The sequence below is a fragment of the Triturus cristatus genome, chromosome 9, assembly GCF_964204655.1.
Source record: "Triturus cristatus chromosome 9, aTriCri1.1, whole genome shotgun sequence".
Lineage (NCBI taxonomy): Eukaryota > Metazoa > Chordata > Amphibia > Caudata > Salamandridae > Triturus > Triturus cristatus.
Window position 1 is genome coordinate 858,025,530 of NC_140592.1, and position 72,089 is coordinate 858,097,618.

Sequence of the window (72,089 nt, forward strand, 5' to 3'; positions counted from 1 at the left end):
GGCTGATCCTTCAGAGGTTGTCATTTAATAGGCGGGCGGGCTTGGGGGTTGTGTGCTTTCACGATGTAACTAATAGTGTAGTCGGTGAATAATGCTCCCCATTTCTCTTAGATATGGCCGAACTTTTGCTGTTTACTGTTTGCGTTGGGGAGGAAGATATTGTGCGTGAGGGAGAAGCCGGGGGCATGGTTGAAGGCCCTCCTCCAGTTTATTATTACTCTCTCCCCTTTTCTGTTAGGGGGGGTTTCCTCTCTTTCCCCTTTTTCTCTTTCTTCTATATTTCGGGTCTGGTTCTGGGGCGACAGGCACGCTGCGGGGGGGGGGGCCGTAGTCATCTGCAGAGGTGCAGGGTGGGGGGTTGGGGGAGGGGCTTCTATAGTCCTTTACTTTGTTTCTATGGCCTTCTTTTTCTTCTCTTATTCTTCTTTGTCTTTCTTTTCTGGGGTCAGTGCGGTAGGTTTCCTTCGTGGCCAATCATTGTTTTTCATTTGTGCCCCATTTCCGTGGGGTTTTATGGGTCCTAGGGCAGGAGACTGCAGGCGCAAACGGCTCGTAATATCCCTCCACATCCTGAACCTCCTGTTTCAGCGCCATTGACTTGATAGATTGCTATTTATTGTTGACATTCACTATTCTGCCTGCCATTTTTCGCTGCTGAGAACTTGATTGGCACCTGATCCTTCTATCCTTTATTGTAAAATGAAAACCTTTTATATCCTGGTTTCCCTCTTGGGCTGTTCAGTGGATAAGAGAATACTAGCATGGAGAATCTGCTTCCCGAGGTGCTGCATGTGATTAGAATCTGCTTGCTGTTACTTTCACTGCTTAGCGGCCGGCCCCGAGGGTTGTAGGCCCATACTTGTCTTTATTTGCAATGTCAATAAAGGTTTTTCAAAAAAAAAAAAAAGAAAATCCTACCCCTTATTTCACTGTTCGCAAAAAAGGGCCTGGTTCAAGCGCTGATAATATCGAGAATGGATTACTGTAATTCCATACTAGTAGGAGACCCTAAGCATCTCATCCACCACCTGTAGCTGTTGCAATATGCAGCCACCAGGCTTATCTTGGGCCTCAGGAGAGATTCTTCAGTCTACCAACATCTACAGAATTTACACTGACTTCCAATGCATAAAAAGGTGCTTGTTTAAAGCGCTGTGAATGTGTCACAAAGCAGTCAATAGCACCAGTCTGAGCACTTACATGGCATTACTCTTTTCGTAAAGCCTGAATAGCCCTAAATAGGAGAAAATACCACCTGCCTCTGATAAGATACAGCAGAAATATCTCGCAATAGATGAAAGTTTTAAATCACAAAAATGGATCAAGATTCCAAATTAACACAAAACTTGTAACATGTCTTTATCTAGTTTATTTGATATTTAGTTAAATATGGTCGCAAAAATCTAGTATAAATAAATTGTGACCACTACTAACATAATACAAAAATATATAATAATAAATACAATTCTCTCTTCTCTCACTCCTCATCCATTCACTCAAGTTCAATCTCACCTAGACAACTCTCTGTCATACCACAGCCATACTTATTCCACTTATTTACTCAAGGTACAAACAAACTAACATTTGTATGCATAAACAGGAATCAGGGCAAGATACTAGAGCTTAGAATCCTAATTATGTCTGTTCATAGGAAGGTTCTCTTGCATGCTTAAGAGAACACTTCAATACATCATAAGATTCATATCATCACTCATGTATAACATAGTTCCAGTTCTTTTGCATAATTTTTTTACGTAGATGCAATAATGTCAATGTATTTCAGAAAAAATAACACTGAAGTGTTCCTGTTACGTCATGTGACTCTTTTCGTAGTAAGTCCTCTCCCAAGAGCTTGGATACAAACACAGATCTTTAATTGTGACTCCAAGATCCAGAAAAGTCAAGATAAGGGGGCCGCATGTAGGCTGGTACCACCACAAAGATGTTTAAATGTTTTGCCATTAGCAAAACGTGCACAACTCAACCTTTTCATGTTTAGGAAACACATTAAAACCTTTTCGTTCTCACATACAAGCTAAAACTGTAGTGTCTTAGAAATAATACCTCGATCTTGTGTCTTTTCTCGCCTTACTCTCCATAAATGTTTTCTAGGTTCAGTGTATTAGATATGGGGTCATAACCCATACTTCCCCTGATAGCACCGGGTCATTTTACTCGAAGTAGCTTTTCGTGCTTTTATAAGTGCCCAGATCAAATCAACATCCCACAGAGTAGAGAGCTACCCATGAGTAAATATGCTTTAGTGTCCTGCCAGGGATAAAATGCCCTTCATAAATGTGATTACAAAACATCACTGTGTATTGAATGAGAAAGACTTTTCTTTGAAGTGACTGTACCAGTGCTTAATTTGAGCCTGTGGTTTCCGGTGTTTGGCATCAGCACTTAGGGACCGATTCTGATCTCGCTCGGAAGGGCTCCGAGCGCGATCCGGACAGAAAAAGTACGAGCCGTACGCATGTTTACCAACCGACTCGTACAGCTGTGCGAGCAAGTACGATGCGAGAAACGCGAAATTGCCGACCGACTTGTTTCCAAGTCCGAACCGCTCCGTACGTCTCGTCCGTGAGCAAACCGTGTCGTGCAATGGAGGCGATTTACAACCAAGCCAGTTTGATGCACAATTCGGACAGCCGGATCGAGTCGGAGCCTCCGACACGTAAACGCACTGAGAAGCGGACTTTGGGGGTCCGTGCCGGACCCCCCTTCACCCATAGCCTTACGAATCGGTCACAGGGACAGACCCAAGGGTCCCCCCTACACATGATTTTACAGTGCGGATGGCACAAACGCGTACACACTACAGGGGGTGCCCTTGTTCGCAACGTACCCATTCAGTCAATGGCAGCCCGTGTACGCGTTGTACGATCGGCTCCCATTAACTTCAATGGGAGTCCGAGCGACGCGAGTCCGTCAGCATACGGCTGCATCGTACTCGCTCGGTCGGACTCCAGGGGCACGGCTCGGTTGAAAAACCCTCCGGATCCCACTCGGACGGAGGGCTTTCCCAGCGAGATCGGAATCGGGCCCTTAATTGTCAGCACCGGCACTTATGACAGGCTGCCACATCGTGGCACTGATTGTCAAATTTCGAGATGAGCACTACATTAGTTCATTAATTCAGTATATATAAAAAATGACTAGTGCCTACCGCTCAAGCCATTCTTATAGCTTTGGGGGCCTAGAATATTCTGGATTGTCACATTTGTAGGAATATGAGGGTTAGTAGTTGTGTTTGTACTGTCATTGCCTGTGCTGGCAGGGGCAATGGGTGATGCAAGCTCCAGCGGCCTCCTGCTGAGGGCACTGGCACTTATTTTTTTCAACAAATTAAGCACTGGACTGCACCAAATACTACCTCCACATTTAGTCCCTGAAATCAACTCCACTCTTCTCCTTCAGTTAACAAGAAACAACAATACAAAACGTGCCCTTATGTTAGCCACTGAGATTGCACTCACTCTGCCCAAAAAGATCACCATGAGGCACGATCATCAGTCAGTGCCTTGCGAATTCAAATCTGCTGATCCAAAGTTACTTTGTTGAGTCCAATGTCTTAAAAATCTAGACTGCTGGTAGCACAGACTGGGCTAAAAAGTTTGTCATCAGTCACGGTTTAGCCATGTTGTTAGACTTGGCATCTTTTGGCGTGTTTCCCCTGAGTTTTTGCTTTCTGACCTCCTGGTTTTACCCTGTTTGTGCTGGCTTAGTGTTTCTGCACACTTTTCTTACTGCTGATCAGTGGTAAAGTGCAAGTGCTCCTGTGGTGCAATGTGTTATGGATTGGTGTTTCCATGATTGGCCTATTTGATTTATGTGTCAGTCCCTAGTAAAGTGCACTGCGTGTGCCAAGGCCTGTACATCAACTGCTGTTGGTGGGCTGCAGCACTGGATTGTGCCACCCACCCAAACAGCCCGTAAATGTGACTCTGGCCTGACATTGCAGAGCCTGTGCGCAGTCTGGTACTACCATGTCGACTTGGCAAGTGCACCCACTTGCCAGGCCCTAACCTTCCCTTTTCTTACATGGCAGCCACCCCTAAGCTAGGCCCAAGGTACCCCTGTGGGCAGGATGCAGTGTATGTGAAAGGTAGGACATGCCCTAGTGTGTGTGGCATGTCCTGATAGTGAATTACTGCCAATTTCGTTTTTCACTATTGCAAGGCTATCTGTTCCCCATAGGACAGAATGGAAAGTTTGTTTATAACATCTTATAAACATAACTGACCCAGCGAACTAGGTAGGAAAATAAAGTTTAGTATGCCTGAACTCAGAATCTAAAGATGCATCTTTTAGTGAAGGTGTTTTTTACATTCTGTGTTTGAAAATACCACTTTTAGAAAGTAGGTATTTTCTTGCTCAGTCATCGCGTGTGCCTCTGCTGGAATGTGGATTGCCTGTCTGGGTTTTGAATGACAGAAGGCTGGGAGCAGGAGTGGCTCCAGATAGTCTAGGTGGGTCAGAAAAGGTCTAAATAGACCTGGGCTGCAATTAGGGAAGGGGGAGGATATTTCCTCGCACCTCAAAGGGCCTGATCTGCCTCTGACAAAGCCGTCTCCACCTCCTGCCAGGAAGTCATACTAGAGAAGGCAGAACTTGTTCTGGCTGGGCACAGACACGTTATGCCTAAGAGATCAAAGGATTTTGGGAAATAAATATTGGGGCCCAGACCCCTGAACTTTAGAACTCTTTTGGACCAAGAAGACTGCCAAGAAGTGCCAGAGAAGCTGTGAGGAGGAACTACCACTTTGCTGTGTGCTTTGCTGTGTTGGCCTACATTGGCTGCTTCTGTCTTGGGCAGTGAAAGGACTGGACTGAACTTTCTGCAATCTACTTTGTGAGTTTCTCCAAGGGCTTGAAGTAGAGCTTGCCCCCTGTTCAAGAGGTCTCAGGAATACAAGAAATTAATGACTATCTGGAGGACATAGCGCTAGTTTTGCTCACCGATGGGCAGCGTGAAATACTGGCTCAACCCTTCGCGCTAGAGGAGGTGCAGGCTGCCATCAAGTTCCCCCCTATGGCAAAACCCCAGGGCCGGACGGCTATACCAGGGAGTTTTATAAAACATATGCGGAATTGGTCATCCCCATATTGTGGAAATGTACGATGAAGCCTATAACAATCCGACTCTTCTCCGACACTGCGAGAGGCGCTGATAGTGGCTTTATTAAAACCGGACAAACAGCCGGATCGGGCAAAATGCTACATACCACTATCCCTAATAAACACCGATACTAAGATAGTAGCCAGGATTATTGTCACAAGATTACAGCCCCTATTGCAGGTCATGGTCCTACCGGACCAGTCTGGTTTTATACCCAATCGCTCGACCTCTCATAATTTACGCACCATATTCGCGCTATGACACCAACTGAACCCAGGGATGGAAGCGACAGCGGTCCTACTGGATGCAGCCAAAGCTTTTGACTCAATTGAGTGGATGTATCTATTTACAATTTTACAAAGGATGGGGTTACCACCTATGCTAGTGAACTGGACCAAATTATTATATACCAAGCCGACTGCACGTATAAAGGTGAATGGTCACGTCTCGGAAGTACTTAATATCCAGAGAGGCACGAGACTGGGATGCTCATTATCACCTTTACTGTTCTCCATTGCGAAAGAGCCCTTAGCCTGTAAGATACGACAACGTTACACACACACTGCGTTGAGATTCCGTCTTCGCCCTATTAGCATCTCAATGTACGCGGACGATATGGTGCTTTATGTCCGTGACCCGAACACAAATCTGGCCCTATTCTAAGAGAATACATCAAATTTGGTAGACATTCTGGCCTGCACATAAATTGGGATAAATCTGCCTTACTGCCACTAACAGAAGCCAACCGTCCTCATCAACTGGAATTTCCATTAGTGTGGCAGACGGACCCCATTAAATATCTGGGCATCTGGATTCACCGCGACCCGGAAATTGTACTAATAAATTATGGCACTGCTATTGATAGAATTGAAACACAAATAAGCAGATGGCTCACACTCCCTCTCTCACTGGCGGACCGAATATCCTTGATAAAAATGGTAATCCTCCCTAAATTACTATATCTGTTTACAAATATTCCAATAACTCCCCCTACCCCAATATTCAACAGGCTAAGGACACTTCTGACAAACTTAATATGGGCAGGCAAACAAGCGCGGATAAGCTTACACACACTAACTTTACCATATGCATCGTGTGGATTTACGGTCCCTAACTTATTTTTATATTATTTATGTGTGCAAGCCCAATACGCCCACTATTGGTATCATCCAATTAAGTATATGCCTCACATAGTGGTGGAGGATGGCGACGCCAACCCTATTAACTTCACTGCTGTCCTGACGCATATTAGACCACACTTAGCCACGCAGGAGATTAACACAATTCGCACTACATCTCACGTGTGGCTAAAACTTGGCCAAATGGCTAAAAAACTTTCACTCCATGCCCCAAATATGCGTTTAGCACAACACCCCTCTCTGTCAGCCACTCAAGACAGAGGAAGCATGGAGCTACTGGAACAAGTGGGTATTACCCTGATAGGTGACCTTTATGTTAATGGATCATTCATAACCCCTGCAGATCTGGCATATGTCAATAACCAATCCATGTTATTTAAATTTACCTACCATAGATTACGGGAAGCAATGAAGAAATTGTACCCCTCGCACCCCGCAGAGCCCCCTGCACTTGACTCGCTACAATTACTCATAACCAGTTCAACTATACACCATATGGTGACTAAACTCTACAGGGCTATGCAATCAGAGCTTGGGGATAGTACGGTAAAAGCTTGGGAAAAATGGAACACACTGCTAGATACACCACTTACCGAAGATGACTGGCAAGCATGTTGTGCACTAACAGATTTACTCACCCACAACGGGAATTTACGTCTTATCCATTACAAGTACCTACATCAAGCCTATCACATCCCGATATAAGCTTGGACTGGGGGAAATTATCGGGATGTAGTTCTCCTACCATGACGGTGCAGCGCATAACTTCCCTGAGAACTCGAACACCATACTCTGTTGACAATTCCCCATGGCCCACGCATGGTGAACTCTGCAGCGGGAACTATGCGCCTAACAGTTCTATTTATCGGCACCTGATCACACGCTGTAATCCTTAATCCCATTGTCTTATTTGTCTACCTGAAAATTGCTGAATAAAATCTGTTTAAAAAAAAAAAAATCAAGCCTATCAAACGCCGATAAAATTGTACAAATATGGTTTACGAGACAACTCAAATTATAAACGATGCAAACAGGACCAGGCTGACTTTGCTCACCTGGCCTGGGGATGTGCACAGGTACAAACATATTGGGCACAGGTGGTGGATCTGCTGGGTAAGATTTTGAACTGTAAACTACTGTGTACACCGCAGTTGTGCCTCTTGAGACATGTATTACCATTGAAATCTGTAAAGAAAAAATTTGCGGCCATAGCACTGCTCCTTGCGAAACGCAGAGTGGCAATGCATTGGGACAGTAAAAAATCGCCTGCTCTGAAACAATGGATAATGGACTTTGTATACTCTAGAGACAATTGGTTACTATACGCAGAGGAACTACCCACCTCTTCAAAATCGTCCAACTTCTGGGAACCTCTCACGATCTATCTCAACAGTCACCCTGATTTGTTAACAACTGTTATAATAAGCTGCACCCGTGGTTTACCTTCACAACATGGTTATATGATTTTGGAGGTTAAGATGTCAAATGTAATGTGCTGCACACTGTAACACTTAATGTGCAATGATTTACATGCTGGTAATGTGTTTATTACTGTATTGTAAGACTTAATGAAAAGTTAATTTAAAAAAAAAATTTACAAAAAACAAGAGGTCTCAGGAATAGCAAAGACTTCAAGCTCTTATGCCCTCAGCACTGAGCACTGTGTGTTTTGTGCTGCAATAGAAGAAAAGCAACCCGATGACGTCTACAACGCCGCTGCCGACTCCGTATCCTGAAGGTACCACAGAGGGCACCGCCGCAACGCGACCCTGGTCTCACCAACGATGCCTGCTGATGCCACCACCGAGCCGATGCTCGCACCGCGACCTGTGGGCACTGTACTCCGCACCGCCTCGCTTCACGACGACGCCTTGGTATCCCCGACGACGACGCTCCACATCCGAAATCTACACCGCTGCTTGCACCATGGTTCGAAGGCACCGCTCGTAAAGTTACACGACCAACTGCCCTCATCTGGCACCGCAGCCTTGGCCTACCGACGCCGGCACCATCGATTCCAGTTCGTCAGCCGACGACAGCGCTTCAGCCACGACGACGATGCTGCTTGCACCGTGACCTGCCAGCACAGCGACGAGCACCGCATTAACTGCGCACCGCGACCCTGGTCTCACCGACACCATCTGACGCCACCACCGAGCCACTGCTCGCACCGCGACCTGAGGGCACTGCACGCCGCACCGCTGCACTTCACACCACTGTATCCGACGCCTGCCGACGCCAGTGCTCCTAACTCCAACAGAGAGGAGATCGATCTGCAACGCGTATGACTTTGAGGGCCCCAGCGATTCCTGCACCGACCTCCAGAACCGACGCCTGCAGACACCGGCTTTTCGGAAGCTCAACGAGAGGTCGCCGATGCCCTGCATTTCTAAAAGTTGCGGGTCCTCCCGATACCGTAGCTGGCCCGCAACACCGCAGTCAGCCAGAACTGTTTGTATTTGTTTATTCACGACGACGCAATAGCCCCGGACGGAGCTATCGACATCAAGGAACTTTTTTTCATGCATATTTTGATAACTGAAGATTTTTAAGTACTGTATTGTGGATTTTTTTTATCGTTTTTGGTCTTGTCTTAAGCCTATAAAAATATTGGATATTTTTCTAAACTGGTGTGGTGTCCTTTTGTAGTGCTTACACTGTATTACTGTTGGTTGTGTGCACATGCTTTACACACTGCCTCTAAGATAAGCCTGACTGCTCGTGCCAAACTACCAAGGGAGTGAGCAGGGGTTATTTTAGGAGTGTAACTCCCTTATCCTGACTAGAGTGGTGGTTTCTGCCCCCCTTTGGCACATGCCCTAGCCGACCATAAATCCCATTTCTAACACTTGTTTTCCGCACTAAATTCTTCTTCCCAGTGATGGACCTTCGAATGTTGAATTAGAAGTCAAGGAGAAAGTTAGACATCTCAGACTTCATTTCATTAACAGTTTAAGTTCAGTCAAGGATGAGAGTTGTAGTTTTGTTTCAAAGCTTTATTTCTCAGCAAGAGATTAGTAAAGGTATTTTCTTTATTTAGTTAGTCCATCAATCAAATAAGTTTACAGAAATCTCATCAAAAAGAATGGTTAGAACAGCATCCTTATTATAAAATTGCATTAAGCATGTTCCTTAAAGGAATACATTTCCTGTTCTATAAATCAAGATCAGAGGTTTCGATTTTAAGAACCCATGAAGAGTTCAAATCCAATGGAAAAGAGTGAAATCAAAGGAGCATGAAGCTTCAGAGCCAAATTAGAGTAACAGAACTTCCCATAAAGAGTAGGTCATAAGATTCAGCAGAGTCTCAATAAATCCAAGTAGGTCAGCATACAATTGCAGCAGCAAAGTGTAAATTCAATATAAGCAAAGTAAGGCAGAGAATAAAGCAGTAGTAGCAGTTGCCCCAACTGTCAAAGGTCTGCCACAATCTACGAAAGAGAAGCGTGAAAATTACCTAGAAACACGCACTAATAGAACAATCAAGAAAACATATCGAAATCATAGTAGCAGGCTGCTTTCTCCATGAACCTATCAGTAGACAGAGTTCTTTAATAAGCAGATTTAGCTCTTCCATTCCCACGGATTACATGCAAATTAAACTTTTTATTGTATGGTTAGCTACAGTCTTGCGCTATGAGATTCTGGAAACATCAAGCATAGTTCCCACAGACCTTAAACACAGATCGACCATCCACAAAAAAATTTGTTTCACTGTGAGAACAATGAACTACTAATTAAAAGGCATGCTCACCATTAGGTAATGCATTCTTCAGGGCCGGCTTTAGTGCTGGTGGCGCCCTGTGCGACAATGTTTGTTGGCGCCCCCCCCCCCAATGACCACCTTCACCACAGATTCTCTCACTAGCACCCTTTAACAGTGACCAATTCACCATAACCACACTCTCTCAGATGCATTGAATTAGTTATATAGCGCCACTCATACCAGTGTAGGGTGTCCGAGCACTTTGCATCACACACATATTACACAGAGACAATCAATCATATGTGTGTAAATCAGAGTATAGGAAATGTTACATAAGCCAAAGTATAGTTTAAGAGTGCTTGGTGTGAAGAAGCACAAACGCAGAGTCGAAAAAGAAACAGCAAGGTTGGGAGTTTTCTTTAATAAGAATCGATTTCTAGCCAAATTAACCCTTTATGCAACATTAATCAATATTCTAATGTATGTTTTGCAGTGTGTATGCAGTTCTGGGATAAAAGTTAATAGCTCACTGTTCTATATTAGGACTTTAAGTTATAAATTGGAAGTAACAAAAGGATGTCTCTTTTGAAACCAGTAACCTGCTGATCTGTTTACATCATATACACTCTGTAATCTACTTGATACAAGTTCTTTGCAGCAGGCATATTAACCCTCTGCACTCACTTCACCTAAGTCAAGTCATTAATCTTTATTCGGATATTAAAACATCCAAGCAAGAACATAACAATTACAAATTCCAGCAATACATTAATATAACAAAATATCCCTAAAATATTTAAAATATGACAGTTCATCAGGGTTTATCCGAGACCTTAATAGCTAAATACCTCTGACAAAGCAGCAAAAACGAAGTATTTATAAAGTGCAGAGTTTTAACAGATTCAATGCAGGGGACACCAACAACATGAGATTTTAAAAATGCATAATCATAACCAAATTAAGACAATAAGTTATAGTGTAAACTATATCATTTTAAAACATCATAACGCTTCCCGAGTTCAATAAACCGTTCATTTCATAATTAGGTTGGGACCTTAGCTAAGCCTGCAATAGGGACCAAAATATACATGAAAGCTTTAGGAAAACAACTTTAATCATAATACCCGACCCTCTCTACCCTAGAACAAAGTTGTTTACACCTCGCATCTAGTCTTCCTTAATTTTGCAGCTAGTCTTAGAAAATTCACTGTGCAGAACAACGTAAGGGGATCCGAAGAAAGTTTCAGATATAAGAGTGCCACCCTTACCTGGGTAAATTTATTCTTCCTTAGAATAGTTTTTAAAAAAACTGCCCTTGGGTACTCATATAACGGACAAAAAAATACTAAATGAAGGGTATCCTGCGGAGATCCCAGATCGCAGCCACACGGACCCTTTGACCCAACATCTTTTGTGTACCGTGCGGGGACGGCTAAAATATGGTGTAAAAGATCTAATCTAAATCTGATCATTAAAAATCTGTCATTTTTGTTATATATTATACGCCAGGTAAGGTTCTAAGCCTACTACAGATTTTGTTAAAATGTGGGCTCTCACTGAACCTTTCAGTATTTCACTTTCTTCTCGTGCGCAAACTAGGCGCCTAAGGTGTTCAGCTTTTATGACAGCTTTTACCTGGGGCATCAAGGTCGTGGGCTCATCAAAGTAGTTTACAAATCCCAGCCACTTCAGAGTGTCCTTCACATATTTAAGCCAGGGTATCCGGAGTCCTTTGTCCCTGTTAATGCAGTCCTTTATTATTTGTCTACTTAGACTAGCCTCAGGGTTGGTCCAGATTTTGATCCAACACATTATTGGTTTGGTGCTTATCCTGTCGCTAATGTAAGGAATCCCTAGCTCCTCATGGACAATGTAGGCAGGTGTACTTTGAGGAACTTGCAAAATCCTTCTAAGGAACTTATTTTCCTCCAGTTGTATCAGGGAAGTATTTCGGAATCGCCATACCTCGCTCCCATACATAGTTTTAGAGCAACAAGTTGAATTATATAAATGCAATATTTCATTTGGTGACCAACGGCCTAATCTTGTGGCTCGATTCATAATTGAGCCCATTGTGCTCGTTTGTTGCTTACATTTCTCTGAGATTAGTGAATTAAAATTGAGGTGTTTGTCGAATAATATCCCTAAATAATTAAAGACCTCGACCTTCTCTAATTTGTGTCCCCCAATTTTAAAGATAAAATTCTTCGTTGGTCTTTTTCCTGCTTCCATTATGTATGATTTTGTGAGATTAGGAGATAAATCTAGATTTGCCATAAACCCACTAAAGCCGTCGATGAGAGACTGAAGTCCCCTCCCTGTGCGGGATAAGAGGACTGCGTCGTCCGCATATAAAAGGACGGGTATACTTCTTTTGCCTACTCTTGGACAGTCTACCCCCAACTCGACAAGTGCTTTATCCAGACCGTTTATGTATAACGTAAATAAAAAGGGCGCCAAAATGCAACCTTGTCTCACACCTCTAGTACATGAGACATGTTCGGTAAGGTTCCCCTCATTGCTGTATCTGACCTGAGCTGTTGTATTTAGGTGTAATGTTTTAAGGATGTATATCAGTCCTGAATCGACCCCAAGCAGCTCAAGAATCTCCCACAACTTCTCGCGATTCACCCGGTCAAAAGCTTCTGTCAGGTCCATAAAGGCCAGAAAGACCGTCCCCTCGCCTGCCACGGTGTACTTTGCCACCAGGTTATACAGGTTAAGGCACTGGTCCGTGGTAGAACGGCCAGTTCTAAAACCATACTGAACGTCAGTAATGATCTCATTTTCCTCTGCCCAGTCCGTCAGACGGTTCAGGATAACCTTCCCTAGTACCTTTACGGCCACATCTATTAATGAGATCGGACGATAACATTTGGGGTCACACTTATTGCCCTTTTTAAATAGGGGTACAATGCTAGCCGTTGACCATGACCTGGGCATTCCCATTTCCACTGCCGTATTAAAAACTCGCGTGAGTATAGGTGCCCAAAGATCAACCTGTGACAAAAACAAGTCGGGGGGAATCCCATCCGGGCCTGGAGCCTTGTTGCGTGTCAGGGCATATATTCCTTCTTTAATCTCGCCCACCGCAAACTGCGACCATGAACTCGGTGGAGAGCCAACAACTGCGATTTGTCGAGCAGTAGGGCTATCATGATTATACAGATTCTTAAAGTGGGATACCCATGCTTCAGGCAAGACATGACAAGCCATCTTCTCATTATTCGGTGCCTGAAAACTGGGGTCATTGATCACCTTCCAAAATCTCATCATGTCTCTCTTATCGGCTGCCTCCCTCAAGTTCTCCCAGGCCTCACAATGGATGGTATGTTTTCTCTTTTTTATGGCCGATTTGTATTGAGCCCTACATTCCATTATCCTACTCCTGTCCTTGGGAACCATTTTGAGTGCCAACTTCAGATCTTTTTGAGCTCTAGAACAGGCTTTGTCGAACCATTTTGGTGCGAGATTAGACGTGGGCACTGATTTTGCCCTCAGTAACCTATCAATGTCCCTTGCCGTACTTTCAAAAGCACTTATCAATTCTCTACCCTCGACTTCCTGGTCTAAGCACTTCCATGTCCCACTTTCCGGGGGGGTATTAAGCTTTTTGTAGAATGCTTCCCCATCTATGTTAGTCCATCTTATACGCCTACCCTGGTCAACTGCTTCCAGTGTTCCCCTCATCATCAAATTCCTTGGCTGGGTAAATAAATCTGTATCCCTCAGGGACAATACGTAAGGGTTATGATCGCTAAAAATGCTGATTTCTATGCTAAAATCTATGATCCTGCATTCAAAAACATGTGAGACAAAAATAAAATCAATAATTGTATCCCTGCCCCTGCCTTTAAAGGAGGGGTTAATAATGTTAGAGTTCCTAGTCCTGATTACGTCCATCGTGGGGGCTAGATCGTACATACCCAGGATCTTACTTAACTCGCCACCTTCCCTTGTATGCTCTAAGTGCCAGTCCGTTGTGACAGGACAGGAATCCCATTTTCCCCCTCCCCATTTCAAATATGGGCATTGGTGACAGTTAAAGTCGCCCAGTAAAATCAAATTGGGATGACTGTCTTCCCTATCATGTAGGCCTGCCAGTCTTTCATTGAGCTCGTTCAACCTCTGCATTGATTGGCCCGCATTGTAAAAATTTATCAAAACAAATTTTAGGCCCTTCTTGCAATAACTAATACCTTGGATGTTATCCGAGCTCCAGCCCAGGACCTCCCAAGACCCTTGTAGGGACAGAGACACATACGTTATTAAACCCCCCCTTGCTCGTCCCATTACAGAATTTTGGGCAGGGACAAAAAACATTTTATATCCCTCCAGGTGTGGGGCACTCCCTCCAGGTGTGGGGCACTACTCTCAGTTTCCCACGTTTCCTGCAGGCAGATAATGTGGAACTGTCGACTAAAGTCTAGCCATTCCTTATTTTTTATTTTGGATGAAATCCCTGCAATATTCCACGAAACCACCCTGAGTTCTTCGGCCACTTGTTTTATCACTCTCCTGGCTGGGTTAGCCTGCCCTTGCGGAGAAAATCTGGCTAAACTACTCGATGTTAATACAATACACTTTCCTAGAGGGTTGTGTAAAACCTCATTAGGGGGGATAACAGGTAAAAGTGAATTTCCCACAGGACCAGCAATGTCCCTTGACACTGAGCTAACAGGAACAGAGACAATCTTCGTGTTTACACCTTGGGCCAGTCAATCCAGTTCATCCATTACTGCCGCCTCAGACAACAGGGTGAACCTATTTGATGTTAAACCCAGTCTATTAGCCCCTTCGTGGGTAATTTCCCCTGTCCTGTGTGCCACTTGGCCTGACTCTTTTGAGTTATACCTATAAAAAAAGTTCAGGGGGAGCATTTTTATGTTCGTTCCCCTATCAAAAACCCCATAACAGGAAATAAGCAACTCTTTCACCAACTCAGGGTACCTAAAATTAACAATAACGCAGTCTCCTGCGAACTTTTTCTCAGAGGCTCCAACGCAGGCTACCCTCCTTGCATGAGAATGTGGCTACTCTGCGAGTTAGGCACCTTCACGTTATTAAGCATCCAATATTTAACCTTGTTTATCAGGGAGCTTGTTGTCTCTTCTCTAACTTGGTTGAGTGCTGGAACCCCCACTAAAACTATCGTGTAGGGACAAGAAGCAGGGGGTAAGTCCAACGTCTGCAGCCCCGGTGTGCAGTGCACCTGCTCATTTGTAATACTGTTAGGGACTGCAGCCGTTTTTATGCAACCTTCCTGTTGTGGCATGTGGGAGACAGGAGCAGTAAAAGTACCTTTGTCCTTGCCAGTAATGGGATCAACTCCCCTTGTGTTTCCTTCCATCCTACTGTTATTTACACAAGCACTGCCAGAGCAAGGTACAGTCCCTGTCCCTTCCTCTCGCGAGCTAGGTAGAGGCACAGGAGGTCCTCCATTATTCGGTTCTAGAAGCCTGCTAACTTTCTCGTCCACTATCTTAATATATTCCACTAAGGGGCCCAGATGTTTAGAAATGAGTGCTACCAGGTTGGCCTCTAATGTTTTCGTTATCTCCCGGGACCATTCCACCCCATTTCTGGAAGAGCTATTTTTGCAATGTTGACACGCTGAACTATTGACCCCATCCTCTACGACTAAGGGTGCTTTTCTCGCCCCTCCTCTTTTGGGTTTGGTATCTGTTCTTTTTTTACACACCCCGTTGTTATGTGGGTTACCCATAATCCTTGTAGCCTCTAAAGCGCCTACCTCTGTGGGAGAAACTGAAACAAGTAATGATTTTTTGGAACGGGTGACCACCTCCCTGTCCCTTCTCATTAGTGCATTAGGCTCGTTCTCCACTCCCAACACGACACTCCCCCGCTCTCGGTCTCCCTTCGCCCCATTCCCAGACACGTCTGCCAACAATTCTACCTCTAATCTCAAAGGGGAATGTTCGGGCTGGTGCATGGTCTTTTCAGGCCCCACAGAATTCATTAGCTCCAATTCCCCAGAAGGAGGCGTGTTAGCATGAACTTGTGCTATAGTGACTCGCTGGGTTGCGGTATGAGCAGGGGGATCCTGGTCTACTGGGATAGTTGTACCTGGCGTTACACACTTTGATATTTTCCCCAGTAATGAGCGTTTATGTGCCAGAAGGGAATCGAGAGACAGCCTTCGTTCTGTTAACTGTATTTCATGCGACCGCAAAGACTCGGCTCTCGTAATAAAAGCATCCAAAGTTCCCTTAATTCCGCCTCCTGTCTTAGTAGGGATTTTTTTTGTTTTACCCATATTAGGGCTTAAGGAACGAAGTAATGTAATTTAATAATGTGTTACGTCTTCCTTAACCCTCTTTAACAAAAATGACAATTAGGGGAGGCGCGCAGAATTTTAACACAAATCACTAACCAATCCTACAAACCCACCCTAACCAACGTAATAAGAATAACAATGCACCTGAACAAGGCCCGTGGTTAGTCCTTGAGTACCTTTCGAGGGGGCTCTACGTGCTGAGCAATCAGTAAACTGGGAGCACCATCCCTCGCATTGTCTCTGTAGTCCCACAGTCAATACGATACACTGCTGCGAAAGGAACAGTATTGAAGACCAAGAGATACGGCCCAGCCCGGCCTCCCTCGGCCCCTGACGGCCACAGACGGCCCGCCCTTTGCCCGGGCTTAGCCCGGCGTCCCGCGAGGCGGTAGGTACGGCGCGTTTTTCTTGCGCCTCCGGCCGCGTTTGGGGGCGTGGCAGTCCAAGGGATCCTGGGTATTGTAGTTCAGGCCAGTTCCCCCCGCTCTGCGGCAGCGCCTATTCTCCTGCGGCGGGGGGGGGAACTGCAGCAAATACAGGACCACAGCAAGGCTCCCGGCTCCCGCCACGAAAGAAGAGCAGGTCTGGAGATTTTCAGCAGCGACAGGCGAGGGAGTGAGATACGAGCAAGAAGTGACCTAAGTCAAAACCTCAACTATACAAAATGCTGATCTCTCTCCAGGAAGATAATTAATCACACGAGTTTTCTTGACATTTATGTGAGGCCTGGTAATTGCCAGCGGAAAGAAACGCTGCAGCAGGTGCTCCAAAAGCTTAATAAACTTTCAAACAGAGCGCCCCCAGGAAGCCAGCACCCAGTGCGGTGGCACCAGTCACACCGCCCTAAAGCCGGCCCTGCATTCTTTCACACTATAAATCAATCATTATTGTTTAAATGCAGGTTATTCTGTTTAAACATAAGAAAATAGGAAGTTCATGACATTCAAGAATAAAAAATGTTGCTTAATAAAGTAATACATTTTGTTAAACGGAAAGATTCTGCAGTTATGACAACATCACTAAGCAGGTCATTCCAGGGTCAAGCTTCTAACTCAAACTGTGCACATTTCAGCAATATCGAATTCCCTTCTGGCAAAAGAAAAAAGCTTGCTTCATGGACTTTCTATGGCCTACATGGATAACAATGATTGCCTACTGAGAGTGAACATATTTCAAATGCATGTCAGCTTCACTTTAAGTTTTACACTTTAGGGCACAATTTAGCTTACCATGTTAATTAATTTTTTGTTCAAATTAATTGACTCTATTACTGCCTGAACATGTTCATGCTTGCAGAGAGGAAAAATCCACTTTTCTGCATATTGTAAAATGTTTGCATTATTTATATTATAGGCCCTACCCACAACCTTCGTTGGTGACACATAACTGGTTAGTTTCGCGAGAATTGTTTCCAGCTCTTATTGTGAAGCCAGTGTCTTATTTAGAGCATCAAGATGCCTCCTCAGTTCTGCATTATGCTGCACTGCTTTCGATCAGTACAGGGGCTGCTGTTTTCCATGTTTACAACGTCCCTGTGCAGGCCTCCCTCCTGTCGGTCGTCACCCTGCAGGCCCCTGCCTCTCCCTCCTGTCACTACCGGAATGCCAAACACAGCACAACTTTCTTGGAACTTTGCCCTTGTGTGACGCACTGTAATAGAGGAAGCCGGCCTCCCTCTTCGGCCAATCACAGGCGCGGGCGCAGCCGCCAGCCAATTGAAACTATTCAGGCGCCTGACGACCTTCAGGGTTCAGGGAATGAATAAAAGCGATCCGGGCGAGCAGCAAGTGTTTGCCGGCGGGAGAAAGGAGGTATCTCCGGGAAACCCCAGACGAAGGAGAGGAAAGCAGACACCACCTCTGGGCACCCGCGACGGAGGAAAAGAAGCATAACGAGGAACAAGGTCAGTCTACAGCAGCATGCGTTTAACTGAAGCTGCCTGTTTGTACACGAGGTATTTCATTATGTGTGACTGGTGCGCCTCTGCGTACGCGGGGAAATTCCATGGTGTTGACTGGTGCCGCCCTTCTTTTCTTAGTGAGGGTTTCTTAGGTACGTACGTATGTGTGGCTGGCTGGGCCGGTCGAAGCTGACGAGGTCCATTTCAGATTCATATATAGAAGCCCTCACCTGCTATTCCCTTTCCCTCTCCAGTGCATTATACAAATAATTACACCGCCCCATTCCTTTCATCCACTCTCTTTCACTGTCACCCTTCATTCGTGCCGTTCTCTGCCTCCATGTTTTTTTCCACTCTCCCCTTCTCTTTTTTCTGTCTCTATTTCTCTCTCACTTTCTGTGTCTCACTCTCTCTTCGGGTCAATCTTTACACATCTGGCAATTTTCTCCCAGCACTCTCCTTTTCCACCACCCTCTTTTATCTCTCTTTAACTATCTCCCCTTTACTCTATCTTTTGTGTATTGTACACATTAATGACGCTTTCCAGAGGGACCTATTAATAAACAAACAACCCTTGGTAAAATCATTCAGGAAGTGCGTTACTGTAATTCATACAGTCTTCAAAAGATCTAAGATTAAAAAAGTGATGCGCCAATACATGTTGTCTGTCAGCCACACACTCATAAATCTCTACACTACTCCTTCGTCTTTCACTTTTTCTCCCAATTTTCCTCTTTCTCCCACACTGTCCTTCCCTGATTCCCACTGTCCCCTCTTTGATGTTCTTCATCATATGTACCTGGCCCCATGGAATAACGTTGATTAAATGTCAGTGGTAAATGTTTTCTTTCAAACAGTACAACTTTGCGTTCGGAATACCTAGCGGAAAGAGAATTTTTAGCCTCACGGATAAGTCTGTGACACAGTATTTTTCTCTCTCTTGTGGGACTTGCAGTTGTGTTCTTCCCTTATAAATACCGAATTGCTGGTAGTAAAAGTGAAGACAAAACTCACACAGACTCATGGGCCAACTGGAGATCTCCGTTGTATTAAAGGAGCCCTGTTAAAGTGATAGCATGGCAGGCTTGTCGTGTATTATGACCCCTTGGTAGTGTTTAATAAACGCACTGCATAATAGTCTCTAGCACTTAGTCATTGTTTAATAGAGGCGTAAAGGTTGTCAAGCATGACACAAATAAAAGGGAGCACCCAGATACAAGTGACAAATCCACGCACGGGTTTTTAATGGACTAAACAACTTTGTTAAATGTGAAAAGCAAAAAAAGTTATGATTTCTTATTATGTTGTTTCCTTGAAGGCAGTCAAAGGAGTCGAGATTGTCAAATGCAGATGCTCACATCTTTATTCTATGGGTCATGCGTTAACACTTTAGGTTTCATTCGTAATCTTATTTTGCACAGTGTGGTTGAATTTTGGTTTGAAATAGAAGTAAATTAGGAGACTGAATTCCCGGATTATTATTTACTGAGTCAGGATCTGTAGATATTTCCACCTGCTGCAAAATACAAGTAGTACTGTGGATAATCGATCAGTAGGCTGGATTGTAGTTCTAAATTTACTCGTGGGGCGGGAAAGAAACAAACATTAGACTACTCATGTAAAAGGCGTGAATGTAGGAAATGAAAGGGAACACTCCTATCTTCCATGGGGTTTTAAAAGAAGAGGTTTCTCCACCTGGAATGTTATTTTACTGGTGCAGAAAAAAGTTAAGTAAAAAATCTGCGAATGTACACTTCTGCCTCATTGACAATTGACAAGGGCATGTTTGGATGATTAGCAGTACACATGGACTAATGCGATTTGCATACAATTCCAGGAACATATGAGGGGATCTTTGTGAACCTGCAAAAAGTCAGAAATCTCAGTAAATCGTAGCCAGAAAACGACTCGATTTCCACATCTTCTGCAAGACCTTTGGAGTTGGCCTAGACGGCATGTAGTTTTCACCCATTGCACAAAATCCCTATAATCACACCAGTTCACACAATTATTATGATTACTTTTGATTTCTCATAGTGACGCGGAAGTAAATTACTTTCACCCCTACTTTGGAACCCAGTCCAGTGAGAGTCTTGGACGTTCCATGAGAGTAACATGCCATCAGGCGAACCTGCACCGACATCTTCCTTGAACTCTCGAATAAAGTGTGTCACTAATGCTGTACTTATTCAGTGTGTGAATGATAGTGTCTGTGCTTATTCAGCGGTAGGACAGTGTGTGTGGCTGATACTGCACATGCCTACTGAGGAGGAGGGCAGTGCCTGCCCATTCAAGGGTAGGACTCAGTGCGCATGTGGGGAGCAGTAGAACGTGATTTATATTGTCGCTTTATTTGGAAGTAGCTTATTGTCTGTGTCTTTTCATTGTTATTTTAGTGAGGTGCTCTGCTCCTGCATGTTCTTATGTACTGTAAGGTCAGTGTGCTTAGATACCGTGTCTTTATTGAAGTTAGTGGGTGGCTCTTACGTAGACTGTGTTTATTCACAGTCTGCACACTCAGTGGTAGGTAGGTGTGGCTCTTATGTAGTCTGCTTATTCATTGTGTATTGTTTTTTAAGTTAGTGCGTGGCTCGTATAAGGTCAGCACACTGAGTGTTAGGTGTGGCTCTTGTATATTGTGTGCCTCTGTTCACAGTCTGCACATTCCGTGTTAACTTAGGGCCATATTTATCAAGGGTAGCATCCCCTTTGCACCACGCAACGGGGTGCAAAAGTGACACAACCCTTGAGATGTGATTTATTAAGCCACGCATGGCCACCTTGTGTGGCCACCTTGTGTGGCCCTGAGTGGCTAGATAAATTCAGAGTAATGCAACGCCGCGCAGATAGCTGCATTACGTTACTCTGCCCCACGGAGGCGTTCCATGGGTGGTGCGTGGGTTTTCCTATGCCAAACCCATGGATTTTGACGTACTCTCAGATTTTCCATAAGTGGTAGACATGGGAATGCGCCTAAACTCCTATGCCTCCCCAGGTGAGGCGCAACAAGGAGAAATAGGTTTATTTTTTCCTTGTTTTTTCCGCTTTATATGTGTGATGCAATCTGCAGCACGCGTAGAGAGAGGAAAATGCCTTAGGCGATTGTTATTGTGCAGGAAGGTGTTCCTTCCTGCACAAAAACAATCTTGCTAACAACACAAGCACCCTTGAACCATGGTGCAAGAGTGGTTGCGTTGGCACCAGGCAGCACATTGTGCGCCTGTGTTGGGAAAAGACAGGAATGCGCCGTAGTACGTTGAGTACCCTATCATGCAGCGCAGCAAGGTGGCTTGCTGCGCTGCGTGATATAATGATAAATATGCTCCTTAGTGCGTTGCACAGTACACACATTCAGTGGTAGTCTGTGGCACTTATGATGCGCATGCTTATTCAAAGTTAGTGCAGTGTGAGGAACTGATTCACAGTAGGACAGTAAATGATTTTGAGCAGTGTCTGGGTATAATTTGGGCACCGGTGTGCCAGCAGAACTGAAACCCCTTGCTGATACTGAGGGAAGGGATGAGGGGTGCTGAGTGAGATGCTGTGAGAACTATCATGTCTGCCTCTAGTAGAGCGTTTGTTTCTTTGTGGTACTGCACATCTGCTGCTGCAGGAGGGGGGCCTTCTAACCTCTGAAGAACCCGCTTGTCTGGGCCCTCCGGAAGCAGCTGTATTCTGTTCCTCCCCTGAACATTGGAGTGTAGGTTTAGAAATGTTCCCAAATATTCAAGTGCTTAATAGTTTGCTATTCTAACTCCAGCCCCTGGATATTAGGAACATTGTATTTTTAAAGGCAAGCATGGAGAGTACAAATTCAGTGCTATCAATTGCACGAGTCTATACCTGTCAACCTTTTGCCTAAAAAAATGCGGATGAAGTCAGGTGTTGAAGAAAGTTAGCACAGTAAGGTCAATGGGGAAGGCCCGCTTTTTTAAAGTTTGAAAAGCAAGTTACTCTTAAAGTATATGGGGTCATTTTGTTTGTCAGGCGGCTAAATATAAGTAAAAAGCAGGTGACACCTTCCAAATACGGGTGTTGACAGTTGTGTGTACACTAAGTTTCCATGCACAACGGAGGCTGTGGGGAAATGACATATATGAAGCTTCAGCAGACACACTACTGGCAGTAGAAACAACATGCAGTGTGAAGCTGGAAGGTGCTTGCTAGATGGTGTCTGAATAATTTATTGTTAATTGGCATTTAGATGTGACAATGTCTGCCATTACTATGGCACTGCATCGCATTTAGATAGTCCCAGGGTATTGCTTTCCAAACATTTCCATCGCAGATCGGTTGTGTGGAAGTGTATCTTCAGATTGGTGAGTGTTGCGCTTTTCAGAAATTGTCAGGTTGGGTGTGACTAGAGGGCTCTACCAAATTCCTTACATATTTCCTCAGGGGTTACAGGTGCCCATTGCCCAGCAACTCAGAGGCTTGCATAGGAGAAAGAGCGAGAAATCGGAGAATTGGCAAGGGGTGGCTTTGTATACGCCTCCAAAGAAAGAGACGAGCGGGGATGGGGCTGCGACGGAGACATGACCCCCCGTCTGAGGTTGGGAGCACAGCCAGAACCAGTCGGGGCCAGACACGATAGACCGGTTGAAGCGCCAGGTCCTGTTTCTGTGAGGTCTGTCAGGTCGTAGCAGGTTCCCCTCTCCTGGGACTGGCCCAGTCCTGCCCTTTTATACCCAATATTGTACAGAGTGTTCGAGACTGCGTGCCATGTGGGTCGTTCGACCGGTTTGTAATGCTGACTGACCATGTGTTAAGAATAAATAAAGGCTCTTCATGTTCTGGTTCAGCCTGGGGCAGATGTGGTTGGAAACAGAGCCCTCCCGCACAGCTGGTATAATTGTTCTAACACTCTGTGCAGGGACAGAGGGTAGGCAAAGAACCCCTTAGGATTAGAAACATAATCTTTTATTTATTTGTTTTTTCTGTAGCGCTAACTTTTAGCTTGGAGGATGCCAGCTCGAGGAGAATCATTCCGTTTCTTAGGTGTAAAACATTGGTATAATATGTTATTGTCAACTTGTGAAGAAAGGAATACATTTTTGGCATCAACAAATATGTTTTAAACTTATGTTTTCTTGAAAAAGTGGAATGTTTATAGGATACTGTTGAAAAGCTGCAGCTAGTAAAAGAAACACTTGCACAGGGGAGGGGATCCACTGTTTGAATATAATCACCTGTCTATGGCACTGTCATGTCTCAGAGGGGCCAGGTGGGAGAGTAAGAGAGCGTGGGAAATGGCGGGAGTGCGGAAGTAGATTAGTGTGAAGCATGGGACCAGCCGTATAGATTTGACGGAGACGTAGAGGTCCAAATGGGTTATGTGTTCCATACTATACACGATTATATTCGCCCGTTCTTGTGGCTTCTGGGTGCCCCTGGATAAGTGTATTCAGTCTGAGTAGGCCCAAGCCCTTACGATAGCAGAAATGCAACCATGTTTTGGGTAGCCCATCTGATAGTAATAAATGACTGGGGGCCAGATGTATGACCGTGGAAATAGCGCCTCGCAAATTGCAAGTTTTTTGCGACTCGCAATTTGCGAGGCGCTATTTCCAATGTACAACAGTGTATTTCACACTGTTAGCGATTCTTAATGGGGTCGCACATTGAGAGGCTCATGAATATTAATGAGCCTCTCGCAATTTCCGACCCCATTGGGAATGGCAGGCCCTACCAGGTATGGTTTGCTGGTGGGCTCAACAGACCACCATGTCTGGGACTGCTTTTAAATAAAGCAGTTTTTTTTTTTTTTTAATGCAGCCCGTTTTCCTTAAAGGAAAGAAAACGGGATGCATTTAAAAAAAAAAAATTGAAACGTTTAATTTTTTAAGGGCAGGACCTTGCCTGCCCTTAAAAATATTTTCCCCTGCATTTGCAAAGGGGAAGGGGTCCCCTGGAGACCCCTTCCCTTTTGCGAGTGCATTACCACCTTCTTGAAGAGGGTGGTAATTTGTGAGTGTTTTGCGCAGGCAATTGCGGATGCAAAACATTCTTACATAGGGTGGCACTCGCTATTAGGAAGGTAATGCCCCTTCCTCATAGCGAGTCGCAAAACCCTTATTTTATGAGTCATAAAAAATTGTGACTCGCAAAATAGGGATTATACATTGCCCATGCTGTTTTTGCATGGGCAAACGGGTTTGCAGACCCGTTTGCTCTTGCAAAATCGTACATCTGGCCCTGGATGTTTGGATAGAAGAACGTTCTAGCCACTTTACTGAAGCATGACCTGTCCAACAATGTCAGTCTAGTGAATATGCCTAATGGTGGCCCGATTCCCAATAATCTGTCCACAGCCTCTAGAGTAGTACTCGACTGCTGGCCTAGGGCCCTCAGCGCATAAGATGGGCTGGTAAGTTGACCACGGAGTCTCCCCAGTGCCATGGCAAATGGTTGGCTCCAAATAACGTCCTTGACAGGATTCTGACCATGGGATCTGATAGGCATATAAAAGTTGGAGGATGTGTGCGACCTACGTATAAGAGCGGAGGACTTGGTGGTTATTCTTATTATTTTACTTGGAGCTGAGGTGGCCTTTGGCAGGGGTCCCTGGCTCCCCATAAATCTAATATGTTAAATAAGTTGCATATTCTGTATAAGATACAAATGTCAAATGCTATATGCTATTTGGTTTCTGTATCTTATACCTCATTGCAATATGTTAACCTTGTCCGTTATATATGATTGCACCCAACGGCCTTGAACAAGTGAACACTGAGATGGTTGCACCTTTTCCCCTGCTCAGCCCCACCCTAGTCGCCATAAACAGAGTGGGGTATAAAGTCTCATTCTGTCCAGATTCTAGGCATGGGCTGCCCTGTAGGAGTCCTGATCATGGATGGTTGTAATTGTAGCTGTCATTGTCTTGCAGTTGTTAACCCTTCCCTTTCCCCAGTCGATCCCGGCACCACTCCGTCTTTGATGCCTCTTCGGAATATGGGGAGAACCTCCCCCACTGTACTGTATTATTGTTTCTTTCCAGATATTTGTTCCTTAAGAACTGATATCCTGTATCACTGATTATGTACTGATATATGTTCTTTTTCCAATAAATATAAACAACAATAAGAAGAGTTGGGAGATGCTCAAGTAGGAGATTATAAGAAATACTTTTGTGAGCTAGGGATGAAATTGTGCTTACATAAGTCCCATTGATATGTATATCTACAATGTCAGTGCATAATTTGTAAAAGAAAAAGTGCTGAGATGCAAAGGTTTGCTCAGAAGCCCGCAGCTGACACTATCGAAAGTCGGGGTAAGTACCAAGGCTGTGTAGTCTTCATTCCACCTCATGTCTCTTCCATTCACCACCAGACACTCCCTGCTTCTTTATCTCACTCTTGCTTGCAGGCTCTTTTTCATTCCCGCTTTCGCCATTTGTCACTATTTCTTTCTTTCTCTCCCCCTTCTTTATCCCTTATGTTCTTCTCTCTCTTGCTCCTGAACATAGTCTAATGAGTAAAATTATATGCAGGTATCCAGAAATCAGTGCTGGTGGGCCCCATCAGCAATCACTGGCACAAATTAAGCACTGATGCATACAAAAGTGATCAAACAGCCCCATCCGAGTTTAGTCTGTTAGAGGCTTAACTAACGATTACTGAGTTGGGGGCAAAATGAGTTTCAATGGTTTATCCTAAGATGATAGTTAATGCACCAGACAAGGATGGCCCCCAGGGAATTTGTAATCTCATCTATGCTATGTCTAATTCAATTTGTATATTTACACAGAGTATACTATTGGCCCGAAAGACTATTGAGAATGGAAAGAGGTTTCTCCTCCAGTTGTCTTGGGGCCTGATTACGAATTTGGTGGTCCAGGAACTGCCGTACCCACGGTTAAATCGAAGGATTTGAGGGGCATATTCACCCCTTTCCTGTTCTTCCCATCAAAGTTCAACGTCGATCCCTTTCTCCAGGTCCCTCCTTTACAGCAGCATCGTCACCTCAAAGAATATGACCCTGTTTGTGGCGATATACTGGCAAGTCTGTTTTGTACCATATGCCCATTGACTGGACTGCCTACATATGGGTCAGACTCCGTAAATGGGTAGGTGATATTTTTCCACATGTATCATGCATATGTGTACATTCGACACATGTGCAGTAGAAAAATACACACAGGGGTTGATAAATATGGAAAACCATTGACCGCCGCCAGTAATACCACCGCTGGCCCTGTCGTCAACTCATAATACAGAGGTCTGAAGACAGCCAGTGCTGCGGTCTTCTAGAGGTCGCAGCGTTCGGATCGCCAAACTCGTTATCAGGCCCCAAGTGTCGTATACACAGATAGGAAGGTTCTTCCACTTGACCCTGGGAGTATGAGTGAATCCACAGGTTTGGACCAGTACAGTATACTCACTACAACGTATAATCTCTAGGGGTACACCAGTAGTTTATCAGGATTGCTTTTGATGGTTTGCATGATGCCTTGGAAGGTGCAGTTCCCAATACACTAGTCCCGCTCATTCGTCCTCTCTCTTGCCGAGCGAGGGTTTATAGATTATTAGCCGCACAAGTCTCATCTGGGGTGCTGGAATGGCTATTGAGTTGTCCCCTAGAATGGTACTTTTGGGTCTGCTGGAGGATCCTGGGTGTACACGGGCTGTTAGGAGTTAGCTAACTAATGGTCTGTTAGTAGCTAAGAGAGATATAGCAAGGCACTAGACTCGAGCATATGATCCAGGCCAGCGTAATCACTAACGCTCAATATATGCAGTTTCCACTATGTCATGTTATGTTGCTATTTATATCGAAATAAAGTGTTTCTAAAAAGGAAGGGGGGGGTGTGATGTGGCATAGATTTTTGGGTAAAAGGGAGCAGTGAGAGTAGGAGAAAGGAGGAATGGGAAGGGTCACAGAGTTCAGTGAGAAGGAGGCTCAGGGCAGAATTAAGATATGTTGTCTCCACAGCAGGTACTCTTTCAGCTTAGATATTTTTTTAAGAAGGAAATGAGGGCACTTGTCTGATCTCTTGTTCCTAATCAAAGGACAAATTGTGGACGAGGAAGAAAGCAAAGCACAAAATACTGATGACATGGCACCAGCAGAGTTTGTGTGGTCTTGCTGAGGCAGGAGCATGAAGTCGGAGTGCATTTGTTGATTTTTAAGTTCTCTTTTAAGATCTGGTTTGACAGCATAGCTGTTTGAATGACATATTGTCAACAATACATTAAAATGGTAAACAACGTTTATAACGAAACTTTTTGTACGCAGAGAATCACAACGCGTCGTTACAACGACCGCGTTGTGATTCCGCATACCATTACTCCGCAAGTCGGAAGAATGACTTGCGGAGGGGGGGAAGGTGTTGGATTTAAAATCCAACACCTTCCCTACTGTCCGCACGGACTGGAGTTGGAATAGTAAATTATACTTTTCCAACTTCCAGCGCCCCCCCCTCCGCAAGTCGTTGTTCCGACTTGCGGAGTAATGGTATGCGGAATCACAACACGGTTGTTGTAACAACCGCGTTGTGATTCCCTGCGGACAAAAAGACTGCGGGATAAGGAGGCATATTCCATTAAAATATATACATGGAGTGGGCTTTGCCTCCGCCCTGCAGGAGTATCTCCCTCTCACTTCATTGTATTGGTTGTTTGGATGTATCCTTTCCCCCTTCCATTACAGTGCAAACCTATTGCTGTCAGCGCACTCGCAGAAGTGAGCTTTCTCAATAGAATGGAAACCGTTACCTACAGGTGACACTCCAAACCCAGCAGTTAATTGTGATAGCCCATGGTGTGTCCTATGGTGGGGGACTGTGACATAAAAAAGAAGTAAACTCAGATCTCTAAAGTAGTTGCAGCGATACACTATACCCATAGAAATTGGGACCTGTATGCTCCAGGTTACACGCAAGTGTAAACATACGCACCTCTCTGTAAAAGATATACTAACCCAATGATCTGTCTCCCTGGAAGACCTGAATATTATATATGGAGATCCCAGCAGTAAGTGTGTGAACCTGCTGATAGATGCTCCTCTTATTGAAAATGTTAGCAAAACAAAAAAGATAAGCATGAAATGCGTGAGCTGATCTTTGCTACTTGTAATTACTCTGAGGCACATACCAGTCCATTGTTTTTGACCCCATAGTGTAATATTCAGAGGCTGCCGGGCTATTATTGTCCCCTAGAAATTCAGAGCAGTTCTCTCATCTCTGCCTGCCTCCAAACCTGCCCAGTCGTGCTACCTGACCCCAACTTTCCACCAACCAAACCACCCTCTGTCCACAGAGACTCTGTTTGACTATAACTGGGCTGCAGGTTATTAATAAAATCATAATTCATTGATAGCTGTAAATCACTCATCATATAGCCCTGAAATAAATCATTGATAAGACCATAAATAAGTGTTGCCGCTCATTGACAGAAATTCAGTAGTCACTCAGCGTTTGACTGGACTGTGGGTTGAGCGCAGCAGCTTCTAGGCTTCCCTTTCTACTGATGTCTGACCTCGTAGGCTCCTCAGGGTGTGGATGGGCAGCAAGTGCTGTGTTTGCTTTGCGACTTCCTAATAGACTCCTCTATGCTCTCCCCGGTGCCGTGCCATTAGGCATCCCAAAGCCATCTGGTATGGCAACCTTAGCCTTCCTTAGGACTTCCGGACGCTGGTGAGTGTTCTTGATACCGGTCAATGGTGCTGCTTCCGCCCACTAAACCCAGGAAGGTTCATGACTGCGAGACCCGCAAACCTTGTTCCTCAGGTGTGGGTGGATGGAACAACTTCAAGAACAGTGAGGCTGTTGCCCCGTTCTGTACCTTTTTGGCCATTCCGGTTCTGTCACCCTCCACCCTCATTGGCCGATTTAAATGGTGTGGTCCAATCCCATGGGAGGGATATTCGTGCGCTTTTGGTGGGAGGACGCATCTGGCCATTTGGTACCCTGCCATTCCCTGCCCACTCCTCTCATTCCTCCATCCCCTTTAGTCCTGCTGTAAGGAGGGGCACTCACCCAGGGATCTCTCAAGCCCCACCAGAGCCAAGTTTTGGTCTGGGCCCTCTAACACGTTCGACTCGGCCTCCAAAGACCGGCTGCGCAGTCAAGTGTGCACTAGAAAAATCTCTAGCTTGTTGCAGCAAGAATTTTAGATTCTATTAAGGACACGGAGGTGAGGATTATGCTTCTTAATTTACAGCAGCCAATGAAAAAACAGTTATGTATTGAAAACACTACATTTCTCATGAGACTTTGAACCACGCACGCCTCCATAAACCACCAATCAACAGTGTCCAGCATATACAAAATAGAGAGGCATCATCTTTACTGCCTCTTTCTTTGCTGCTCCGCAGTCAAGATGAGTGCATCTCTATTTTGCATATTTTAAACTGTTCATATGTGAGTCATATTGCTTACAATATTAAGTTTTGCATGTTTTATATTGCTTATGTAGTAAACACTCGGCGTACACGATCGGCTATCTCGCACGATCGGCGGTCCCTTTGATATTTTATTATTTATTTCATTTCCCCCGATATCGGCGCAGTTGCGCCTTCCCTTCTGACTAGTGTTTTCTCTGGTTTTGCCCTCCACCGCTGCTTTTTCCTCACGAACGCGGCATTTGCCGCTGCGGTACGTGTGCTCTTTGCGCTACTTCTAGGGAGTGGCCCCTCCTGGGAGCGAGGGCACATTATGTAGCCCAATTGGGCTACATGTGCGCTACCTCTACGCAACCCTGCACGCATCCCAGTGTACGCGAGGCAGTTTCAGAGCCGAATGCTGGAGCCGCCTTCTCCCCAGGCTGGAAGAAAAGGGGATTGCGCCGGTACTGGGCCTTTTCATTCACAAATATTTGAAAGATTTCTTATTTCTCCCGCTGTTGGAAATTATTTTTGGAAAAACTTCCTAGATTTGGGTAGTGAAATTAACTAGGACATTATAACAACTGTCCCTTCAGGCGATCAGGGCCGAACTCTCCCTCTTAAGCCCTGTACTGACAGCTCTTAAGCCCTGTACTGACAGTTTTTGGTACCTCTGGCATCTCTGCACCAGCTAATTGCTCCCTCCTGACGACCTGCCTCTAAGCTGATCAGGGCTGCAAACTACTGGCTTCCCTCTGGGGAATTTGTGATTAGAGTGATTCCAACTCCCTTGAGACATGTCTCATTACGAAAATTACGAGCGAGATCTGGCTGCCTATGGCTCAAGTGAAGATGATAACCTGCAGCCTGTTATAGCCAACCAGAGTCTCTATGTGCTCGTGGACAGAGGGTGGTTTGGCTGGTGAACATTTGGGGCCAGGTAGCATGATCTGGCAGGTTTGAAGTCAGGCAGAGATGGGAGAACTGGCATAATCGGAGCGTTCGGTCCTGCCATAGAATCCTTTTCCGTGTCAGTATGATATGCGCCAGAACTGGACCAGCACGTGCATGCGCTTGTGTGAGCACAGAAAAGGTTTTCACTATTTTTTGTGTCACATGATTAGGATGCAATTACGGATCTGTTCGCTGTGCAGTACGAATAATGTCAAAATGTTCCAACCCATTAAAACATCAAAAGGGAAAGGAGTCTTAGAAATGACAGGCCGCAAAGCACCGCTTGGCACAAGCTGCGACTCAGTTTGATAACCCAGGGCCCAGAGAGGGTTTTCACACTTCACAGGCCCATCCTCAGACCAGCTTCCATGGGAGACAGGGCGCCGCCGAGGGCTTTCACTGTGTCTTGCACGGAAGGTTTCAAATATATATATATATATAGAGAGAGAGATATAGATATATATATATTACCTACTGGCGGTCGCCAGTAGGTAGTTATAGTTAGGACCACGTTTCCATAGGAATTCCGCAACATTCTATTTTGAATAACATTGGCGCCGGTCGACGAATCCTCGCGAATTTTTCAAAATAGGTGGGGCGCTACGCTCCGCTCCTACCCTGAAAGTCTCGGGGGGATTTGTCAAGCGGGGGCTGAGATAAAAGGGGGGTCCCAAAACGCGTTTTTCCCATGCATTTTTCCATAGGACCTTTAGACAGGGCTACAGCCCGAACGGCTGAACAGAATTACTAGAAATTTGGCAGAGAGGTAGTCCTCAGGTCAAGGAAGTGCCTTTTGTAGGTTTGGTGTAAATCTGTTCAGTAGATTCTGAGAAAATAGCCTTTAAATCAATATATATATCTGAGCCAGCTTACGGTGCGCTTACGGTACGCTTACCGTACGCGTACGGTGGCGTGCGCGAGCGCGATTCTGATTGGCTCTTAGATCTAAGTAAACATTCGAATCGGCCGAAACCAGGAAGCGGCGGCCGCCATTTTCTCTCTCGCACTGAGAGTGATTTTTAAAATATAAAGCCCAAAAACATGTAAAGGGGCTGTTTAGACAGCTCCCACACACATAGCCATGTTGAGGGAGTCCCCAAAGATCCCCCAAGGCCAAAAACGGAATTTTTATTTTTTCGGTAATTTCGCCGATTATGCTTACCGTACGCGTACGGTAAAAAATTTAAATAAAAAAAAAATTATCCACACTCTCTCCACCCCGTGTGTAATTGCTGCCCGATGGGCACCAATTGTGCATGGCTTATTACACCTGAGATAAACTAAAATATTATAAAAAAAAAAATAATAAAAAAAAGAATTATCCACACTCTCTCCACCCCGTGTGCAAATGGTGCCCGAAGTGCACCATTTGTGCATGGCTTATAAAATATACAAAAAATTAAAATATTACCTTTCAAAATGAAGTGCATCATATGTCCTCCATGTGCGCACGGTGCGCGAAGCGCATCGTGCGTACATGGCCCATCTAGCGTCACGTGGGCACGCGGTGCGCGTAGCGCACCGCGTGCCCACCGTGCGTGCACGGCACTAACTGCGTAAAGTGGGCGCGCGGTGCGCGAAGCGCACCGCGTGCTCACCGTGCGCGCACGGAACGAACTGCGTTAAGTGGGCGCGCACGCCACGAATGGCGTAAAGTAACTTAGCATTTAAAAAAACGTACAAATTCACTGAAAAAACCATAGGTTTCACACACGTTATAGTTAGGAATTAGCATTTAAAAAACCTTGCAAATTCACTGAAAAAACCATAGGTTTCACACATGTTATAGTTAGCGGAAATTTTACTGATAAAAAACCAATGAAATTCCCCCGTTATAGTTAGTGCAGGCAACTATAACTCACGCGACCGCAATCTTCTGCTGATGACATGTGTCTTTATGAAAAAAAAATATTTGTGATATATGTATAGCTAAAAATGTATGGAAGAAGACATGGGCAAATAAGTGTCTAAATACAGTATTAGCATCAGCAGAAGATTGCGGTCGCGTGAGTTATAGTTGCCTGCACTAACTATACTGGGGGAATTTCATTGGTTTTTTATCAGTAAAATTTCCGCTAACTATAACATGTGTGAAACCTATGGTTTTTTCAGTGAATATATATATAGATAGATATATAGAGATAGATAGATACATACATACATACATATACTTTCACAGTCAGAAAATTCTGCAGAAGAGGTGCCAGAGCAGGCTGTGCAGTCTAGAGATGGTGAATCACTATCGCGCTGGGCCCCACCCCCCCATCCCACACGGCGCCCTGCTGGGCCTGCCTCCCTCCAGATAATCAAACGGATGTGTAACGGAAAGACTTGTGGGGGCGGGGATGCTGTGCTAGTGTTTTTAAGCGATTAGACCTTCTACAGAGAACACCGAAAACACTGCATGCCATGCCAGTAGCAGAGTGTGGACTCTGCAAGTGCCAATAACATACACCCACCCCTGCCTTGGTGTGAGTAGCAATACCGGCTGCACTCAGCTTGGTCCGTGTCGGAGCAGTAAATTGATCAAATCCATGTTTCGTGTTTTTTTGCAATCTGTTTCTTTGCTGTCTGGCCCTTTAGTTTCCTTGTATGTGTGGGACGACATTCCCAGAATGCAAAGAAGAAGAAGAAATCATGACTGGGTCACATGCCGACGTGAAACAACTTCAGGTTTCCTATGGCTGCATGCGGGGAGCCTTTGTGGTAGACAAATCTCACATCAAAACCAGAGACACACCCAGCACTGCAGAACAACACGGCCACGGCATGGAAAATGCCTTGTGGCTTTGCAGTTCAGTTTGTTGCAATATGCCCAACGCCATCCATCCCAGGTGCTGAGGTTTGAAGTGCAGATTAATAGATAAAAAAAATACCTACAGAAATTCAGGAATCCTAAAATCAGTGTTCCACAGGGCGCCAGAAACATACGAGCGACATATTAGAGACATTGTTTACGTAAACCGCTCTGCTTTTAGCTTGTTTTGTAGAGGTCTTGTTGCTGTTTAGTTCTTGTACTGACATTTGACACGCAAGGACAGCTGTTAATACTGTTTTAAAATTAAGATGCGCCGTGTTATGCTTCGCGTGTGTGCACACTTTTGGTGGCAGCTGCACCCAGTGCAGTAATAGACCCCCAGGTATCCATCACAACTCCCCCAACCACAAAAAGAGTGACAATACTCCCCAATCAAAATAATACCTCGATTGTACATAGTGCTTCATACCTCGCTTATGCAATTTCAATCCCTATATGTGACTGGGGCAGGTTACATAAACTTAAGGTGCAGATACCAGTGTACAATTCATTTTGCACAATGTTGGCACTTTTCTAATATGGAATTGTCCCCAAAATGTTTATCTGAGTCCACATTACCGAGAGATCTTTGTACCAGGGAATAGATTGTGGAACTATTGCAGATCATATAAACTCACGTTTTTGGCTTATAAATCAATTTATGCGCTCACATAGATTTTAACAGACAAGCCTTTGTCCATGAGCAATTCTTTCTTTAAAATAATGAGCAAAGACACTTTTTTTCTGTGGGGGGGAAGGAAAAAATGGAGCAGATTGATTTTCCTTCAAACGTAGTCTTAAATCGTTCGCATTTGAAAAATGCCGAACATGTATTTTCTCTACACCTGCTTATTAGAAAACAGGAAATACTGTGACTTCACTTTGTTCCTTGCTTGTCCTGGTGAAACTACAATTGATCTGAATCCCTATTACAAAAGTAGCAAAAATGAGACCAATAAATATGCTCTGATTTTGGGTGTCAGTGCAGGGTTTATGCAAAACAGTCATTGAAGTTTGTCTTTTGACTGAATAGCCCTCAGTTTACTCACGTTAGGAAAATGGATCGCTGAGGTGACCTTCCAAGTATTGGAACTCGTGCCCTGGCGATCATTGCAGATGACAGATGTGAGCGCCTAACTCACTGGGCCATCTTGACGGCCAGTGCTATAAATGGGCCTGCACTGTCGCGTACGGAGTACCTGCATTTCTTTATTTGGAGAGGGAGAGTACCTGCACTTCCTATACTTTAATGGAAAAGAACCGACACTTCTCAGAAGTAAGCAGGTACTTTGGTATATAGGGTACCTGCACTTCTGCACTCCCCACCAAGGGGCCCTTGCCAACAACAGATTCTAAAACTTTTTGGCATCCCATGGGAGTGATCTTACTGTTTGTCCTGTTGGTGGTCTGCAGCATTAATTGTTTAAGAGCTGAAACATGTGGGTTTAATGAGAAAATGCATTTAAAAACTCACATGGAGACATGAGGCTTCCATTCGATTGCACATTAAACAAGCATTGGTAAATGCATTAGGTTTCGTGATTAATATTAATAAGCTGCTTTTCTACGTCGAGCCTAGCGCAGCGCATGCCGAGCCTAGCGCAGGATGCGCGCTGCATTAGGAGAAGGCCTCTTGGAATCGCTTCACACTTTCTGCAAACTCGTGCGTGTGGTGTTCGATTTTCCACACATGCTATTGGCCTTTGCGGGTGGCATACAAAAGTGAAAGCACACAATTGGCCAAAGGCAGGTGCATGTCCCACCTTTTCTGAAAATGTTTAATCCCACAGCGTTTAGCTGTCGGGAGAGAGCAGCGGCGCGCAGTGTGCCATCTGTTGTGGATCATGTTTCATTTCAAGACCTTGCAGCTTTCCGTACAAGGTGCGTCCCCTCTACCCTGGCCAAGGGACAGACCCCACCGCCACAAGAGTGTGCGCTTCTTTTTCCAGCACTCGCATTTCATATATGTCCGCACTCTCTTCCTGCTTCCTTATCTTTGTATTAGTATGTTATTGTCAAGACATTTGCTGTACTGTGTAGTTGGCCTCTATAGTTGCCCCGTTTTTGGGACCATCTTAAAAATTGACCGTACCTTTTAACATTAGCGTTTTTTCATCACCGTGGTGCACGCTTTCTTTTACACTTCTGCGCACCTGTGGTGCGTGCTACCTTTGACATATCTGCACAGTGCACAGCTGTGGTGCGAGTTTCCTTTCCCCACATTGCTTTTGGTGCTCGCTCGATCGAGGGGCTTAACGCAGGCCCTTGCTGTGGGCTTAATTTGAGAAGGTGTCTGCTCAATGGTGATTGTATGATAATATTATTAATTTTTATTATTCCTTGCAACTTTGGCATTGACATTATTGCCCTTTATTACACTGTTAGTTTTAAATCATCAGCAGCAACATTTGTGCCCCTGTGCTGCCCAGACAGGAAGCACACGAGTACCGCCACTGTAACAGGAGGCAGACCCACCACCCCTCCCACACTTCCAACAGACGGCTCTACAGTAAACAGTCGGTGTATTGTTTCTTATCGCTGCAATTTATTTCCCTTCACTGGCTCCTCACCTGCACCCTTCACTCTTCCCCTCTCTTCCTCCCACTGTCTCCTCCCCAAGATTGGTGCAACAGACGTAAGTGTTTAGGCACTTGTAATCTGCAGGAACGTTACTACCCTTAACAGGCCCACGCTGCCACCGTTATTTATTTTTCAGCTACACTGATTATATTGATATGCAAAACCATCCAAACATCCAACAAGGTGCCTACTATACAAAATAAAGGACACGGAGCATTAAAAGATGTTTTGTTTTGGGGAATATTGTGAAATAAAGAGTTTTCCGTTGGAGGCCTGCACACGGGGACAGTTCAGAAAGCCAGCACATTTCGCTCTACAGGAGGCCTACAGATCAGCTGCTGCATACCAGGCGTCCCTCGTATTACAGTTCCTTTGAGTGTGTTTGTGTGTGTAGTAGTCCAGGCTCTTGGTGCTCGCTCAATCCAGGGGCGTAACGCAGGCCCCTGCTGGGGGCTTAATTTGAGCCGGTGTCTGCCGGTGCGCATTTGGGCACCTAATTATTAGCAATTGCTGTTTGTGCGTGCTTGCTGGCACCGGCTGCTAAATAATGCCTTTGCGCAGCTGTGGTGCGTGCTTCGTTTCTCCCCATTGCACAGTACACAGCTTAAAAATTGACCGCACCTTAACATTCGCATTTTTCCAGCACCGTGGTGCGCGCTTCCTTTCACACACCTGCGCAGCTGTGGTGCGTGTTACCTTTGACATCTCTGCACAATGCACAGCTGTGGTGCATGCTTCCTTTCCCCATTGCACAGTACACAGCTTCAAAATAGACCGCACCTATTAACATATGCCTTTTTTCATCACCGTGGTGCGCGCCTCCTTTCACATCTCTGCGCAGCTGTGGTGCGTGCTACCTTTGACATCTCTGCATAGTGCACAGCTGTGGTGCGTGCTTCCTTTCCCCCACTGCACAGTACACAGCTGTGGCGAGTGCTTCCTTTCACCCCACTGCACAGTAGTGGCGCTTGCTTCCTTTCACAACACTGCACAGTGCACATACGTAGTGTGTGCCTCCTTTCACCCCATTGCACAGCTGTGATGCATGCTTCCTATCACCTTACTGCACATTGCACAGCTGTGGTGTGTGCTTCCTTCACCCCACTGCACAGGCCCCCTCTATCACACCCACGTGGTTCTCTTGTTTTCTGTTTAATAAACAAATTTCGCACACAGATGCCCTGGTTTCCGATGTTAGCATTTGTGAACTCACTTGACCTTGCAGCTTTTCTTACAAGGCGTGTCCCCTCCACCCCAGCCGAGGGACAGACCCCACCCCCATAAGCTGGATTATAAAGTGCCCTGAGATAAGCACAAAGGCGCTGGACCTTGCAGTTTTCCTTACAAGGTGCGTCCTGTCCACCCCGGCTGAGGGACAAACTCCTCCGCCAGAAGCTGCTGTGATACTATAATAATATTAATTATTATTATTCCTACTAACTTTGGCATTGACACCCTCCCACTCACAGAAATAATTATAACACTTTGTTTATTATAATTTATACATTTTCAATATGCTGCAAAACATTTACAATGCTCTACAACACATATTAAAAATGTTAACAAAGCCAATAGCTCTGTCTAAACACTTATAATGCCCCAAAAGTGAGACCTATTGGCTATGCCAATGCTTGTTGTTGTAAGTTGTAGCTTGCTGAGTAGTTGTACAATATAAGTTACAACAAGTCTGTTAGAGTTATATGACCTGTTTATGTACCAAAAGGCACTATATTGTGCTGGTACAGTAGTATTGTGAGGGTGAGTAATAGTAACATTTTGAAAAAGAAAGAGGGAAATAGTAGAATTAATTGATGTAATAGCAATATTATGTGTTTAGAGGAGCTCTGACAACTTGTGTGCCCGGTGCCACTGCACCTGCTGCACCATTCAAATCATGCCACTAGTGCCTGCAAGATAACTGCATTTGTGACTGTTTGTTTGGTAGTAAAATATAGCAATATTTGGTGTTTAGAGGAATTCTGACAACTTTTGGCCGCGATGCCACTGCACCTGATGCACCATTCAAATCATGACCCTATTGCCTGTAAGGTAACTGCACTTGTGACTGCTTATTTAGGAGTTAAATATAGCAATGTTATATGTTTAGAGGAGTTCTGACAACTTTTGGGCCCAGTGCTACTGCACCTGCTGCACCATTTGACTCATGACCCTGTTGCCTGCAAGGTAACAGCACTTGTAGGTGCCTGTTTAGGAATAAAATATAGTAATATTAGGTGTTTAGTGGAGTGCCTGTAGCTTTTGGTCCGGTGCCACTGCATCTGCTGCACTATTGAAATTATGACTCTAGTGCTTGCTAGAAACTGCACTTGTGACTGCCTGTTTTGTAGTAAAATATAGCATAGCTCTTGTATATTAACCTTATTTTTATTTTGCAATGTTTATTACAACATTTAGAATTTGATCCTAATGACCAAATAGATTATGTTGAAAAAAATCAATCCAATAATGCCTACAAAGTGCAAAGAAAGGTACTGAGGCATGAATAGGAAATGCCACAAATGTTCTAAGGCTAAAGCATCTGCTTTACACAACTAAGTAATAAAAGAAAGCATTCCAGCATACTGTTAGAAGCTGTCTGCCTTTTCCGTGGTAAGAGATCTCATCTTGTCGACGGACAGTGGATCATCCGGACCAGCCTCGACATCCTTCTGAGCCCCCATTGAATTTCGCCGCCCGACCCTAGGGTTGTGGGCTGAATGGCTGTGTAAGAAACTTACGGCGGGGGGACGGAGGGGTGTGTCTCATTGATCTTGCTTGTTATATTATGCTGGTTGATTATGTAACGATTTACTGATTCCTGCAATAAAAATATATTTAAAAAAAAAAGAGATCTCATCTTGTCAGTGAATGAGGCTTAAACAGTGTGAACAGCGTTAGTAGTATTGTAAATGCATGCAGCCAAGGGAAGTAAACAAAAAAAAGTTCCACACAAAAGCGAATGAACACAGTAATTCAGCTATGGAAACTGATATGAGCCCCCTGTTAAGATATATTAAATGCAAGAGATTTCACAAGCACAGTGCAAGCGATGTGCCGGCGAAACCTAAAAAGACCTAGTGGCTTCGTCATTGCCTAGTTGTGGTGGTGGTGTTGGCATTTGCGATGGTGATATTCATGGCATTGGTGGTGTCTGGCTGTGGTATTGGTGACCCTAGGTGTTGGTGGTGGTGTTAGTGGTGTGGTATCGGCAGTGGTATTATTGGAATTGATAGTGGTGGTGGTATTCTCTGTGGTACTGATGATGGCGGTGGTGTTATTTGATAGGGTTTGGTGATATCAGAGGTTTTATTGGTATTGGTGGTGTTTTGGTATTGTGGTGCTGGTATTATTGTATTGTGTTGTAAATTCCTTTATGTGGTGCTTACTATCCCTGACAACGCATTGAAGCGCTTTAGCTATTGCATTTGTGTGGCATTGCTAGTGGTGATACTAATGGTGATAGGTTTTGCCGAGGATTTTTGGTGATGGTAGTGTTAAAGGTGCTGTTTGCTGTGCACAATGCAGATATCAAATAACTGAGTGTGACAGCAAACATTGCGATGGTTGAGTTTTTTATTGATGTAAGTAGTCCCCTCTTGCATTAGAATGCAAACTCCGAAGGAAGCAGAATGATGCCCCAAAAAGCCAATACCATGCCAGTGAGAGAAATACTCATCTGGGCTAATCTACGTTGAGACTGACTGCCGGCGCGTCATATGTAAGAAGAAAACAATAGTGTTTTTTATCATAAAATATGAACTTTTGAGTCTCTCATATCATTGTTCACTATTATAGTGTATGAAAATGTTTCATTGAAGGACAAAACAATCTTTGCCCTGGAGACTTTATTTAACTTTAATGAACAATGTAAAAGGGGAAAAAATACATGAATTTCCTTTCCAGATCACCTTTGTTTTAGCGGGTAACTGTACCCAGATCTCCGTAGGGGTATTCGGTACCCCTATTAGTATGAAATATTTAGTTTGGGGGGCACATGAGTAATACTGTCCTCCGAGATGAAGGGCTATGATTGTTATTGCTGCCTCATATAAAGAAGGCATTCGATATAACAATACATTTTAATTTATTTATATAAAGCATAATGTACAGAGAAATTACTGATGCCCTGGTTAATATGGATCGCTGTGGTGTTTCTGTTAGAGAATGTTACTGGATTTAAATTAGTCTGAGTCAAGTAAATGAATGAATAATGAACAATATTTTTTCTCTGCAGTATATCGGATCCGTGCCCAATGAAGCGCTGTGATCGCAGTGAGAACCACGCGGCCTCCTTTAAAGTGAAAACTAAGAATGTCTGGGAATGTTAAATGGCTGAACAGTGGCAGAAGCGCCGATTATCAGTGCCAGAAACGCTGCAAGAATACCTCTTTCGCCTTCTACCAAGCTGTGCGGGATCTGCGGCCTGTATGGGTCCTGGAGGACATGCGCATCATGGAGGTGCTCCACTGGGAAGAGGGCGGCAAGGTGAGTTCGTACACCCCGTCCGAGGCGCTGCTGTATGCCCTGGTGCATGACCACCAGCCCTACGCCCAGTACCTGCTGAGCAACTTCCCGCGCGATGCTCTGGCCATGCCCAGCGTCAACTTCCATTGCTGCCAGTCCCCTGCGCCTCACTTGGCCATGGCTGTCCGCTACAACCGCGTCAGCATTCTCCTCAGGATACTGAAGACCATGGAGGCCTTGCCGGACAGGCAACGACTCAGCTACCTCGACCGCAGGGGCTGCCAGCCCGTAGAGAACGGACAAACGCCCCTGCACTTGGCCTGTGAACTTTTGCACCCGGAGTGCCTTATTCTGCTGCTGGGGCACGGTGCCTCGCCCTCTACATTGGACGGAAATGGGTACACACCACTTGACACTTTAGTACAGCACATCGGGCGGAGCCAGCAAGACCTGCGCTGTAAACTGCTCTGCTTGGACGCGCTCTCGCTCTTCTTGCCAGAACAGGTTCAGTTCACTTCAAAGCAACAGCTGCAGGCCAACGAAATGTTCTGGCAGGAGCGGCTGGGCAGGAACTTGTTTCAGTGGCTCTCGGGCCAATGTCCGCCATCTTTGTTCACTCGATCGATGCAGGTTTTAATCCGCGCAGTCCCTCTGGCACGGTTCCCGGAAGCCCTGGACGAGCTACCCCTGCCCGCCCTTTTGAAACCCTGGGACCTAAAATGGAAGCACTGAGTGGTGTGACCCGGTGCACTTGTGTCTAGGTGCACTCTCCACAATGCATCTACTATGTGACATTTCTTAATGTGGATAAAGGCACTTTTTAAATATTTATAAAATTACCATGTTGCACTTTATAACTTTTAAATGTTAATACATGCATTGAGTGCAGTAAAAGAAGACAGTTTAGCACCATGTGTTAAACAGGCAAGGCTGGCCTTTGGCATGGGCGAGCTGGGCCCAGGACGCCAATTGTCTGAGGGGCACATGAAGCTCTGTGCATTAAGGTTATGTCAACAGCAGTGCCCTTCTCATCTTGCTCCAGCCTTGTCATTGTCCCTGCCCGTTCGTTTCTGCCTGATTTGCCAGTTGGAAGTGGTTTTAGTCCTTCATTATCACAAGGCGGGCGATGTTTTTAACACCTCTTTAGCCCCCTTCCTTCACCCTGTGACCCCTGCTGGTACACATCAACAAAACCATCATCTGCCTGAGGCAGCTTTGCTATCTGTGATTTAGGTGAGCTGGGGGTGGTCCGGGGATGTTTGTATTCATGGGCCAGTCCCTGCTCATCCAGGTACAGACCAGTGAACACAAAAGGGAACCCCTGCTGTTGCATTTAATTCACTACCATCAGCAAGGGCGCCAAATTTCTCTCCGCCCATGCTCAGGGCGCTATTTCAGCAAAGGCCGGCTCTGGTTACAGGATTGTAACATATTAGGTTATTTATTAAGATTTGTTTAATGTTCATGAATGTTAATCAATACGTTTGTATTGAAGTTAAATCTGATACGTGCACACATCTACTTTTTACTATAAAATATTATAAAAACGAGAAAGCCTAATTGTGGGACAGGAAAGCAGCTTTCTAGGAAAGCACATTTGCATTCAGGGCTGTAGATGCTTACCGATAACAGATTTATTCTAAAATTATTTATTTATTGAACACTGTTGCAACGTCATGATACTTTCTTTCATGCCCCCAGAGATTATGAACCAACTATATCTGCTGTAATTCTGATTAAAGCTCACTGGGGCAGGTGTTTCCTAATGTTTATTTTTTGTTATCCGTTATTTGTATGTGGCACACTTACAACAGCACCATAGGCCCACCACTATGAAGGATTTGTGCACTGTAAAGGTCCTCTCAAATAACCCAGACTAAAACCTTTAGATCCTGGATGAAAAACCACAAACATACCCACAATTTTTACGTGAAAATTGCAATGATTAGATGCCCCAAAATGTTAAACGAAAAGAAACACTTTAGGTCGACCACAAACTGTTTTGGCCCTTCTAGCTCAAGGAAGAGTGGAAATTAAAATTGGCTCGGCAATTACGTTGCCCAAGACTCATATGGTACCCCAGAGTAGCAGCTACTCCCATCATTGTGCCCATTTATAGAACTTTTCATTTAGCTTCACTCTGAGATTTGTTAGCAAGTGAGTGACACTGTAGCAGTTGTGTAGCAAATACTGAGTTTTGCACAACCAGACACATTTACACATAGTTAAACTAGGAAGTAACAACTAATGTCCAGATTTTCAAAGAAAAGGCTAAGGCAGCTAGTTAAGTCGCACATCTTTACTGCATATGAATTCTCCAAAATGTTAAGGCATGTAAAAGAATAGTATTGCCTGGGGAACTCTATCCAAAGCAATAAATTGCCCAGCTAAGGCAAAGCAATTAAGCAGAGGAGCTGTTACTCCGAAGCTTACACCTGGACATTCGTCTGTCCATTCTCCAAATTAGTAGAATGAATACTTTCTCCAAGAAATTGACCCACTAGTTTATAACCGTCATGGGCATCTTAAAACAAGGCACATAAGTTCTTTGACTCATCCTCCTTTTCCTCAGTTTAGATTCCCGTGTAATTACATCGCTATTTACCACACTCCATAAGTAGCTATACCTTGGGGATCATTGTTTCTGAAAATGGAGCATAACATGCAGATTTTGGGGCTTACTGCACCGACACCTGCATGTCCTGTTATTTGCTGGACTTCTTTCACCGAGTACATTTTGGCAGTTATCGGGTGAAAAATAAGACTGTCTGTAAAATACAACAAACTTGTAATTCCGATACCTGTCCAACAGTGTTTGCTTGGGTGTCAGAATTGTTACGAGCCACTCGCAATTGAGGCTTAACACGTTCCACACTGTCTTCCTGCGTAAGATCTGGCATATTTTTTCTCATTTATCATGGCTTGAGAGCACCGTAGAGCTGTTTCAGCAGTCAGACCACTAGTGCCATTGATTGTCCACTGCAGTGTGTCGGCTCTGTAATGGGAGTCAACATTGTCCCCTATTACTGGTCAGAACTTAGCAATAGCATCATCATCGTTAAGGTTTCATGCTAGCGCTGTCCAATGCTGGTCCACTACGGAAGTAGCAATGCCACATTTTCAGGATATCCGTAGGATAAATTTGGGTACATTGTATCCTAATGTGAGTCATTTACATAGTCACTTGGCATCTTTAAAATGTTTAGTTTGGACGTCCTTTAACTGTGTCATTAATACAGGTTGATTTTCACATCCAAGACCTCTAAGTTTTCATAAACTCCTGAGTAGTTCCCCAGATTGCACTACATGACAGTGTCAGACACACATGGGCTAAGATCACGCAGAGTCCAGCTCCATACACAGAAGTTCTTTTGCAGAGGGGAAAAGGAATAAGAGTCTCTTTCTGAGAATGACAACCAGAATATTGTAAAAAAAAAAAAAAAGAAACCATTTGCTTCATTGATAAAGGTTATGCAATGAACATCAGATCCACACTGCTGAAGAGTCAAGACTGTATTCTCTTTGGGTGGCATCAGTAGATAAGTTGTTCTGGTTGCTACAGTCCTACAAACCACTACCCATCAAGTCAAATTGGGCACATTTCTCTCCAGTATGGCTCACACCTCCATGCTCAGCTGCGTCACCAATGCTTGTTTACATGGCCCCTGCTGCTGACCCTTTAGACACATACAATATTAATTATTGAATGTGTGTTGGCAGCACTTAATTCCAGCTCATGTTTGAAGATTGGCCCGGAACCATCATTCTCAGTTTGTCCTATTGCCTTTCACATTTGCATCGTTGGGTGCTGAACAAGTGGTTGTGCCTTAACGGTGAGAAAACTGAAATCCTCCTCTTGAGGGTCTGTAAGGCATGCTCACCTTTCATGTCCCTGTGGGAAAGGTAGGCAAAGTAGGTGTGCTCTCTCACTGAAAACTGCCATTTACCCCTCAAAAGAATGTGATTTGCCTCTTCTAAAAGGTGGTCAGCTGATTTGGTACTGCTCTCAGAAAGTTTAATTAATGTTTACACCAGTCATTTCTGCTTAGGTTATTTTATGAGCCTATACAAGGGCCTCCCCATTAAACCACTTTAAAAGTTTCAGAAACTCCAAGATTATGTAGTTCCTTTTGTTTGGGCAGAACCAATAACATCACTTCACACCAACCCGAAGGCCCTCCACTGGCTTCCAGCAAAAGAAAGAATCCACTTCAAAACATATGGACTGTCTCCACAAGTTCTTGCTAATTGTTTGTCCCAGCCATCAAACTGGAAGCCTCTGGCTCACAAACTGAGGCCAGTTGACGACCCTATTATTTAGACATTGACATGGTCAATCTATTCCTGGCCACGGCAACTCCCTGTGGAATTCCCTAATATTGCAACTGAAAGTTCAAAGCTACTGTCTCATATTCAGAAGATCCTTTAAGGTCAGTGCTTCACCCAAGTATTTGGATACCATCTTCATCACAGTCCTTTCAAGTTTTGATAGTCCTGCCTGATCAGATGCCTAGGACTGGATATTCTGCCTTCATGCAGGCAGGACTCATTACCAGGCTTCGTAATCAATTTAGGATTGTGTTTGACAATGGGTGTCCACCAGGACATTGCTTGGTTCAGTTTTGTTACCCATCACCCGGTTTCTGTTGAGTGTACTATATTGAAACCCATCACTGCTATATGTGCCCTTACCCCAAAACCTTTCCAAAGACAATGCAAGATGATTAGTAGTGCTTTACAAAAATCCCAAATAAAAAAAATATACACACTCAGTTTATAGATAACCAAGCAAGCTATGGTCAGTGCTTATGTGACATAATTCTCCCTTAATATTTAATTTATAGGGAACTTGTCAGTATGTGTACCTGCACATTGACTGTGTTTACTGATTCTTTTAACATTTAAGCCCTCTTTCGTAGTCTGTGTAGTGGTATACTGCCACTTTCAGGAGTAGATAACAAATAAAAGTTGGCGTTGCCTAGAGACTAGGCAGTGCTTTGCCACATTATTGTAATTTTCCCAGGTTTTACCTGATCTATCACATATAGTGACCTATACACCTTCCACTATTCCTTGCACAGACTATATTTGAATGGAAATGTTTAATTCTAAATCTTTAAGCAACGAGTGGCTTTGAACATCTCTACCTCATGTACTCACCTCTAAATTTCATGCCTGCTCGCAGCTCTGCCACTCTCGCCTAGGTATTCCTTTGTCCATGCGCGGCAATCCAATCAGGGACCAGGTAATCACTTGCTCAGGGAGCTCAGAACATGACTATCAACATCCCTATCATCTCCACTGCGTGCACTGTAGATTGAGAATCATACTTGAAGGACTTTATTATGAATGTCCAGTTAATCTCAGTGGAGCTGGTAACAAAAATGACCAGCCCCATCAGGAATACAAAAAGTCAGTAGCGTAGCTAGACCTTTTGCCACCCATGGTGGCACTGCGTTTGCCGCACCACGGTGTACGCATGTTAAGAGCAGGGGGAGGGGTGCTGGCAATTTTGGCGTTCCTCCTCCTGCCTTGGCTTTAAGTGAGAGCGGGTGGGGGGGAGGCCACCGCCCCCTGCTACGCCACTGCAAAAAGTGCAGTAACATTGGAGCTCTTGAGTTTTTCACCTAGAGAACATCCAGCAGAGGATGTGGAAAAGGTGCAGGAATCACGGCAGAAAATATAAATAAATATTCCTGCATGTTATTCACTATTATCCTGCAATTATGAGTAATCCCCCCAGATGTACCAATGCCCATAGTATCCGCAAACCCACATTTAGGAATCAGAGGATACTGGGAAATTATCACTATCACTATACATGCCCCAGCATACCTATCTTTTCACGTCAGCCTTCCTTGAAAGAGACAGTCGTGTAATTTCTTCTGAGATGCCTGGACCTATGTGTGCTCTAAGGTCATGGCTATCATGAGATCAAACCTTTTCCAGATGTTTGCCCCAGCACTAACATTCAAGAAGCTTGTACATTCTCGTCATATCATTACGTTTTGTGTTGGTTCAGTTCCTTTCGACATCTTAAATACCTCTTCCCATGAGACTTCAGTAGCCTTGTGATCTAATTGTCACTGTATTCCTCGTACATACAATCTTTCATCCCTACGAAACGCCTAGCACACTACTGTAAAGTCAAATCCCAGTAAGAAAGAGCAGAACGGTGCCTTACTGAGATTGATACTCAGCATATCAGCGACTTAAACACGACACAACTGCTTTATCAGTGCCTCATATGAAGAGAAGAAAAACACCCAATGCCACATAAAAAGAAAGCATTTTAAAGGGTTTTCTGTTTCAGTTAGGTTGCTGTTCAGTCCTCTGGTGTATTTTGTCATGTAAACTCAAGAGCTCACCACTGTAGCAGAATCAACTCCCCTCCCACAAGCCCCACGGTGAAAAGGCCTTAAATGAAGATAAGTACGGTTTGCTTGATTGATCTGTGTACATCATGTTCTCGTTTATTTGTTAATGTGTTACAGTTTCTTTGAAAGTCAGTGTTTGTTGCTTATTCATAAAATAAATGTTTATCCAAAACATTTGTGCAGTTTGTGCATTTTATTTTTTGTTTCAGTTACCCTGTGTCCCCCTAAAAGGGCATTGCAATATTTTACAGTGTACCAATAAAATGCAGTACACACTGTGACAAACAGGGGAGCGCCATGAGGAAAAATGTCTTGGCATAAGACCCAGAAGCACACACAGCTCAGAGCACGGCAGGTGCCTGGCAGTGGATCGAAGAACCACAAGCTGGTTGAGTCTGACTATTCTAGCCAACCCATAACCTCAAAGGCAAGGCATTTCTAAAGTGCCTCGGCCCACACTCTGCCTTAAAAACCATTGTGGGGGCATCAATGGAAAATGATGCATGAGCGGATTGTCAGAACTACTTGGGCTAAAATGTGTTAATATTTGACGCTAGGCGGCACAGAACCAAAGTTGCTACGCTGCCTTGCATCAAAAAGAGAGAGAGAAAAATGCACCATATCTACTGGTGCATTTCTTCTCTCTCCCAGCACTGGTGCACTTTTGGCTGTTATGTACTAAAACATAAGCTGTTGTGCCATAGTACAAGGGTGTGTGTGTTCTCTGAAGCATAGGTTTTACACTGGAAGGGCGCCCTTCCAGTACAAAAACTATCCTCAAATACCTTTCCCACTTTGTATATGCGTTGTACAGTGCAGCACGCATACAAAGTTGGAAAAATAAGGAGAAAGGAAAACATGTCTCCTGGTTACGGCCTGCCTCAAAGCGTAAAGTTTTGGTGCAAATCCTTTTCTATGAATGTTAGTAGATCAGGATTTGCATCAAAACCCAAGGATGGCGGCATGGAAATGCCCAGAGAATGTCCCGTTGATACAAAGGAGCACAAAGTAATGCACAGTGCAACTTTGAGATACTTTACAACGCAAATTTTGGTTTGCTTTTAATACTAAATCCCACCACAACACTTTGCTCTTGGTTTGTGACCAAAACCTGGCGCCAAATCATTAGTAAATGTGGGTCTGAGTGTGAAGTTACTTGGCGCAAAACCCATCCCTGTATATCCAAACACACCTATGTAGCTTTCATCTTGTAACAGAAGTGCACCCACTGCATGACCAGAAGCCGGCGTGCACAGTCGCTTTCCAGCAACCCCACTTCTTCTGGCACACTCCAGAAACATACGCCTTATCATGAACTGAGTGCAGAAACCCTATTGCAAAGCCCACACCATGTCTAATTGTGCCTCTGTTACATTTATACATACAAAAATGGTTTTGCATTAGAGTCATTTGGAAATCACAGAGGAATTCTTAAACTACTTTTTTGGAAACTGAGACTGTCTTATCATTCCAAGAGTAGCTGTAGAATTCTCCGTGAATTCTAAAAAAGTAGGGCATTTAGTCCAGCACGGTCTACGGGTGAAAATGTGCAGGTGTTTTGAAAATTGGGATCCTGCGATCAAGGTTTGAAGCCTCAGGGTTCTCCTTGGTCGCAGCTTTAGTAAAAAAAAAAAAAAAAAGAAAAAGCTGAGACAGATAAAAGTCTTCAGTGACCACCACAGCTAAGATTGCTTAATCCTTTTCAGATGGCTTTTTAAGCTTCGGATTATAGAATCATTCACTCACGCTTTCATATTAGCTAGTTTAAATTACATTATACCCTCACAGAGTGGAGGTTAGCGGAGGAGGCGCACATGAAACTCAATAGACAGGATGATAAATTACAGGATGACTTAGAAACTTGGGCCACATTGCTGGATGCCATGCAGATGGACAGGGAAGGACGTGGTGAGCGGGGGTCGCAATCACAGGGTACTGAACAATCTGACACAGCAGCAGCAGTCGGAGGAAGAAGGGGGGAGGTAGCTCACCCATGAGGGGTTTAAGAGGGCCTGTGAGGTGGGAACAAAGGCCTACGGCATGTGCTCTGGGGGTTCGGATGTTTCTATGGTTAGCGACTGATGATACGAATTGTGTAGCATTAGCTAGAAAGGGAGGATGGGATGAGACTGGATGATGGGGAGGGTAGTGTCGAATCCTTGAGGCTCGCTGGAATTTGAAGTGCTCAATGAGTTACTGTACCATTTGAAGTGCACACTGAGTTACTGTACCATTTGAAGTGCACACTGAGTTACTGTACCATTTGACGTATCATTTTTGGTTAATAATAGTTTTGCTGTAACTGTGTACTTGAGATGTGTGGTTATATGTGACCATGACAAAGGATTTGCCCAACAAAACCTGAATACCTGAATAGATAGGTTGTGATTTACCCTTGTTTGTTGTGGTCTTCAGAGTCCCATTCAAATTTGCCTTTCACTCAACTAGCTTTGGGGCAACCTGAAAGAATCATTTTTCTAGCTCCGCTTTTGTTTTCACATGGGCGTTTATTTCTAAGGGTTTGCACGGCGATAGCCAAGCTTTTCGGGGCTAAAACATCCTGTAGATAACGAGGTGATGTCCTAGTGAACCAGGCACACTGAATAACACATTAGAGGGCATTTTAAACATAGAAAAGATTAAATGGAGTGTAACCAATTGTTAGAGGGATAAAGGCTTCGGAAACAAATCATGTTCATCATCATCCTGGTAATTAATAAATGGAACAAAGTACCCACCAGTAGTACATTATAAGGATACAGCCGAACACTAAGGAGTTCTATGGACATACATAGACATAAGGCCAATGGCCGAGTCCCTTGACATCACCTCGAGGTGATTTGCAATATCCTTTTAATTTTCAGGAGAGGGTATTTTATTCCTCATAAACATAGATATGCTATCACCCATCCCACACACTGTTTAAATGCATGGGGGTTGTGCTCTTTTGTATAAAATAGATGGTACGGTTGTAGGCATGAAAAAATGTGCCATCAGTAGTGCAAAATTAAACACACCAAACAGCAGTTAGTAATTTTTTGTAAAAACATATTAAAATCAGTTTAGTGTAAATCTGATTTAATAAAATCGGCAGGTAAGAATGAATAGTAACATGCAGAGATTATTTCCTGTACTGAACTGTAGCATGCAAAAAATAAACTTTGCTATAAATCTTCCCTTTGTGCTGATCAATGTTCATTTTAGGAAAGCAGATCATAAGATCGATAAGTGTTTAAAATGCAGCTGCGATGTTACTTCAGTCCTGCCTCTCACCTTGGCTGCTGACTTAGGCAGAAGGTATTATGGCATCACAATTGCACTCAAGTTATTACTGCTGAGCAACTTCATCATTTTATCATTACACGTGACTAGATATTTTCATATCTCAGTTGCAATAAGAAAATTGGAGACAAGTTTATATATGAAGATTGGAGGCGTTTATGTATCATAAAGTGCATTATTACATGAAGGCATACAAGCGCCTTGCTTACATGTTCCTCTCCTCTCACAAAAGATGAGTTTTTGATCTTTTCATAAAACGAGGTAGATCAGGGAATAGCCGTGGGTCTTCTGGCAAGGCTTTTGGCAGGGAGATTGTTGTATCAGGAAACCTCTTTCTCCAGTCTAGCATCTTAGTATTCCGGCCTGTCTAATAAAGAGCTTACCTTCACATCATAAGTGTCTTTCACAATGATAAAACTGAAGACTTTCTTTGACACTCACACATTTTTTTATAGGAATTAGCACATACACACACCACACCAGAGACAATACATAGAGAGACCAAAGGCCAGATGCTCAAAGATTTTGTGTCACTTTTTTGACACAGACCAGGCGCAAAATCCTTTGTGGTATTTGCTTGATAAAAACAAGTTAAAACAGTGCATTGCGCTGCCTTGTGGTACTTTGCTTCAGGTAGGTATTCCATGGGTGGTACATAGGCATTCCCGTGCATCTAGCAATGGATTGACACAAACCTATATCGACAAAGACTTGTAGATATAGGTTTGCGCCACAATGGTGCCCCTGCCTGAGGCTGGGATAAGAAGGAGAAAAATGTTTATTTCTCCTCATTGTTTCCTAGTTGAATGTATACTGCATTCTGCAGCACACATACAAAGAAGAAATAGCCTCAAAGGATATCCTTTGTGCAGGAAGTTACCCCTTTGTGCATGAAAACTATCCTGACCCTAATGCAGACACCCTTGCAGTATGGGGCAATGGCGCCTACGTTGGTGCTAGGCAGCCACAAGTGCGGCACACATAGGAAGACCAAACGTACAGCCCTATTGACATTGTTTCCAAATCGAGCAATTACGATGTCCGATTTGGACAGCCGTTCTAAATCTGCAGCAGGCCCCCCTTTACCCAGGGGTCTCCGAGTGGGGCCCGTGGGGGTACCCATAGGACCCCTCTTTCCATCCATGCACAGTGTGGCAGGCACCATGGGGTGCACGCCACAGGTTGCAAGGTTTTCCCCAACCACCCCTTTTTTCAATGGGAGCCTGTGTTCTCGTTTTGAACACAGGCGACCATTGATGTCAATGTGAGTCCGATGGAACGATATTTGGAAGCATCGTAATCGATCGGTCGGACTAGCAGAACCCGACTCGGTCGCAAACTATTCTGTGACTGATTCAGTCAGAGGAGTTTCAAACAACATCGTAATCAACCCTTTAGTGCAGAGTTCTTCAATCTGTGGGACCCGCACCCCCCGGGGAGAGGGGGCGACACCATCTATTTCACCATTAAATTGTTTTCCACTGTCTGTTTTTGATTTGAGAACTCCGGAGCAGCAGCCAATCAGCGAGGGTTCGTCGGTAACGGAGGGTTATAGATGGGAGAGAGCCGAAATCCATGGGGCACGATGTGCCCAGGCTTTTGTATTTTCAAGAGCTAACCGTCCCAGGACGGAGTTAATTCCTAGAGATGAAATGCTTCAGCCGCAGTGGTATTCAAGGAGTCGCCTCCGCTATGAAACCTAAAGCAACAAAAAGACAGTCCACTGTGGACTGTCTGTTCCTTCGCGTTCGGTTTCATAGCAGAGGAGACTCCCTGCCTCCCACTGCAGCTGAAGCATTGCAGCTCTAGGAATGAATCCCGTCCTGGGACAGTTAGCTCTTCCCAGAAAGGAGTAAAAGTTTCTCTTAAAATTACACAGGCAGGCGCGCAACACCTACAGGGCTAAAAGGGCTTCAAGTTGCAAAAGAGAAATGCCAGCCATGTGTTTTTAAAACAGCCTGCAAAGACCTCATCTTGACACTAAATAGGGTTATAAATAAAGAAGTATGTATTCATTTGTAATGTGACTTTTCTGTCTTGTTTCCCTTTAATTATCAGTCATGGATCATTCAGGCAGCCCTAGAATACAAATAAAAGAGCTTTCTGTTTATATTTGCTGTTGAAAGTATGCACAGATAAGAGCTGCAAATACGGCTGTATGTGACTGTTTATTTTTGTACCGCCTAGGAAATCAAAATAATTAGCTGTCAACCCTAATCATAAAACTGGAAGTTTGTTGCAAGATCAGCACATTATTTATTACGTCCACCTGCATTCACAATGCACTTGCACTGGTCACCCTGTACCTCACTCTGCAGTCACACAAGCACACTACTCAACCTGCACTCATGTGACACTTCACTCACCTGTACCCTCACTGCTCAATCTGCAATCTCACTCAAATAAGCCGATCACTAACCATACATTCATTCGTCCCACTCTGCACTTACATCTGCATCCAAATTCATATGGTCACCTCACTCACCCTGTAGTCCCTCCTCTTACCCAACTCTCACACTGTTGCATCGCTCACCGTACATTCACATGGGCACTCCTGCCACTCACACAGTGAAGAGGGTTAATGTGCTTGCTACAAAGAATGAGTACCATACAGATCAAAGAACTGAGTGTGAGTAAACTATGAGTAGCGCTATAAAAAATGATATGTTAGTCAGAAAGGTGCTATTGAGAGATGAGGTGCATTGTTGGTGAGTAGTAGTGAGGGAATTAATGTAGAAGGAGGAAATTGGGGAGGGGCTCCAAAAAAGACTGTTGCACTGTGTGCGACCAGTGCTAGGGCCAGCCTTGGCTTGGAGTGTTAGCCCCCTCCCCCCCCCCCTCCGAAGTTCGGGTCTAGTTGCGCCCCTGTACACAAGTATGGGCATGTCATCCCCCCATCAAGGTTTTCGTCCTAAATTACAAAAGTACACATTTACATTTGAGCCAATCCAGCCTTTCAGGGGGACCCTTGATAGAGGCAGGTCAGTTTTTGCCCTGATGGCCTGGAATAAATCCTAAACAGATTCTTGTAAGTACCGTTTTTTTTTCATTTCTTTTTAATGTGATTGATGTGAGAGAGTCTACTACTTTTTGCAGAGAAATGTGTTTGTTTCATGCAACAACCATAAAAAGGTTTATCTTAGATCAAAACGGGTCCTCACATATAAGAAATTGGAGGATGTCACAGATATAATTTGCTGTAAAATTAGTGGGCTGCTGCTGTGTTACAACAGTGAAAACACACATCACTATCTCTAAATATTAGATGTAAACACTTAGAATTTCGACCATAGTGCCTGTGCACTGTTAGTTGCCTGGCTAAAGAGGGTGTGGCAGAGCTGAAAGTGAATCATAAACTCAAAGCTGTTCTGAACATGGGCCCCCCAAATAGTTTTGGCCTAGGGCCCCCAAAATCCTTAACTTGTCCCTGTCACCACAAAGTCTGTCAGACAACATTGTTCTGAAGTAAAATAGGCAACATCATGAATTTTTTATAAGTTCTATTTTTTTTTATACATAAGCCCGACATGTGTCCTAAACCCCCACTGCTTCAGGCAACCAACTTATCGTACCGTAAGGAATTCTCAATGAGGTGTTCGTTCAGCGCCCTCTCTGTGAACTTTCACCTTTGTCTTCGGATCCATAACTAGTTGGTGGGCAATTATCCCATTATAATACTGCCTAGAACATTTGTTAATGATTTCTAGAGAAGAATTGTTTCTCGTGTACCAGCTCTGAGCTAAGGACTGCTCGAAAAATCTGATAACACTGTCTCCCTTACAGACACTCAAACATTTACATGGGTACACATTCTGCCACACATAAACACATACTAGTGCGCGTGTGCGCACACACAAAGCTATCACTAGCAGCCTTGAAAGCACTACAGAAGTTAGAGATTTAAAGCATCATACACACATTATTGCACTTAGCATGATTCCACTTTGAAGATTGATTTGGGCTGAAAAAGCATACTTAAAATTCAAATTTCTGGCATTTTTAGGCTTTGTTCACATAAGAATGCTAACTCTTCATAGCTACCTGGGTGTGTAGGACGTTGGATGTCTGTAAAATCGAAGCAGAGAGGATGTGGTTTTAAAGTCGGAGCTCCTGACTTTGTAACTGGGGAGTCGGGTTTAAATCCTGGCCTTGGCGCAACATCCTGTGATCTTGGACTAAATAATTTAATTTATCCATGCGTAATGTAATAAATCTGACCCTGTGTAATGTAACTGGTGGTCATTTAAAGTGTTCTAGTGCTCAGGAGCTGATTTTGCACAATGTAAAACTGTGAAAATATAATATTTTTAAAGTAATTATTGGCACTCATTTTTCCCAATATACAAGGTGGTGTCTTAATCAATGGGGTCTTAGCATTGGCATAGGAAAGATGTATATTTTTAATACAATTTTTTTCAAAAAAAGATAGTGTGGCGGTACGGAGTATCCCAGGAGCCCTCCTTGTTCCTTTCCTGCAGCACACGTTGTATGAACCCTTTTTTATGCAGTAGAATGTTATTTTTTCCAGTGCTTTTTTGCCCTGACTGTTCGTCTGTAATATTGCAAAGGCCAGGGCTCCATGAAAATTATGCGTCCATATTTTAACAGTCCAAAAACCCCAATGAAGTCCTCTGAATTGAGAATCAAAGGCAGTGCAAGTTTCTCACAGTGCCTGTCAGTAGGTCCTAAAGTTGTTCCAAATACATGCTCATCCAATCCTGCGCTTCTCTGCAGAGTGCACATTAATTTAGTCACATGTGCCATTTGTGATTCTGTGCAAGAAGGACCTGTACAGGTGTTGAAATATTAAATTGGCACAAGGAAAAGAAACTCTGTGTTTACAGGAGAGTGGGTGTGTTATGTATGGGGGGATATTGAAGTGAAGAAGCTACAAGGAAATACATGCAGGATCATTCTAACAAACTTGAAAGAATGGAAAGCTAATGTGGCCCTGTCAGAAATCAAATTTTTAACTTGCCGATCATGGCTATCTTACCAGCCATCGGGACTTCAAAGCAATAACTTGCAGATCATGACGTATTTTATTTGCCCTTAAGATAAGGCAGCAGGTAACTTCTAGGCATGTCATTCACTCCCTTGCCCATCACTATGATTCTGATCTCGGGGGAGCTTTCACAGTGTCTCAGGCAAAACATACTGAGAACATGCAAGTAATATTTCTTAAACCTTTTTTTCTTCATTGCAAGGGAAAAAGCTACTTGATTGCTAAGCCGAGGAGTCCTATTCAAGCAGCAGGAACACCTGAGGAAATGAATAAGGAGAAACACATTTCTTTTTGAGTGATGGGTGAAGGGGCAGTGCTGAAGTTTGCCCTCACTAACCTTTGAACAAGTAACGTGCAGAGCCTCATCGGTGGTATACAGTATATGTACTGCAGCAATTTGGAAAACAACTACTTAAAGCCTGGATGAGCTGGAATTATTATTTTATCCAATTTTATTTTATTTATAAAATAAGAAGATATTTTTAAAGAGTTTTCTGAAACTACAAAGTTAAACCTGCTGTACCTCATGTAGCTGTAAAATTGCAGCCATGTACAATTCATTAGCATGCTGCTTCGAATTTTGTATGTTAGGTTAAGCAAACTTTTGATATGGATCATTTTCTGCTCCCAAAAGATGGTAGAGTGCTCAAGCGAAAGGCTGAAACAAAAACAGAGAAAAGCTGCAAAAACAAAGAAATATGATTCCTCCTATTTGGACATTGGTTTCACCTGCATTGTTGTTAGTGGAGAAAGTAGACCACCGTGTGTGGTTTGTGGCGTGATCTTAGCTAACAACAGCTTGAAGCCAACCAAACTAAGGCATCACTTTGAAAAGAAACATGGGTCTTTAGCAGGAAAAATCAGAGATTTTTTTGCCAGGAAATTGCAAGAGATAACTCAGCTGAGAAAAGCGGTGAAACGTGGCAAATACTCCTGCAAATGCATTAAAAGCATCATACCAGGTAGCATACCACATTGCCAAAAACAAAAGGCCCTTTGTAGATGGAGAAAAAGTGATTCTCCCAGCATTGCTCGATGTGGCTAGGACAATGTTTGGTGAAGAAGCAGCAGAGAAGTTAAAAAGTATACCCATCTCAGACACAAAAGTTTGCCGCTGCATCTCTGACATGTCAGAAGATATCCAGGGACAGCTCATAGCCCGTTTGAAATAAAGTTTGTTTGCTTTGCAGTTGGATGGACGCTTGATTCGCCCGTCCCGTCCCGCATTTCTTGAGGATTTGTTCCTGCCCTTCGATTTAGCCAGATCTGATTCTTCTCCCGAGGCACGTACTTTTGAACGCCTATACCTGACTCCCGGACTTCAAGTGGTGCCCGGTTGCAGACCCCAGTGATGTTGACCCCTGATTACTACTGATTATATGCTGTCTTGCATCCAGTTAGAATTACCTCTATTGGATTCTCCATACTTACCTGTATTACGTCCAGCACACGTTTATTTATGACCATTGTCCTGATGATGGCCTGAAATCAATCAGGCTGAAACGCCGTCGACAATCCTCAGCAAAGAACTTTGGCTTTTCTGTGGTCACTTGTAAATTTGTTCAAATCAGATTGTATATAATTATATTCTTACGACCACATTGTCATTATTATTTCATCGCCGTTCACGCTGTTTTTCACCTATTGTGTTCACTGCGCCGTTCACCATCACTAGCACGCCCAGTGCTCACTTATGTGTTTTGGTCATTTTGTACCTTTATTCTACCGTAGTGCTGTTCTAACTACTTACAATATACTCTTTTCATGAATTTCTTTGTGGTCTCCCTTCCTTCCCCTTGTGATTTCATCATTGCCTTGAAATTTGCCTTTTTAATGACATCCAGTTGAGACATTGTTGTTTTGTTAAACATTATTGCCCGGTCTCTGCTGGGATAACGGGCTTACTCCTGTTTTCTGTTTCTCTTGCAGTTGGATGAAGCAACTGATGTGTCAAAGGATATACATTTAATTGCTTATGTTTGATACTGCTATGAAACACTATTACTGGAATATTTTTTATTGTACAAGCCAATCAAAGGGGCGAGCAACAGGATCCGATTTGTTTGTCATTATCAATGACTTCCTGAGTATCCATGACTTAAAATGGGAAAACTGTGTTGGAATCTGCACATCTGCACAGATGGTGCTCCTTCAATGTGTGGTGCTGCGGCTGGCCTAAAAGCTAATGTATTGAAAATGGCTCCACATATTCGCTGGACCCATTGTATGATACACCAGGAAGCCCTTGGTGTTCAAAACATCGACAGCGAACTTGAGGATGTGCTGAGTTCTGCTATAAAAATAGTACATTATATAAAGACCCGTCCCACAAGAGCCCGTCAATTTACAATTTTATGTGCAGAAATGGGAGTCAAGCATGATGGCTTGCTTTTTCATACAGAAGTGCGGTGGTTATCCCGGGGGAAAGTGCTGACTTGCATCTTTAAATTAAGGAATGAAGTATGGCAGTTTCTTCTGTGTTTGGACCCCTGCAAAGCAATCTCCGCTGGCTTGTGCTTTTAGCATACCTTGCTGACTTTTTTGAGAAATTAAATTCCCTGAATCTGTCTCTGCAAGGAGCTGAAATCACTTATTTTACCATGAATAAAAGAATAACAGCATTCAAGAAGAAGTTTGAATTATGGAGAAGACAAGTTGAAGATGGCCTGTTTGAGCCGTTTCCATGTTTAGTAGATGCTCTTGAGGAGACTGAATATGAACTCCCAAGTGTTGCTGAGATAATGTAAAATCACCTTACATCTCTCAAGGACAGTTTACAAAAGTATTTTCTTGAGGACAACGATCCCTTCAATGACTGGGTCATTCAACCATTACTGGCAGAGGTGGCAAGCCATCTCCCGAATCGTATGCAATAAGAACTGAATGATCACCAAAGTGACCGCACTCTGCAGATGCAATTCAGCAAAGTCTCACTGGGAGAGTTTTGGCTGAAAACGTCTGCACAACATTCAGGTTTGAGATAAACTGCTATCAAAACTCTCTTGCCTTTCAGCTCATCCTATTTATGTGAAATTGAGTTCTCAGCACTTGAGGTATTAAAGACTAAGTACCATTCAAGACTGGATGTGGAGCACAACCTGAGGATGGCAGTAGCAAAAATTCATCAACAGATTGACAGTCTCTGTGGTGAAAAATAGGCACACCCGTCACATTAATGGTGGTGGGATTATCAATTTATTTCATGTGTAAAACAAAGCATCCTAGTAAAAACAATTTGTGCACATTTTTTCTTGGAAAATTGTGTTTTGAGCGGTGTAATAAGCCTCTGCCATTTAACCACACCCACTCACAAACCTGCAGTTTACTAAACACTCTTATGGTGTTGAACATTATTTGCCGGATATGGCCCGGGATCTGCGGGTGGTGGACGATTATATAGTGTACCAGATTCCAGGAATATGTCAGGTGGTGGTGGGGGGGGCCCGACATCTAAAAAAAAATTCAGCTGGGGTTCAACCTACAATAGTTTGAAGACCTCTGCTTTAGTGTATGCATAGGTGGTGCTAGAGACTCAAGACATGGGTGCAAAGAGCACAGAGATTTAGAAATAGAGGATACCTTGGAAATGCAACACATCTAAAGACTACATCAGCGCAATGGGACCTAGAGTAACATATAAGGGTACCCTTTTGAGAGATGCAATAGGAGTGACTACGTGCCAAATAAAAAGACAAGTAAGGAACACTCTGAAGTGCAGGAAAACATTGACAGTCCGCGTAAGATCTCTCCATAAAGCTACCAGAGATCTTGTATTTTTTAAAACCAGACATGACAGAAGATGTAAACTAACAATATTGGCAAGCTATTTCTACCAGCACCCTCCTATTTAGCTGTCGTTTATGTGGCCAAAAAGATTTTACCATTTTTGGATCACAACTGAACTTAGGCTCGTCCAAAAGATAATGGTATTGACCACATGCACACACACATAAATGCCACTACTTAATAGTAAATGTATACATTGTTAGTTTGCTTGCCTAATGTTGATTGTTTTTACCACAGCACAAAATCCAGCAGTGGAATTGCATTGGGTTTGATTGTGCAGTTGATTTTTGCTCCAACATTTTGAAAGCTAACACAAATAAAGTCTGATAAGAAACAACCACAGATGGAAGAATGAAGCAGAGAATATTGCTAACACCAAACAGCAGGTGGCAAAACACAGCTAAAATCATTCTCTGCCAAGTATAGATTAAACTCACTTGCTCGAACAATCATCACTGACCTTTGTACCTCCCTCTTCCATGAGCAATCAACAATACCTGCCAAAAACAGGTAAGCGCATTAGTCCAAACTACAACACACAAAGTCTGCACTTTAGAAACATCTGCCTCATGCATCTCTTATGCTGCTGGAGGATACATGTTTGCTTTTCACGAGCTACTCTATGGCTACATGCAAGCTACAGTTTGTCATGATGAATGCTGCCTCAGAGCTATTTTCATATGGTTTTGTCGTGAAAAAGACACCAAATTGATGAGATTGACTTCAATAGGTGGCCATCGACACCCTCGACCATAATGTTAGCGCCTCTGTTGAAAGTAATCGGTATAGTCTGATAAGCCTTGCAGTGGATTGAGTCTTTTTCCTTCCTTTCTACAAGTCTTTTGAAACCAGAAGATGCAGCACAAATTTAATGTGGATGACTTGGCCTGCAGATCTATACCGAGCACTAGCTGCGGCACCATGAGTCTAAAGAGCAGAAGGACTCCACGCACAGTGGTGACACCACACATCTGTGGGACCTGCCTGAATGAATTGGTCAACATAAGTGTGCATAATGCCATGCTAGAGCATATGTTTTAATATACAGTTCAAGGTGGAATGGGTGTCGTGTCATTGCTGTAGGAGAAACGCAAGGACATATGTGCTTTTTTAACAGATGCAACCTGTAACCCATAACAAATAGCATGTACACACCTGTTGGCACCAGCATTCCCATCGGACATGGACCTAAAGGCAGAAGGGTACCTTTGATACATTACTACATTGCATGCACCACTCGATGTGATAACAATGTTCATGTACTGTGAATACAAATCCCACAAGTGCCATATTGTAATGTCAGCAGTGTACATGCAGAAACGTCAACCCTTGTACATTGGTGCTTACACAGCAGTAGTGTCACAGAAAGTGATCAGCTGCATAACCCATTATACCCTACAGGTCACTCTGGAGAGCTACTGGTTACTCACTCCAGCTGATGTCCAGCTGCTGCGGTACAACTTAGACATAAGGACACACAGAACAGTGAAGCGTACCTTTGGTCTGCTGAAATCCCAAAGCTGCTGTTGCCCAGGACAGGTGGAGCACTGTTGCAGAAGGTTGATAAGTTTTGTAGGACAGTAGCATTGTTCTGCATGGTACACACGACTCCTGCATGCAGGGTGTTCTTATCAAGGGAAGTAAAACTAATTGGTCCATTGAAGAAGAACTGGGAGATGCCTACAGTAAGACAAGATGCATGAGATAATTCATAAGGTAACACAACAAGAGGGGTGAGACCTCGAAACCGGTCCCAGGATGCTTGTTTCCAGGCTAGGGAGGACCTGGCCTGGCAATACAGGCTGCACCGTTCCCATGGGGAGCAGGGTCAAGACTGATTTTCATATGACTGGGTCCAAACTGGGGTGACGTGGCGAGCAAAATAACGATGTATTATACCCAGATCTGTGACGAGGGGTGAGTGTTTGAAAAGTTTCAACACTGTCCATCATTTTATTTTCTGATGTTAGTTTCATTCACAAGGATATAGTTTGTAACATTTCTGACCCTTGAAATCGACATATCATGTAAAATAACAATACTTTCAGACAGCAACATAGTTTTATTTCTTCATTGTGATGATCACTTTCTAGCACCCAACATACAACTAAAAACAGAATCCCCAGCATCACCTTACCAGTACCTAGCTCCAACAGACCCATCCACATTACATTCCTTAGCAGCAACATACCACCATCTCCTTAAGCCCTCAATACCGTTCAAAACACAGTCCCCTGCACAATCATTCTCGTGTCCCTAATTCCAACAATCCCCAGCTCTTGAAACCCTACTCCGTATCTAACCTCAACATACCCCTCAAAGCACAATGCCTAAAAGCTGCACCCTTCCCTCTCCCTGACTCAAAAACACTACTCCAAAGCACTACAGCCAGCAGCAGTATTTTCTCTCTCCCTACCCCAACATACACACACAAACATTTGACTGCTGAATTCCATCCCCTTCCTATGGCAACACGCCATGGAAAATAGCGCATCACACGGCAAAACAAAGAGCAAAGGAAGGAGTGCTTGCATTAATCTACTTCACTGGTAACTGCCATGGGCCGCATTCCAGTCTACCATTTTTTTGATCACCCTGCCACCTCAGACAGAAACCAGCTATATACATAGTGGGAGGAAGACAACTGACTTGCTAGAATGGGTTGAATTAATTTTGATCCCATGGCGGGTTGCAGATGGCCTTCTTCAGGGTTGATCTGATCTGACATTGTGTAGTGTGACTCACTGGTAAAGTTAATGAAGTGATTTTGTGTCTGTGGACTTTGTCACCCATCCTGAAGTATACTTTAAATCCCCTCCAGGGTGCTGGGATGTTTGGCCAGCCTCAAAACTGCCATCAACCTTTGTGCATCATTGTGAGCAATGGTTCCTCCCAGGACCTCTCTACTTAGCTGAAGTGGTCTTCTGCAAAATCAGGTGCCTGTGCTTTGCCACTACTCCTCTAACATGGCAGTGTAGGTCTGCCCATCTTTCTGCTCATGTTGCATGGAGCAGAAGACTGGTGTTTATTGCCTTCAACCTGTCACTCGTACATTTAAAATCCTGGCTTTTTCACAGAAAAAAAGTTTTCTGGCAAGCTTTCTAAGCAGAGAGCCACAATCTCATGAGACAAAATCACAAGTATATCTGAATATTCATGTTTGTATCTTTCACCTGTTGGTGTGCCTATGCCTGCAGGTGTATTGATGTGTGTGGCCTTGGTGTTCACTGAATTGGAAGACAGCAATTGATTAGTTCAGGCCTTGGATATCATAAAATGGTGGCCCAAGTTATGGAAATCTCCTCTAATCAGTTGTTTTTGGTCACCATCCAGTAAGATGAGGCTATTTGAGAAACAGGAATGCTCCCTTGCTGTTGCCTCGCTAACGTGCCTTGTGAGTGCGACACGTTTTCTTCATATGCGCAGTCCTGGCACGTGCACTAATTACAAGCAACATTAGCACAAATGAATACCTGCTAAATTTGACAGCAAGACGGGTGCATAAAATCACAAAGCTGATGGAATTACCCATGGTGCTATGTTATGGGACAACACCATCCATGTAACAAGCATTGGCATAGCCAATAGGTCTTGGGACCTTATAAGTATTTCGTTTTGCAGCACAATATCCTTGGTGCAACAACATCAGCTGTTGCATGGCTAAACCTTGTACCTTATAAGCGTTTAGCCATGCAACATGTGATGTTGTTGCACCAAGGATATTGTGCTGCATAACTAAATACTTATAAGGTCCCAAAAGCGAGACCTATTGGCAATACCAATGCTTGTTTATTTAAATGCTATTGCGAGGGAGTGTGTGGAGGCAATACTGCAATAGAGGGTGTTGGGTGAAGCCCTTTGACACAATCAGTATCTGCGCCATAGCACTTTTTTGTTACAAGTAGGAGGGAGGGAGGCAAGCGGCAACAAGGATGAGGGAGTAAGGGGGTGAAGCAAGCAGGAAGACAGAGAGAATATGGCTGGGAGGCAAGCATCAAAACGGATAAGAGTGTTAGCTAGTAACAATAAATATGATGAAGTGAGGGTGTGTGGCGGGCAAGCAGCAACACTGACAAGGGAGGGAATGAGGGTGGTGGCAAGCCGCAACAATGAGGTGGGATGGAGGGTAAGGGGCAAGCAGCAACACAGACAAGGGCGGGAGAGAATGAGGGCTGGGGCAAGCACCAACATGAACGGGGAGGGAGTGTGGGGGCAAGCACCAACACACTGCCCGGATGATGGAGGGTGAAAAGAACACAGAATGATGAGAAGTACAAGAGGGGGTTAGCTGAAAAAGACACTCTGGTAGTGTGCTTGAACATAGACAAAATTAGCACCCAAGAAAATGAGCACTGGAAGGACACAAGTAATGCGCCCATACTCCAGGAGAGACAAACCATGAATACTACAGTAGATGACCAATGAGAAGCGAGGAAATGAAAGGAACAATAAAGCTTACCGATGGTAAGCAATGTAGGCAGCCTCTAAGCCCACAGTTAAAAAAAAAACAAAGGGCTCCGAGAGGCAGAGCATGCGATATCTAGGCAAAACCTAACAACAAGATGACGTACAAGTTTGTCAAATCCTAACCATTATCTGATAGTGAAAGGTCTCGCGGTTCACAGACATTCATCTCACGAGGCAAAGAAATACCCCTTCTCACGAAATAAGACTCAAATTTCAGGCATCATCAGAATGCAAGGGAAGGGAAGGATTCCTGCTCTCGATTTTTTGCCTTCATAGCACAGGAAAAACAAATAACTTAAGCAAACATGACCTGGTAAGCCATGAACGGAAGCTGCAGTGCAAAGACACTGCTCTCAGATCGTGGAAAGCAGAAACTCGAAAATGAGCCCTGCACGGGCTCGGTCAAAACAGCCACAGCCCGTGGTGTTGCACAAAATAATGGGGCAGATTTATGAGCCCCTTGCGCCACTTTTGCGTCACTTTTCCCATGTTAAAAGTGACGCAAAAGTGGCGCAAGGGGCTCATAAATCTGCCCCAATGTGTTTAACGTTTTAAGGGAATACCAGCCTTTGCAGCATCCTTTCCATGGCCGGGGATCATGCCCACATCCTCCATGACCCCAGCGAGCCAAGAGGCACCGTGCACAGAAGACATTTTCCAGCAGCCAGAATCAGCCGAGATGGCCATGGGCGGGAGGGAGGCTGCAGCTGGGGATGTCTGCAGGCGTCAGAATCAGATTTCGCAGCTGCATCAGCTGTTTTCTGACAATATGCAAAGAGTTTACGGACCCTGCCGTGGTTGTGTAACGGAATAAGTGTAGCTTCCTGTTCCCGGGCTCTGCTGACAATTATATGCTCTATAAACGTACCTTGCTGGACGTGCAGCACTGTGGATTAAACAAAAGACGGATGGCCACTAGCAGGTTCCTCGCTGGCTCAGACAGTCTAAAGTGCCACCATAACAAAAGCCGGTGGATCCCCGCCATATTTACCGCCTTGTGAGATGCACAGGCTAAAGTGCCATTGACACAACGGTGAGGTTGTGTACTGGGCTACTTTCAAAACACCATCACCACGCGCAGGAAATTCAGACCAAAATAATCTGAAAGCAACACAAAAAAAAAAGAAGTGACCAACGCAGGAAAAAACAATTCTCGATAATTTTACGATTTAACCACAATCATAGCAAATAACAAATGGGCTTGTTAAGACCACACGTTATACTACAGTCAGAACCTATAAATAGAGAAGAATTACCGAGTGGTTTTAGAGAGAGCCCACTAGACTGTTTAAATGTTTGTCCAGAGACGGAGATGGGTTGCCACAGACCTTAACAATATCGACAAGAAACTAGGAATTTTGGAGGTGATGAGCGAGGCCATCGGCACATGCTGCACCACACAAGACATATACTGATCTGAAGTGCCCTTTTCCAAGAAACAAAAGGTCAGTGGTGCCAGTAAGCCGCATTATCTCTCTGGGTGGTACTACACCACACAGGGAAAGAGGGGGCAAAATGTGAAGGCCCAAGCATAAGAAAGCATAAGAAAGCATTTCCTAAAAATATGCTACTTGGCCTCGAACAGATGAATGGGCTAAAGGCATGGCCAGTGGAATTATGCGATTTTGTGGCAGCGGCGATTTGCGCATAATTATGGATTTGCTGCATTTTCGACATAATCCATCATCTGCTGAATAATCTGCAGATTTTAACAACAAAAAAATTGTTTGTAGGTCAAACGTATCAAAAGTTACAAAAAATATGGTGACTCGGGTTCCTGCCACTTGGAAGGTTTTGTACAAAGATTGCCTGGTCATCTTTCAGTAGCTTATTGCTGTTTTTGGGTGTTAAATTTGTACTACTAAGGTGATCCTTTTTTCTCAGACACTTACCAGGTGTAAAAATTACAAAATAAACTAAAATACTGTCACAAAATGTGCCACATTATTTGGCTTTTCCTGTCGTATAATTTAGTCAATCTTGCCGCATAATTTGATCCTCCTCTGTCGCATAATTCGGTAGCCATGGCTATTGGCACTATGAGCATGGAATAAATGACTGGTCACACATGCAAGCTAAAAAGGATCAGGGCAAATTCAACATAAAAACATCCAAAAGGAAAAAAAAATTGCGATTGTGAGGAAGAAAAGACAAACCACACAAGCCACCAGAACCCACTTAAAATAACAGCTGCAGTCTTCAGTGGACATTCGCACAACAGGAACATGGCTAATTCAAAGGCAGACATACCATGGAGAAGAAGTTTAAACCACCTGTACAGGCAAGATTAAGTGGCCGAGCTCACACCCCACACAAACTTAAAGTAAATAACTGCCACTCCAGTCTGTATATAGTTAAACCATTCGAGCATGTATGGCTGTCTTCTGATAACAAAAGGGCCAGGCCTCCAATCGTAACCTAACATAACTAATTGTCCACTTATTTCAAGGAGCTTGTGGCTACTTTTCCGGTACAAATCGCACTCAAACTTTCCTCTTATTCCATTAGACGCCTAGAACTCTCCCCCGACTTCACGCACCTGTGCATAAATCTTGAGTTTTATATTATGAGAGCCAGACAAAGGTTAGCAAAAATACGAAAAGTAGACGCCAAATAAACGAGACGTCACACGGGAAGGCTCATGAGGCATATGCCTTGGGTGTTTGGTGGCGGGTCACGGTCAGTGTTAAAACCTAGTTTGACCAGAGCCATTGCATTCAGCGCTGTAACACAGCATCTCAGTAAAGCTTCGGCGCTCGCGTGTTTACTACAGGCGTCAGCTGTTGCTGAGCACAAATAGGAGGAGCCCAGCATGTCGGTCTCTCCCAAGCAGCGAGAGAAAGGGCATTTTTTGGGGGGGAGGGGTAGGTTTCATCGGTGACGAAGGGAAGACCTCTGAGAAGGAGTGGGCAGGAGACTTACGCGATATACAGCAAATACAGCATGCGCACGAAGCGGCGACTCTTAAAACCAGCACAAGCGCGCGCCTCGCAAGGAAATCGCCAGACGTGCATGCGTTGCCATTGCAAGCAATGCAACGCGTGCACGTTTTTTCCCACAAAGCTGTGCCGATGGCATTAGGTCTCTCTCCTATGCAGCGCATGCGCGCTGCATAGGCAAGACCTAAAAATGAGTCCCATTGATGTTAATTCTTGAAAAAATAGAACAGCAGGTCTAGCAAGACCCGCAAGTATCCGGAATTCCAGTAATCTCGTTTTATTGGTGAGCATATACCCCAACTGCATCACATTTATTATATCGCATGGTACAAATATTACATGTTCTACATCCACCTAACCACTACATCAAGTCTAGGTAAATAGCCATGGAAATACGAATAATTCTCTACTTAACTTGGCAACGCAGTGGTAGTCAGTGTCGAGGATGCAGTTTTCTGTACCTCATCATTATCGACCTCAAAGTGTCATGCAGTCCTGGTACGCCATAAAGCATTAGGGCCTGATTACGAGTTTGGCGGTCCTGGAGCGAGCCGCCCTGCGACGGATAAACTCGACCGCCGGCTACCCGCCAGATTACGAGTAATCTCGTGGTCTGGTGGGCGGACCTTTGACTATCCCATGGCGGCGCCTATTAAAAAGGTTCTGCAATTGGAATGCCAAAGCAAGTTCCTGCATGGTATGGACTGTTAAATCCGTGATGTGCAGGAAATGGGGGTGACTGCACACAGGGGGGCACAACATGTGTTCCCCTGCAGGCACCCGTTGGCCTCAGCGGCACCACCAGCATATTAGGGCCCTTGACTGCCGCGCCTTCACCACGAGATCCATTATCCCCAGCAGTTGCATCGTTCCTGTGGTGGTCCCACCACCGTATTCGTAATATGACAGGAGGACTGCCAATGTGGTGGTCCAGGGACCGCCACCACAGGTTCGGGTGTCCATCGTAATTAGGCCTTTTGTCTGTTTATGTTAGGAGATTCATCCATGCAGCTTGTCCATATCACCAGGGCACCCTCACTTATTTTGCATGCACTTTCGATTAACAAACTCTTGATTGGTTAAATTGCATGTTGACTTGTTAATAGTTTCAAAATCACACATGTTCACCCTCTTTTAAAGAGCACTTTGAAACTCGTAGATTCCAGTCTTTGGAAGATTTTAGGAGTATAAAGGCACATTATGATGTCACATCTGGAGTGGGAAGAACCTCTAATGCACGGTGGGCCTAGGAGTGACAGCAGAGCTCACTCACCCTATTCGACCTTTATATACAAGCCAGAATCCTAAGGTTCTCTTTAGAGATGATCAGCTGATTTACACAATTCCACAATTATTGTAGCTGGATAATCTCCATGACGCGACAGAGAATTTAGATATAAATGGGGAATAGTGTGCCAAAACTGTGTTTCCACATATATTACCACAGTTTATGATGCGTAAAAGACACAAATATGGGGTTTACTGCATTTTTTTAATTCAGCACTACCACTTTTCTCACATAGAATAATTACCTTTAGCGCACGGAAAACAATTTTCCTCACAGCACAATTTCCCCCTCCAGACCTTCTCTAAATGAGGGTCTAAATATCTCCAAAGAGATTTTAAAGTGTAGCATAGTTGAGTGGCTCTCTTCTGGCATGGATTACAACTTCCCTCAAATCTCAGGGACAGTGGGGGCACTGGGATCTTGTAGCCCCTCAATTTGAGATTATGTATGTCTCGTATCAATTGCGGGACTGAACACCATCTTTCTGTGGTTGAGTGAGTTCACAGAGCGATAGAGACCAGACAGAGGAAGCCTTCTCCGACCAAATGGATCTGTAGTGTTGAAAACTGGATAACATGATGTTTCATCAAATCCTAACATTGAATGCTGGTGAAATTGTAGTAACAGGCTTATCCTGGCGAGTAAGTGGGATTCCTGACCAGCAGCCTTTCAAATGGAGGCTTTTGCTACTCCTAAAGACTCATGCTAATTATACTCATTCAGAAATCTTACTCTTGAAATACTTATCTCCTTGACAAGTCCACCACTTATTTGTTCACTCTTCTTCCCAATACTGTAGCATTACTCACAGTGGTCATATTCCTTACCTATGAATTTCTATTCAATAATATTTTTACTGCTATGTATTGTTTTATTTTCTTGTTTATTGCTATGTAGGTGCTCACTGGCCCTATTGATAGGCCGGTACCAGAGCAACACCTTAAACAAACAGAAACAAAATTCCTTGTAATCGATCTTGACCTCCCTTAATCCCTGACTAAAAAAATAGTTGGGACTTTAGCCCCTGCCCCATTCAACCGAGAAATTTAAGAGGCAACTGCCATTTCCTGTCTTTCTTAGACATCTTTGAGTTCCCATTCACTGAACTATAGAACTGCCACAATATATGCCTACCAAAAATCACAAGTTTGGGGTAGTCAGTGGCCCCATGTACTGGTTAAAGCACTACCCTAGTAATTCAACTGAAGATCCACATCCTTGGCAAACACCACCATCCCTCAACCACAAGGATAGGAATTCTAGCCACATCCACAATAAAAACAGCATCTCATCAAGGCTGATCACTCTCACTGGAAAAACCACACTATTTAAAGCTCCAGTCGATCTCTGATTAAAGGCCTCCCTCTCCTTCAAAAAGGCAATCCGTTGTTCTTCATTTATTCCATATTGTGGTGTGCCAGCTGGGCCATTTCATAAGCTTGGCTGCCCACTTTAATATCTCCCGTCCCTACAATTTCTGAATCAATAATGGTGGGGATCTAATCAATTCAAATGTTGTGACTGTATTAAGAATAATATACCATGATCAATACCCAAGGTGTAAACATTATTGTACGGCATATAGATAGAAATGTTGATGTCACTTATCGCTATGGGAGCATTGTTAACAGATAGTTTATGTGCCCAGGTTCCTAGGGAGGTAGTGGGCGATCCCATCTTATACTACATTGTAATATCTCAGCTGTGCTGGTGTTGTGGACATCATAGTATGCACATCTATACAGCAGGACTGTCTCCCCATGAAGAATATCGGCATGGGTATGCCATTAGCCCAGTCTTTTGGGTTGCGTGCATGTGCAACGAAACCCACCTTTACACCTTTGAAGAATATACAGTACCAGTTTGTCACATTGTGTCATCAGCTGATATGCTTAGATCAGCATTGGCCTTATGTAGATGATTTACCCCACTTTAACCTCTTCAGCGCTGCGCGGATTCCCGCGCGGTGCTGAAAGTTCTGAGCGCGGGCGGGGCCATGACGGAACGGTTCCGTCATAAGCACAGCCCAACCGACGTGCATGACGGAACCGTTCCGTCATCGGCGTCGAAGAGGTTAAAGGAAGGTGCAACACCTCAATCAATCAATCAATCACTCAATAAATCAGTGGTTTATAGAGCACACTACTCACCTGCGAGGGTCTCAAGGCACTTAGTAGGGGGGGGGGGGGGAGCAGCTCTGGATCAGTCGAAAAGCCAGGTTTTGAGGTCTTTCCTGAACGTGTGCAATGTTGGGGAGCGTCTGATGTTGATAGGGAGGGCGTTCCAGGTCTTGGCTGCAATGTAGGAGAACGCCCTCCTGCCTGCCCTGCTTCTGTGGATGCGGGGGACCTCAGCCAGGGCGAGGTCGGCGGAACAGAGGTTCTTCTTGGGTGCGTGGAAACATACTCGGTCGTTGAGGTATTTGGGTGCGATGTTGTTGAGGGATTTGTAGGCGTGGGTGAGGAGTTTGTAGGTGACCCTCTTCTCGATGGGGGGCCAGTGGAGGTCTCGTAGGTGTTGGGTCATATGTTCGTGGCGCGTGTCCCTAGGACGAGTCTGGCGGCAGCGTTCTGGATGGTCTGGAGCTTATGTAGAAGAGTTTTGTTGAATCCAGCGTAGAGGGTGTTGCCGTAGTCGAGTCTGCTGGTAATGAGTGCGTGGGTGACAGTCTTTCTGTAGTCGGGGGGGGATCCATTTGAAAGTCTTACGGAGGATGCGGAGGCAGTTGAAGCTGGCAGAGGAGACAGAATTGATTTGGTGGTTCATGGAGAGGGAGGAGTCAAGGATTATGCCGAGGTTCCAAGCGTAGTCAGTAGGGGTGGGTGGGCTCCCGAGGGCAGAGGGCCACCAAGTGTTGTCCCAGGTGGAAGTGCAGGGTCCGAGGATGAGGACCTCGGTCTTCTCGGAGTTGAGCTTTAGGCAGTTGTCCTTCAACCAGGCTGCCACGTTTCTCATACCTTCCTGGAAGCTGAGTCTGGTGATTTCTGGGTTGTTGGTGAGGGAGACGATGAGTTGGGTGTCGTCAGCTAGGATAAGATGCTGAGCCCATGCTCTGACGATGGCGGCGATGGGGGCCATGTAAATGTTGAAGAGCGTCAGGCTTAGTGAAGATCCTTGGGGTACTCCGCAGACGATGTCAGTGGGGTCAGAGAGGAAGGGGGGGGGGGAGTCTGACCTTCTGGGTTCTGCCAGAGAGGAAGGATCGTATCCAGTCAAGGGCGGACCCCTGTATTCCCGCGTTGTGGAGCCTGGCGGCTAGTGTGCGATGTGAGACAGTGTCGAAGGCGGCGGAGAGGTCTAAGAGGATGAGGGCTGCGGTGTGTCCCTGGTCGAGCAGCATGCGGATGTCGTCGGTGGCAGCGAGGAGGGCGGTCTCTGTGCTGTGGGTGCTGGAGAAGCCGGACTGGGAGGTGTCCAGAATGCAGTTTTCTTCGATGAAGGCGGTAAGCTGGGCATTCACGAGTCTTTCAGTGACTTTTGCTGTGAAAGGGAGGAGAGAGATAGGCCGGTAGTTCTTCAGGTCGGTAGGGTCGGTCGTTGGTTTCTTGAGGAGGGGTTTCACCTCTGCGAGTTTCAAGTCATCGGGACAGGTGCCGGATGTGAGGGAGGAGTTGATAGTATGGCCTAGTTCGGGAGCGATGGCAGTGGCGGCCCTGTGGAAGATGTGCGGGGAGTAAGGGTCCGTTGGGGTTCCTGAGTGTGTCTTCTTCATGGTTGAGGTGATGAGCTCGACGGGCGCGGTGTCCCAGGAGGTGATGGTAGGTTTCTCGGCGGTGGTGGGCGGTGTGGTGCTGTCTTCTGCCGGCTTGCTGAAATTGCTGAAATTGTCATAGAGGGCCTTGATCTTCAGGTGGAAGTAGGCGCTGAGAGGATGCGATGTCAGTGGCTGCGCAGGAGGGGTTAGCGAACTGCTGAATGATGTTGAATAGCTCCTTCATGTTGGATTCGTTAGTCTTGACCTTATCACTGATGAAAGTTCTTTTGGTGTCCCTTATACGCTGGTGGTAGTCCTGCATGGCGATCTTGTGCTTCCATGGTCTTCTGGTTCCGCCAGTTTTATTCAAGACGCCTGCAGGCGCGTCTGGCTTCTTGGAGTTCGGTGGTGAACCAGGCAGCCTTGGGCTGACGTTGTTTGGCAGTCTGTCGGAGAGGTGCCAGCTTGTCGGCACAGCAGGCGACCCAGTGGTGGAATTCCCTGGCTGCGGAGTTGGTGTCGGTGGTGACCTTGGGGGGGATTTGGAGGAGGGTGGAGTTCAGGTGTTCCTCGGTGATCTTACTCCAGTTCCGTCGAGGGGGGCGCAGTGGTGGTGTTGAAGGTGAAGTGGACGCAATGATGGTCAGTCCAGGAGGGCTGGGTGGTGTGGCTGAAATGGCTGTTTTATCCTTCCGCGAAGATGGGATCGAGGGTGTGCCCTGCTCTGTGGGTGGGAGTGCTGACGAGCTGTTTCAGTCCCAGGTTGGTGAGGTTCTCAAGGAGAATGGTGGAGTCGGGTCCTGGCTGTTCTCGAGGTGGAAGTTCAGGTCTCTGAGCAGGACGTAGTCAGTGGAGGTGATGGCGTGGGGTGCAGTGAGCTCGGCGATGGCAGTTGCGGGGTCCTGGTGGTCTGTAGTTGAGTGTACCGCGTAGCGTGGTCCTGGGGCTCATCTGGATCTGGAAGTGGAG

The 72,089-nt window shown here is 44.6% G+C and overlaps 1 protein-coding gene across 1 annotated transcript; it reads left to right on the forward strand.

Moving 5' to 3' along the window:
• Positions 1–18,009: 18,009 nt before the first annotated feature.
• On the forward strand, positions 18,010–46,833 carry ANKRD9 (ankyrin repeat domain 9). The gene is made up of 2 exons (XM_085626334.1): positions 18,010–18,168; positions 40,053–46,833. Exon 2 carries the CDS (start codon positions 40,130–40,132, stop codon positions 41,012–41,014), a length of 885 nt encoding a protein of 294 aa, XP_085482460.1. The 5' UTR covers positions 18,010–18,168; positions 40,053–40,129; the 3' UTR covers positions 41,015–46,833.
• Positions 46,834–72,089: the final 25,256 nt, after the last annotated feature.

Excerpts from the sequence above, each read along its gene's own strand:
- ANKRD9 (XM_085626334.1), top strand. The coding sequence starts at position 40,130 with ATGTCTGGGAATGTTAAATGGCTGAACAGTGGCAGAAGCGCCGATTAT.